Source organism: Zingiber officinale, chromosome 10B, assembly GCF_018446385.1.
Source record: "Zingiber officinale cultivar Zhangliang chromosome 10B, Zo_v1.1, whole genome shotgun sequence".
Lineage (NCBI taxonomy): Eukaryota > Viridiplantae > Streptophyta > Magnoliopsida > Zingiberales > Zingiberaceae > Zingiber > Zingiber officinale.
In genome coordinates, this window is record NC_056005.1 from 11,254,315 (window position 1) to 11,316,369 (window position 62,055).

A 62,055-nucleotide genomic window follows, 5' to 3' on the forward strand; every position below is an offset into this window, starting at 1 on the left:
GTCGAAATCAGGATTCCGGCGCTCAGGGGAAAAGGTCGTGGGCCGAGCGGACCTCACGCTCGGCCAAAGCCATAAGGTAACACTGCTAACAGTCCCCATAAAGCACATGATGGAGGATCTCCCCAAGTGAACCTTCGCATATGTCCGCCCGGATGTTGAGGGAGATGTCCGCCCGGAAGCCAGATTTGGAGCAAAGGGGAAAAGGACAAGGAACGTCTTTTTCTGACAGCAGGTATGTTTCACGTGTGGGCTATGCTCCAAATCTTGTGACAGGGGATTCCGCTGTCCCATCAAGGACATGCTAAGACTGTAGCAGTATGGGTTAGGGAAGCTCACTGACAAGTCCTTACTGGGGTATGGGCTAGGGACACGTGTACACCTCGGTATGTGTACGCTCACTTCTTCACTGCCCTATATAAAGGCCTTCATTCTTCGTCGGAGGTACGCGGTCTACGAGTTTTGAAGCCATTGTTTCTTTCTTGAGCTTCACCTGACTTGAGCGTCGGAGGGTCGCCGCCGGGAATCCCTTCCCGGCCCGACTTCTGTGCAGGTTCGCCGGAGCTTTGTGCCGCCAGTCGAAGATCCACGCCAGCAGCCGGAAGAGCCACGTGCCCAGCGTCCGTTGATTCGGCATTCGGACAGGATCAAATTGGCGCCGTCTGTGGGAACGTTCCTGTATCCGAGCGGAAACAATGGATGAAGCTGGACGACAACACATGGTGACGCTTTCGAATGAGGAACTCGACGCTCTGATCGAGATAAGGGCCGCCAAGCTCGTGGAGCAAAAACAAAAAGCCACAGCCGAACGGCCGGAGCAGCAAGCAACATCGGCGTCTGGTGGTCGAGCGGAAGCACCACCGACCACCGTTGCATTTCATCGAGCCCTATTCCGCACCCCTGAAGCCATACCAGCTCATAGGGATAGGGGATCTTCTTCGGAGGAAATGCCTAGGCGAGATGACAGAAAGGGGAAAGCCCCCCGAGCGGACGCATCTCCCGAGCGGATCAATCGCCAATTTTCAGAGGCTATTCTACGAGACCCTCTGCCAAAGCACTACGCGCCTCCGACGATCGGCGAGTACAATGGGACAAGCGACCCAGATGATCATCTGGGTAAGTTCGATAACACAGCTACTCTCCATCAATACACAGATGGAGTAAAGTGCCGAGTTTTTCTTACCACTCTCTCGGGATCGGCTCAACGGTGCTTTCGGAGATTGCCGGACGGATCCATTACGAACTTCAAAGATTTTCGAACGGCCTTCCTCCACCATTTTGCGAGCAGTCGACGCTACCAAAAAACGAGCGTGAGCCTATTCGCCATCAAGCAAGAAGCCCGTGAATCGCTTCGAGCTTACATCCAGCGGTTCAACCAAGTGGCGATGGACATTCCAACGGCCACCTCGGAAACCATGATGAATGCCTTCACACAAGGCCTAGTAGATGGGGATTTTTTCCGATCACTCATCCGAAAGCCGCCCCGGGACTATGATCACATGCTACACCGGGCGAACGAATACATCAACGTGGAAGAAGCGCAAGCGGCTAGGAAAAAGGAAACTCCAGCCGAGCGGGCTCCTCCGGCCGAGCAGAAACAGCAAGCCGCTCATCAGCCGCCTAGAGGACCAAGGGCCGAAGCAATCCGATCCCCCCACGCCAGGTCCCATGTGCAAGAGGTAGCCGCCGCCCGGCCCAAGTCAAAGAAGAGATGGACCCCGATGTTCTGCTCCTTCCACCGGACGGATACGCACAACACAAGGGATTGTCGAAGTCTTCCCTTCGTGGCTCATCCTGTGCCCCGGAATGCCGGACGATGGTCTCCCTCAGTCGACAGGCGACAGAGAACTCATGAAGCCGATCGGACGCGAGCTGGTAGGCCACAGCAACAAACTCCCGATCTGCATCGTTCCCCAAGGCAGGAGAATCGCCTAGCATCTAGAGAGTGGTCTAGACCGTCCGCTCGGGAGGAGGAAAACAGAAGCAATACTTCCCGAGGTGAGATCAACATTATTGCTGGCGGGCCGACCGGAGGAGACTCCAACCGAGCCAGGAAGGCGAACGTCCGGCAACTCTAGATTCATTCGGTCGGCTGTAGCCGAGAACGAGCGGAAGGACCCGAAATTAGTTTCGGGCCCGGGGACTTGGAAGGAGTTGAAGTACCCCACGACGATGCCTTGCTCATCAAAGCGGTAATAGCCAATTATACTATTCACCGCGTATTTGTTGACACAGGGAGTTCAGTCAACATCATATTCAAAAAGGCGTTCGATCGGCTGCAAATTGATCAAGCCGAGCTACAGCTCATGACAACTCCGCTCTACGGGTTTATGGGCAACGAGGTTCAGCCGGTCGGACAGATCCGGCTGGCTACCTCGCTGGGAGAAGAGCCGCTCAGGAGGACGAGAACAACAAACTTCGTGGTGGTCGACTCTCCCTCGTCCTACAACATTATTTTGGGACGACGGGCTCTCAGCGAATTCCGAGCGGTCGTCTCAACCTTCCACCAGAAGATCAAGTTCCCCGTGGAGGACAAAGTGGGAGAAGTACGGGGAGATCAACTAGCAGCTCGGCGATGCTACATCGAGATGGTCCGAGCAGAGGCCAATTCTGCTCTGAAGGCGCCCCGGATCGAGGTAAACGCCATCACCGAAAAGCCACCCTCTTTAATTTATGAAGAAAAAGAGGAAGTGCAGATTCACCCAACCCGATCGGAGGCCACTACCTTTATAGCGTCCGATCTGGAGGAGAAACAGAAAGAAGAACTGCTCCAATGCCTCCGAAGAAATCATGATGTCTTCGTCTAGTCGACACATGAGCTGCCCGGAATTTTGCCGAGCATAGCGCAGCATGAGCTACATGTCCGGCCGGACGCACGGCCAGTAAAGCAAAGAAAAAGGGACTTCAGCGCCGAGCAAAATTCAATCATCCGAGCGGAGGTGGAAAAACTTCTGGAGGCCGGCCATATACGAGAGGTGCAGTTCCCGAGCTGGTTGGCTAACGTAGTATTAGTCTCCAAGCCGGGCAACAAGTGGAGAGTATGCATAGATTTTCGGGATCTCAATAAAGCCTGCCCAAAAGATTTTTATCCTCTGCTCCGGATAGATCAGCTGGTGGACTCTACGGCCGGCTGTGAATTAATCTGTATGCTCGACACCTACCAGGGCTATCACCAAGTGTCGCTCGCCCGTGAATATCAAGAAAAAGTCAGCTTCGTGACGGCCGACGGCACTTATTGCTATAATGTAATGCCGTTCGGATTGAAGAATGCGGGGGCCACATATCAGCGCTTGATGAATAAAGTGTTCAGAGAGCAGATCGGACGGAATCTAGAAGTCTATGTGGACGACATTCTCATTAAGTCCATCCGAGCAGCCGATCTCTTCAAAGACATGGAGGAAACCTTCCGAACGCTGCGCAAATATGGAGTCAAGCTAAATCCCCAGAAGTGCCTGTTCAGAGCAAAAGGAGGGCGCTTTCTGGGGTACATAGTGACCGAGCGGGGAATCGAAGCAAATCCCAGCAAGGTGAAAGCTCTACAAGATATGCCGCCTCCAAGAAATACAAGGGAAGTGCAGCGTTTGACCGGTCGGATAACCGCTCTATCCAGGTTCATCTCCCAAACCGCCGACCGGAGCCTTCCTTTTTTCAAGATCTTACGCAAAGCTACAAAATTTCACTGGGACAAAGAATGCGACCGGGCGTTCGAAGATCTGAAGGCATATTTGAACTCTCTCCCGGTATTAGCCAAGCCGACTGCGGGTGAGCCACTTCATATATACTTGTCTTCAACCGAGCACGCAATCGGCTCAGCTTTAGTGAGGTCGAGCGGAGAAGAGCCTGTGTATTTCCTTAGCCACATTTTAAAAGATGCTGAATCTCGCTACACTGGGCTCGAGAAGCTGGCTTTCGCGCTGGTCCTTGCCGACTTCCTGGCGCATACGATCATTGTCAAGACCAATAGCCCGCTCGGACGTGTCCTACTAAATCCAGAGGCATCCGGACGGCTCATCAAATGGACGACGGAGTTGAGTGAATTTGATATCCAATACCATCCCCGCTCGGCGATCAAATCGCAATCCTTGGCCGATTTTGTGACTGAGGTGCAAAGGTCAGAGCTGGAAGCTAAGTGGAGAATATATGTGGATGGGTCGTCCACTCGGCTCGGAAGCGGGATTGGAATATTGTTACTCTCCCCTCAAGAAGAGAAGATGCACTTATCTGTCCGGCTGGATTATAAAGCTACCAAAAATGAAGCAGAGTATGAGGCCCTCATAGCCGGCTTGCAGGCAGCTCGGCATTTGGGAGCCGGTCAGGTAACGCTTCACTCGGATTCGCAGTTGGCCGCTCAGCAGCTCTCTGGTACCTTCGAAATCAATAGTGCTCGGCTCAAGCTCTACGCTGAAGCCTTCGAGAAGCTCAAAGCTGACTTTAGAGAAGTTATTGTCCAGAAGATACCACGAGCAGAAAATCAAGCGGCCGATGAGTTAGCCAAGCTCGCGAGCTCAATAACGTCGATCGCCATTCAGCAGCCAATTGAAAAAGTATTGTTGGTGGCGCATGTCGACCGGATGGCAGGCCTCACGATTTCGAGCGACTGGAAAACATCCATCATAGAGTTCCTCCGCTCGGGCACCACACCATCCAATGAGTATGAAGCTCAGCTGTTAAGGAGAAGAGCCGGTCGGTTCACACTCATCGGCGACCAGCTTTACAAAAAGGCCTTCTCACGCCCGTTGTTGAAATGCGTGAGCTCGGAGGACTCGGCTTACATCCTCCAAGAAGTACATCAAGGATCGTGCGAAGGGCATCCGGGCAGACGATCGTTGGCCAAGAAGATCCTCCTGGCCGGGTACTTTTGGCCGACTTTACAAGCAGACACCGCTCGGACCGTGTCGACATGCCTTTCATGCCAGAAGTACCATAACTTCAACCACCGACCGGCAGAGGAAATGAAGGCATCTACAGTCTCGTGTCCGTTCGACCAGTGGGGAATGGATATTGTTAGTCCATTTCCTATGGCGACCGAACAGCAGAAATTTCTACTAGTGGCGGTAGATTATTTTTCCAAGTGGGTGGAGGCCGAGCTGCTAGCCAGGATCACCGAACAAATGGTCAAAAAGTTCATATGGCAACACATCATTTGTCGGTTCGGCATCCCTCGCCGACTGATTTCCGACAACGGACGGCAATTCACAGGGAAGGTGCTGGAGGATTGGTGCAAGAGCTACGGCATCGAGCAACACTTCACGTCCGTGGCTTATCCCCAAAGCAACGGTCAAGCCGAAGTAGCCAATCGGGAAATTCTTCGTATTCTGCGCGCTCGGCTCGACCATTTGAGAGGAAGTTGGCCGGATGAAGTGTCGGGCGTCTTGTGGGCCATCCGGACGACTCCGAAGGAAGGGACGGGCGTCACACCGTTTCATTTGGTGTATGGTGGCGAGGCAGTTATTCCGGTTGAAGTCGGCGTCGAGTCCATCCGGGTCCAGAGTTATGATGATGGCAACGCCGAACGGAGGAACATGGAGCTGGATTTGGTCGACGAGGAGCGAGCCAAGGCGTCCGTTCGGCTGATGGCGTACCGGCAGCGGATGAAGCAAAATTACAACCGCCGTGTAATCCCCAGATCATTTCAGGTCAGCGATCTTGTCTGGAAGAAAGTCAAGCCGGTCGGCGATGTCGGCAAGCTAGAGGCACCGTGGGCGGGCCCCTTCAAGGTTATTGAGAAGCTCCGATCGGGAGCATATTATTTGGAGGATGAAGACGGGCGGCAGCTGGATCGACCGTGGAGTGCGAATCATCTCCAGCCTTATCGAGCGGGGTGAAAGGTGCACGAATGTAAATCATTTTTGTATATGTTAGTCGCCCATATCCTTGTAATGCAGGAAGCAAAATTAATGCAAAGGATGGCCAATGGATTCGCCGATCGGCAGCGTCAAAATTAACCTTGAAGACCGTCGAGCTCCGACGTTAAATATCGAGAGACGAGCCGGCGTCTATAAACGTCCGAGCGGAAGACCGTCGAGCTCCGACGTTAAATATCGAGAGACGAGCCGGCGTCTATAAACGTCCGAGCGGAAGACCGTCGAGCTCCGACGTTAAATATCGAGAGACGAGCCGGCGTCTATAAACGTCCGAGCGGAAGACCGTCGAGCTCCGACGTTAAATATCGAGAGACGAGCCGGCGTCTATAAACGTCGGAGCGGAAGACCGTCGAATTCATTGCCAATATTGTTCGACCGACTCTACGTTCCGCTCGGCTCAAGGCCCAAAGGTTCTTGTCGGCTTATAGCGAGCAATCCTTGCTAGCAAAGCGGAATGATTACGCGTCCGGAATATATGCCCGAGCGGAAGGGCAAGGCCAAGTACTTAGCAAGAATGCCTTTCGAATACCAGGGGTGTGATAATAGGCGAGCAGGAAACACACATATTAATTAGCAAAAGGATAGTGCAAAAAGATAGAGTGCGCGAAAGGAAAGCATTCCATTAAAAATAAAATCTCAGGTCGGGCGGCCTAAGTACAAAAGGGATCATATTTAGCCGAGTGGCCAAATTACAAAAATTACTCGATATAATCGTAGAGGGTCTTGGGGATGTTATCTAGGAGCACCACCTGATCGCCGGCCGGAATATTGGTGGACTCCGGAAGAAGGCCCTTCGACTTCAGATAGGTCATAGTGGCTGTCATGGCCAAGTCGAAGGCTGAGTACATCCGCTCGCAAATTTTCTCCGAGAATTCGGGCGATCGGATGTGGCTCTGTCGTAGAGCGGCGACTCGGCTCGGCTCGGCATCCTGATATTCTTTGAAAGCCGCCTGGGAGTTTGTGAGGGCCTCGTTCAGATTCTTAAGCTTTTCCGCGTCGGTCGAGCGCCCCGCCTTCTCCCTATCGAGCTGCTCTGTCAACTCCTTTATCTTCAGCTTCAGGCCTCGAGCCTCAACGTTCTTCTTCTCCAGATCGGAGATAGCTGTATTCTTCCGAGTGGTGGCCAGGGTTATTTTTGTGTCAAGCGACTTGACTTGTCGCTCGGACTCGGCCAAGGCGTGGGCCTGGTCGGCTGTCTTCTTCTGCTCGGCCGCCAGCAGAGTTTGAGCTTTCTTCAGCTCCATTTGCAGCTCGGAATAGGAAGGGCCCTGAAGGCCGGACGGACCAACGGCGGCCCTCAGTTGCCGTAGCTCTTCATCCACCAAGGCCAAGCGGTTGGAAACCGCAATTTCCTCCACCCATCTCTGGCAAGGGAAAATTATAGTTATTATCTGCCGATCGGAAAGAATGCATACAAAATTTTGTAGAGCAAACTTACCCCAGTGGCCTCCCGCATGTGGCTATTGGCCAAATTTCTGAGGGGTATCAGCGCTGTGCGTGCCCGAGCATCGGCCCACATCTCAGCTAGGGGCCCTTTCAAGGTGATGGTGTGCTCGGGCGCAGATGGACGGTCGGCCTCTGGCAGCAGCTCTTCGGTCGGTAGATGAAGAGTGACCCGAATCGTGCGGCCATGACCGGGGGTAGTCCGACCGGCAGTCGGAAGGGGATCAGAAGTCGGCGTAGAAAACTGGGAATGGATGGTCGAGCGCTGGGCTGAATGGCGAGCGGGCGGATGGGTGCTGATTGGAATAGCCTCCACTGGAGCAGTTGGCTCATCCCAATCTGAAGGCGTCCGGTCGGACGAGATGGTTTCTGTCTCTGGAGCCTTGCCCCGAGCAGTTGCGGTGACCCGCTCGGATGGTTGGACTGCGGAGGTTGCCGACCGCAGAGGAGTCTCCACCCGACGCCTCTTTTGTAAGGGTTGCTCCTCCTCCCGAGCGGAACCTTCCTCGGGGGCAGTTGGTTCTCCAGAAGGAGTGGCTCCGCTGGCCACGTTTTGCTGAGAAGCGGGAGTGGTCGACTCAGCTTGAGTCCCGCTCTCTCCTTCGTGGGATCCGACCGGCTGGATACCCAAAGCTTCCATTTCTCTGGCCGGAGCGGCCGCCTTCCTCTTCAAAACACCGGCCATGACCGAATCCATAACGATGTCCGCTGCAAAGAAAGGAAAAGAAATCAGTTAGCAATCAAAGCAAATGCCCAACCAAAGTTCTTACCAAAGCCGGCCGGAAGAGGGGTCCGTATAGGACTCAGCCCGAAGATGTACATCACTCCCTCGTGGAGAAGTTTGTTGATGTCAAGTCGCAGACCGGCCAGTATATTCGCAGCGTGGAAGTAGTCCGGTCGGGTCTTGAACTTCTTCAACTCGGGAGTTGGGGGCAGACTGACTTGCCACTGGGTCGGGAAGTTTGCCTGATTGGGCATACGGATGTAGAAAAAATAATCCTTCCAATGTTTATTGGAAGTAGGGAGTTTGTTGAAAAAGACCAAGCCGGGCCGAGCTTGGAACATGAAGGTGCCCGGCTCTGCTTGCTTGGGGTAATAGAAATAAAAGAAGACCTCCGGTCGGAGGGGGATGTTGTGAATCTTAAACAAAATGACAACACCGCAGAGGAGACGGAAGGTATTGGGTACTAAACTGTCGAGCGGCACACCGAAAAAATTACAGACGTCTATAATGAAAGGGTGCACAGGAAAACGAAGACCGGCGGTAAACTGGTCTCGGAAGACACAGAAAGCTCCACGCGGCGGCCTGTGAGGCCGAGCGGCGGGACCAGCTAAGCGAATTTCGAAATCCTCGGGGATTTCGAAATTGTCTGCCAAAATATCGAAGTCCCGTTGTTCGAATCGGGACTGCATAGTGGTGTACCATGGGCCGAGCGACTGATCTTCGGGATTGGAAGAGCTAGCCATGGGCCGAGCGGGAGGAGTCAAAAGGAAAAAAGGCAGGAGCGAAATAACAGCAGACGAAAGGAAGTTTCAAGGATCGAAACTGAGAGAGAAATGCGGAGGAAACACCGGAAAGGAAGGAAGGATATAAAACCTTGCTGCGGAGAAAGGGATCAAGGAAAAGGCGCCGGAGAGTGTCGGAGAGCAGAAACAGGATCACCGGAGCTCCGAAGCGTAGGAGGCAATGGTCGAAATCGCGGAGGCAGGTAAGGAAGAGAAGGAAACGAAGAATTTATAGGGTGAGGGTCAGGCGGCCTCCACCGTTGGATCCAGGTCACAGGAATCAAAGCATGCATCGAACCGTCCATTTCGAATCGCTTCGATCACATCAAAACACCACGCCACCGCCGCCGTACATCGATGGCAGTGCGCCACGTGGCATTCAATCATTCGGAGCATTTAATGAAAGCATGCTCAACCTTAATGTCGAGGATTGGCGCAGAACACGAGGAGATCCGGTGAAGACCATTGTTGATTCACTTAAGGCTATCTCTATGGTTGGCCGAGCGGATGATACAAGTACGGAGGAACCGCTCGGCCGGATTCTTAGTCCAATCAGTCGTACTATTCGCCTCCTTCGACTAGACTTGAAGGGGAGGCAAGTGATCCGGCAGTAAGAGCAGGGGGGCCCCGCCCTATGAAGTCAACGCCACGTGGATGTCACAGTGGCAGACGTCCATCCGGAGAGTGTCGGGTCCGACCAGACTCCCGGATAGGGCCGGGTCTGACCGGACGGCCGGAGAGGGCAGGGTCCGACCGGATGGCCGGAGAGGGCAGGGTCCGACCGGACGTTCGGCCGGACAATGGAATCGAACGCCCGGAGGGATGGGTCCGATCGGACGATATACGGCTGACGGTTGCACCGTCGAAATCAGGGTTCCGGCGCTCAGGGGAAAAGGTCGTGGGCCGAGCGGACCTCACGCTCGGCCAAAGCCATAAGGTAACACTGCTAACAGTCCCCATAAAGCACATGATAGAGGATCTCCCCAAGTGAACCTTCGCATATGTCCGGCCGGATGTTGAGGGAGATGTCCGCCCGGAAGCCAGATTTGGAGCAAAGGGGAAAAGGACAAGGAACGTCTTTTTCTGACAGCAGGTATGTTTCACGTGTGGGCCATGCTCCAAATCTTGTGACAGGGGATTCCGCTGTCCCATCAAGGACATGCTAAGACTGTAGCAGTATGGGTTAGGGAAGCTCACTGACAAGTCCTTACTGAGGTATGGGCTAGGGACACGTGTACACCTCGGTATGTGTACGCTCACTTCTTCACTGCCCTATATAAAGGCCTTCATTCTTCGTCGGAGGTACGCGGTTTACGAGTTTTGAAGCCACTGTTTCTTTCTTGAGCTTCACCTGACTTGAGCGTCGGAGGGTCGCCGCCGGGAATCCCTTCCCGGCCCGACTTCTATGCAGGTTCGCCGGAGCTTTGTACCGCTAGTCGAAGATCCACGCCAGCAGCCGGAAGCGCCACGTGCCCAGCGTCCGTTGATTCGGCATTCGGACAGGATCAGTAGGCCATTAAGGAAATCTAGCACAAAAGAAAATGACAAAACTTGTTCCAAGACTTGGTCTTGGATTAGTAGTGCGAGATAAAGAAAATAGATGAACTCAAGTGGTGTTACACTAGCTTCGAGGAAAAAGAGTTCTTGATTACGATAAAATGATCGGAATAAGGCAATTGTACCAATTTTGATTGAATCCAAAAAGAATAAAAAAAAATTAATGCCACAACAAAATTTGCTTGAATGGTGGTTTCACCGATTTGAAGCGACCCCACTCTGATACCAATTGTAGGATTGTAAACGTTAGAGGGGGTGAATAACGTTCATGGCTAATTCCTTTATTTTGAGTAAATACGCAGCGAAAAATAAAGATAAACAATACAAACACCAAGAATTTACTTGGTTCGGAGCCTGTGGCGACTCCTACTCCAAGGCCCGCATGTGAGAGTGTTTTCGATGGGCAATCACTAATCAGTCGGAAAGAGTACAAATACAGTTTTACAAGTAATTTGAAAATTAAAGAATACCGACAACTTTATATAAGGAAATCTTTAGTAGAATCGTCGTCGGAGCTTTCGGGCGTCGTAGAAGCATTTTCTGAGCAGTTCGAACAAACGAAAGTTGTTCGTGATCTTATTTTGAAGCTCCTAGTCGAAGCCTACTTTTATAGGTTGTTCTGGGCGCCTAGAATGCCTCCGAGCGCCTGGAACACGTGGTTCAGCCAATCAATGCGCGCCACATCAACTTGCAGATAACTTTTGAGTTTCGGACGCATGGACCAACTCCGGGCGCCCAGACCAGCTCCGGGTGCCCGGACCCCTTCTGGGCGCCCGGACCAGCTTTTTCAGCCCCTGATTTTTTACAAAATAAAGTTAGTCCAAACATAAAATAATATATATAATATGAGATTTGACAACTTCTGACCGTCCGGTTCTAACTTTGAGTTTCGTCGAAACTCTAGGTCGAACTGACACCTATTGTTCCCTCTTCGAGGAACGCGTCCTCACCTACTCCTCTCAGGAGAAGTTACCTGTTGCTAGACAGGTCCTCCAGACATACTGGACTTTTGCTCAACGCTTGAGGCTTTCGGTCTTCATGCTAAACGTCTGCTCCATGACTCGTCCAGACTTCCACCCGGTCCGCGACCACCAGGATTTCAACCTAGAGTCCCCGACTCTAGGATTTTTCCCGAAACGCTCGACACGCCAAGACTTTCCACCTAGGGTTACCGCCCCTAGGACCTAGGGTTACCGCCCCTAGGATTTTCCACCTGCCTAACTGCAGCTAGGACTTTTCATTACCTAGGGTTATCACCCCCTAGGACCTAGGGTTACCACCCCTAGGGTTTTCCACCTTCCTAGAATCCATTAAGACTTTTGACTAAAAACACTTAGGACTTTTCCTACAAGCTCAATCAACCTTGTTAGATCACAAGACTGCTTAACTTTGAACCCTTTGACATAATTAAAACTCAGGTTCGATCGTCTGGTGCTCCTTGCACCAACACTTTCTCATTCGCTGCGTCTTCCACTCGAATTCTTATGTTTTGATGTATGTAGGTTATATATATTTTTAGGTATTTTTATGCATATCTACTTGTAATTCATGATTATAATCTATGTTTATCGCACCTTATTCCATTATTATGTCATACTTCCATCCTATTTATTCGGAGATATGCTCTTTACTTATTTTGATTGATAGGATGTAATTTAGAACAAAAATGAAGCAGAAATGGAGAGAGTAGGGTGTCAAAGTAAATCTGCAACTGGGGGCGTGCCAATAGGCATGGTCGTGCTTGACTCTCAGGCATCCACACAGTCGTGCCTCTCTTCCCAGAAGAACACACGATTCAGCAGTGCAAAAAGGCATAATCGTGCCTTCCCTCTCAGCCAGGTACACAGTGTGGTCGTGCCTCTCCCGATCTGTGGGGTACACGGCCCAACCATGCCTAACAAGCACAACTGTGGCCCCTCTTACGCCATCTGCATAGCCTGACCGTGCACTTCTAGGGATAGGGGTGCATGACCCTTCCCCTATATAAGGGGTTTTCTCCCCTTAGGTTATATCCTTGGTTTGGGGCTTCACCCCCTTTCTTTGGGAAGGATTTTCCCCTCTAGGGGAAACCCTAAAACCTCCATCTTCATCGATCCGCACCATCCGTCCTCCTCTAGAGCAAGGGAGCACCTCCAACAATGCCGGACTTTATGGATAGACATTTCTCTTCTCTTTATTTCACGTATTGAGTTGTAGGATGCTATTTCTTTGTGAATTGGTTGTGTCTTCCTTTACAATGGAGTATATTCTCTGATTTTTAGAATATAGGAAGTAGTTATAATGTGTTATTAATGTATGAACTATGTATACTTCATTTTGTTGTTCAATGAAATCTTTATATTATGGTCTATGTGTGTTGTGTCTTGTATATGTTTGACAAAATATGTATATGGTGTATGCATGTGGATTATGGTGGATTGACCATCTTATAGAGGAGAAGCATTAGAATGTATGACTGTGAAGCTCTATGATAGGTAACCCTTTAAGCGGACTTTATAGAATGATCCTCTTGCAAGGAGACCGATTCACTACAAAGAAGTATTTAATTAGAGTTTAGAGGGTTGTTCCCAAATCAATATTAGAAAGTGACTTGTGTAATCTAGAATTGTATAATCGGGGAGCCCTGAGATAGAGGATAACCCTTTAATCAAACATTCTAGATTACCTCTTCGACTTAATTATATTAATCTATCATTAGGAAATAAATCAGATAACTCTAGAATTGTATACCCGAGGGGTCTTAGGGAAACCCTTTAACCGGACTTTCTAGACTTGCTTCTTTACTTAATGATATTAGAACTTAGGTAAACTCCCCGGTGTGATCTTCATGGGTTGTGTCGAACCTTAGTTAGAAATCCTACAAAGTGTAAGTATGGAGGTAAGGAGATGAATAATATATAGAGACATTAACTGGCATCATAATAAAATCAAACTCTTAAAATCATTCCCCCAACCATTCTTTCTTTCTTAATCCCTCTACCTTGCTCTCTCTTGCTCTCCCTCTCTCTCTCTGTCTCTCTCTCTCTAGCTCTCAAGCTCTCAAGCTCTCAACTAACTTTTTAACGTTTAGATAATTCATCGTGCAAAATCAACTAGTGCTTAATCAATAATTCCTGTAGGATAGATATTTGTTGGATCGAGATCACGCTAGAGGGGGGGTGAATAGCGTGCGTGGCTATTTCGTTCGATTTGTAAAACTATCGGAGTAATTAAGTAGCGGAATGAAACAAAGTAAGCACACAGAGACAAGAGGATTTTTACTTCGTTCGGAGCCTTGATCGACTCCTACTCGAAGGCCCGCGATCCTTGATCGCTTCCGGTGGGCAACAACTATAAGCTCGTTAAAAGATTACAATAAAGAGTACAAATAAAGACTATCAAAAATTATACCGACAACAAGAAATGCTAATTCTGAAGCTTCAGGTCGTCGGGCACTTGTAGTAGAACTTCGGAGCGTCTTTTGGAGCAGCGTGTTGATGAAGGATCACTTAGAATTTGTTATCTATTTTGAAGCTGCACCTCAACCCTCCTTTTATATGCGGTTTCGGGCGCCTGGATCCCTTCCGGGCGCCTGGAGTGTGACGTGGCCAACCAACCAGGATGCTCCATGTGGCGAAGTCGCGCAGGGGATAAAATTTGGTTCCGGGCGCCCGGACAGCCTTTTTCCAGCAGGTTCCTCACCTGCAAACAAAGGTTAGTCCAAGCAAAATCCCCTGCAAGACAGTGTTAGAATAAGATAAAACATTGTAAAGAAGAATTGACAGTCTTCGGACTGTCCGAGTCTGACTTCGGATTTCCAACCGGAAATCCTAGGTCGACCCGACGCCTACTGTTCCCTCTACGGGGAACGCGTCCTCACCTACTCCACTCAGGAGATTTACATGTTGCCACGATCCTCCGGATCGATTGGACTTTTGCTCACACTCGATGCTTCCGGACTTTCTGCTGGACATCCGCTTCCCGGCTAGTCCAGACTTTCACCTGGTTCGCGACACCAGGACTTTCCACCTAGGGTTACCACCCCCTAGGACTTTTGCCTGAAGCCATCGACCTGCCAAGACTTTCCGCATAGGGTTACCACCCCCTATGACCTACGGTTACCACCCCCTATGGTTTTCCCTTTGCCTAACCGCAGCTAGGACTTTTCTCCACCTAGGGTTACCACCCCCTAGGACCTAGGGTTACCACCCCCTAGGGTTTTCACCTGCCTAACCGCAGTTAGGACTTTCCTGAAATACTCATTCAACATGTTAGATAACAAGGAATCTTAAATTTGAATCCCTTTGCCATTATCAAAACTTAGGTTCGATCGTCGGATGCTTCCTGCACCAACAATCTCCCCCTTTTTGATTATGGCAACAAAAATTCAAAGTTAAGAAAATAATGTCATTAAAAGATAAGCATGAAAATACAAGCATAATGATAGTTAAGTGCAGAACTAAATTAAGTACAGAGCTCCCCCTTAATATAAAGACTCCCCCTTAATAAAAGCTCACTTTTTAAAATTTGAATTTCTTTCAATTTTCTTTAATTCTTTGAATTTTCTTCTACTCTCCCCCTTTGCCATATATCAAAAATCAATTGAAAGCAAGTTTTAAGATTTTAAGAAAACAATCTTTTTTGAGAGAAGGTAGAAGAAGGCTTGTGAAACTTAGTTAAACGAAATATTTTTCACCTAAGTTTAAAAGGCTAATATATGGATTATTTCGAATGATGTCTTTAGAAAAGTATTTTATCATTTAGAGTTAAAATTTATAAGGTGGCTAAGTTTGAGAAAGTTTGAAGGTTGCTATATGAGTCACTTTAGCTAAGCCTTTTGCAAACAATGAATTTTGAGAATGTAGGTTCAGTTTAAAAGGTACTTAGCGTTAAAACTTAATGTTGAAAAGGTAGGAGTAAGACTTTGTTAATACAAAGAGGGAGTGACTAAATGTTTAATTTAGGTTATTTATTTTAGCTGGTCTTTAAGTCCAAGCATGAGGTTAAATAGATTTTAAGTTATCCAGATTGTTTTGTTCAGGTATTAGAGCCCTAAAGTATGAACATGCTCAAACTTCAAATCTCCATTTCCTTCAGGGCTAATTCCATGTTTTTGTAAGTCTAGTAAATTTAGGGGAGCAAAGGATTTTGGAATTAGTTTTCCAAATATTTTTCAAAGGATTTTGAAATTAGTTTTCCAAATTATTTTTCAAAGGATTTTGAAATAAGTTTTTCAAGTATTTTTCAAAGGATTTTGAAATAAGTTTTTCAAATATTTTTCAAAGGATTTTGAAATAAGTTTTTCAAGTATTTTTCAAAGGCTTTCGAAATAAGTTTTTCAAATATTTTTCAAAGGATTTTGAAATAAGTTTTTCAAGTATTTTTCAAAGGATTTTGAAATAAGTTTTTCAAAGATTTTTCAAAGGATTTTGAAATAAGTTTTCAAAGATTTTTCAAAGGATTTTGAAATAAGTTTTCCAAGTATTTTTCAAAGGATTTTGAAATAAGTTTTTCAAAGATTTTTCAAAGGATTTTGAAATAAGTTTTCAAGTATTTTTCAAAGGATTTTGAAATAAGTTTTTCAAAGATTTTTCAAAGGATTTTGAAATAAGTTTTCAAGTATTTTTCAAAGGATTTTGAAATAAGTTTTTCAAAGATTTTTCAAAGGATTTTGAAATAAATTTTTCAAGTATTTTTCAAAGGATTTTGAAATAAGTTTTTCAAGTATTTTTCAAAGGATTTTGAAATAATTTTTTCAAAGATTTTTCAAAGGATTTTGAAATAAAGTTTTCAAGTATTTTTCAAAGGATTTTGAAATAAGTTTTTCAAGTATTTTTCAAAGGATTTTGAAATAAATTTTTCAAGTATTTTTCAAAGGATTTTGAAATAAAGTTTAAAATGATTTTGAAAAGAATTTTTTAAAATATTTTTCAAATTGATTAATTGATTATAGAATTATAGTTATGAGTTTAATTTGAATTTTAAATTCCTTAGTCATCTCACCCGATCTAAGTTTTCAATCAGGTAATCTTATAATTTTTGTGAGATGAATTGAGGTTCAATTTAAGGGTTTGGTTTAACTTTGTGTTAGATTTAGATTTAGTTTTGGGTTCAACAAGTAAGCATTCTTTGGATAAACTTCTGGGCTATGGTGAGTCACAAGGAACTCATTAAAGTAACCATGCCTTCGAGGTTTTCCAAATAGTCCTACCCACTGAACTTAATACTAAACCTTGGTCTAACTAGTTAGGATCCATTTAAGGGTAGCTTCGGTCAGTTCCATTTGGCCAAATACACCAGGTCGAAGCTATATCTTCCTAGACATGCGATGCCCAAGCTTCCCTAACGTACTATCATCCAAAAACTTCACCAGTACCGTGGGTCAAGTTAAACCTCGCCCATTTATCTAACCTTAATTACCCTGCCGGGTAGTCTACTCTTGTTTACCCATTCCGGGTAGATTAAGTTCGGTTACCCAGTCGGGTAATTTAGTTGGGGGTGTCAGCTATTCTGGATCCTTCTTCTATTGACTTTTGAATTTTTGAATTTTAATTTAATTTTAAATTTTGAATTTGTAATTTGAATTTTGAATTTTGAATTTTTGAAATTTAATTTCGAATTTAGAATTTGTAATTTGATTTTTGAATTTTGAATTTTAATTTAATTTCAAATTTAGAATTTATAATTTGAATTTTGAATCTAATTTGGTTTGATTAATATCGTTTTTCTTTTTGCTCCCCCTGGATCATGGCCTCGATATGGTCTATCGAGGTAGTGTATTTGATTCTTCGGAACCCAGTATTGGCCAAATCCAACTTGATTGATCAATTTGGACTTGGCGACCCATGCTTGAACTACCTTTATATTATTTCTATTAACTAATGATAAATACGATTTGTATTTCGTTTTGGTCTTAAATCCAAGTCCGGCTTTGTTGTAAACAGCTCGCTGTTTTCCAAGAATCAGATCCAGATTCTTGGAACCCAAGGTGAACCGTTCCAACGTGTTCTTGAGTTCTTTAATTTGAGCTTTCAGATTGGAATTTTCTTCCTCAAGTTGTTGGACTTGAGTTGAACTTCCAATTTGAACTGACTCAGTTAAAGAACTCGAGTCAGTCGCTTCCTTAAGGGTTGTTACCTCCTTTTGGAGCGACTTAACCCGAACGTTGGATTTAGCCAACTTCTTAAGCAAGTATGGAATTAAATTTTGCGAGTCATCTAAGCTAATACTAGAGATTAAAGAACTTACAGTGGTTTTGGGTCCTTCTGAAACGGATACGGATCCGTGGCTTCGCTCGGACTCGGTGTCTGATTCACTCTCGATTTCTGAATCGGACTCGAACTCGGACTCTGTTTCAACAACATGTGCTAGTACTGGTAGAGCGAGGAGGCTTGCTTGTTCTTCTTCATCGGATTCAGATTCGTCTGATGACTCGGACCATGTTGCCTTTAACACTTTCTTCGTCTTTTTCTTTCTAGCTTCCTCTGTCTTGCTTGTACCTGCAACCAATGTAATACCTTCCTCGACCGAAGTAGTATCATACTGTTCATCTAATTCAAATAAATCGTCTATTAAATTATGCTTACTTACTTCGGTACCTTCGTGTAACTGAATCAGATTCTCCCACAGCTCCCTGGCGCTTGAGAATGGGCCGGCGCGATTCAGCTCCTTATTCGTTAAGCCGCACTGAAGTGTATACGTTGCTTTTGCGTTTGCTTCTACCTTTTTGATAAGGTTCGCGTCCCAGTTCTCGAACGGTAGTGGCATGCCGGCGCCGTCAGTTGGTATTTCGAGCCCGGTCTTGGTGATCATCCAGACATCGAACTCGGTTTGTAGGTACGACTCCATTCGTCCTTTCCAGTAGCCGAAGTCTTCGCCGGAGAAGAGCGGTGGTCGAGTGGTGCTATAGCCTTCTTGGAGAGCCATTGAATCTTGCACGAAAAAATGAGCAAAAAACTTGTCCCAGGACTTAATCCTGGATTAGTAGTGTGGTAGAAGGATAGAAAAAGAAATTTACGAGTTTCAAGAAAAAATAATAAAATAATAATAAAATATTATTAAAAAAATATTTAAAAATATTATTTCAAATTTTGTCAAATTCAATATTTTATCAATACTAATAAATCGTGAAAGGATGAAAATGTATTTTTCGAAAATAATTTTGGAGGGAAATAATTTTTACCCTATAAACACGACAAAGCCACACAAAAAAGCTTGAATGGTGGTTGCACCAGTTCAAAGCGACCCCGCTCTGATACCAATTGTTGAATCGAGATCACGCTAGAGGGGGGGGTGAATAGCGTGCGTGGCTATTTCGTTCGATTTGTAAAACTATCGGAGTAATTAAGCAGCGGAATGAAACAAAGTAAGCACACAGAGACGAGGATTTTTACTTCGTTCGGAGCCTTGATCGACTCCTACTCGAAGGCCCGCGATCCTTGATCGCTTCCGGTGGGCAACAACTATAAGCTCGTTAAAAGATTACAATAAAGAGTACAAATAAAGACTATCAAAAATTATACCGACAACAAGAAATGCTAATTCTGAAGCTTCAGGTCGTCGGGCACTTGTAGTAGAACTTCGGAGCGTCTTTTGGAGCAGCGTGTTGATGAAGGATCACTTAGAATTTGTTATCTATTTTGAAGCTGCACCTCAACCCTCCTTTTATATGCGGTTCCGGGCGCCTGGATCCCTTCCAGGCGCCTGGAGTGTGACGTGGCCAACCAACCAGGATGCTCCACGTGGCGAAGTCGCGCAGGGGATAAAATTTGGTTCCGGGCGCCCAGACCTCCGGGCGCCCGGACAGCCTTTTTCCAGCAGGTTCCTCACCTGCAAACAAAGGTTATTCCAAGCAAAATCCCCTGCAAGACAGTGTTAGAATAAGATAAAACATTGTAAAGAAGAATTGACAGTCTTCGGACTGTCCGAGTCTGACTTCGGATTTCCAATCGGAAATCCTAGGTCGACCCGACGCCTACTGTTCCCTCTACGGGGAACGCGTCCTCACCTACTCCACTCAGGAGATTTACTGATGCAGTCCATCCTCCAGACTGACTGGACTTTTGCTCAGCGTCCTCTGCTGGACATCCGCTTCCGGGCTAGTCCAGACTTTCACCTGGTTCGCGACACCAGGACTTTCCACCTAGGGTTACCACCCCCTAGGACTTTTGCCTGAAGCCATCGACCTGCCAAGACTTTCCGCATAGGGTTACCACCCCCTATGACCTAGGGTTACCACCCCCTAGGGTTTTCCCTTTGCCTAACCGCAGCTAGGACTTTTCTCCACCTAGGGTTACCACCCCCTAGGACCTAGGGTTACCACCCCCTAGGGTTTTCACCTGCCTAACCGCAGTTAGGACTTTCCTGAAATACTCATTCAACATGTTAGATAACAAGGAATCTTAACTTTGAATCCCTTTGCCATTATCAAAACTTAGGTTCGATCGTCGGATGCTTCCTGCACCAACAATATTTTTATTACTTGACGACATAACTTATGATCACACATTAAGTTTTTGGAATCGTTACTGAGGACTGTTCTGATTAACATTAGTTAATTAGCATATGAGTTACTTTAGACATTTTTTATTTTATTTTTCTAAATTCTATATTTATTTATTTTTAATCAATATAAAAATTGGTTGGGTGTCTTAATTATTCTATACCTTTTATATCCATGTTTATTTTTATGACTACTCTCTGTGTCTTGTGAGTCTATTGCTATTGTTTCAGATAAGATCAGAAATTTTCTTTAGTAATGGATGCATATTCTTAGCAACCTAGAGGCTTTAATAACTTATAATTTTGATACTGAGAAAATTGTGAATATCTATAGAGTTTATGGTAGCCTAACCCACCCGACTGTCATATACCACCTCTTCTGAAAAGATGTTAGCCCTTCCATAGAACAAACTGATAACATATGCGGAGTTTGTAGTAGCTCATCCCATCTTACTGCTATATATCACTTCTTCCAAAAAACTACTACCTATATAATGGAAATTCAAAATATATTTCAACCGAATATCAAGACATATATTATCCAATTCCTTGTACTTCTATCTATAACTAGGGGGATCATCAAACTCAAAATTTTCAGCCTCAGCACACTTTTGAGCAATATGAGCAATTACAACCGCAATAGCATATCCCTGACCTACCTCGACACTACAATTAAAATTGGATGGACTATCAAAATTTTGACTATAACTACATACAAAGTGTTGAGCATATTTCTCAAGCAAAACAGAGTTTGTCAGAATTTCAGAAAGATTCATCATTTGACAGACCACATCAATCACAACCAAATGAGCTGACTTACTTGGGAGAAGTCCAAGACTTAGATACTCCTACTCTCAGTCAGATAAAGACCACATTACAAGAATTAGATGAGCTTCTGGTGCAACAAGGGATCTTGTTTCTCTAATCCCTATAGCAGCGTGATGCGTCAAATATAAATTTTGAGTTTCAATTGAATGATGTTTTAGAGGGGATGAATTGTAAAGCTAATAGCTATCCTGCTTATGATTCTACGACTCTATAGGACTCCTCTACTAATTTGCATAATGATTATATATTGAACAATTTTTCAGATATTGATAGGAATTTTGATACATATTCAACCAACTTTGATGGTGTTCTTATTGTAAATCCTAATAATGCATGCTTGATTGATGAAGGGATTATAGATGGGGCAAATGATGAAATTAGTGTGTAACCCTCCGAATGGGAAGTGGTGGATAGTTGAAGACCTAGAGCTAGACACTCCCACTTTTAATGATACCTACATTTCTACTGAATAAGGCCTTAGCATCAATGGTAATAATTGCGCTCTTGGTCTGGATACTTTAACTACACCTTCTACAACCTCCAAAGAGAATCTTCAAGGAGAAGAAGAAGGAGGAAGTGATTCCTTGCGATATGATTCTCACAGTGAAATCTTCCTTCGCATTTTGGACCATTATCAAAAAAGTCCGGAAGTATCTTACTCTGATAAGAGCACAATTTAGATGAACTTAATAAGGGGGCAAGCTAATAACCTAAAACAAGTACTTCTTGGGAGGCAACTCAAATTCTTTCTTATTTTCATTTATGTTTTTAATGTCTTTCTAGTTTCTTTTATTTTTTCATAATAACTCAAATCTTCTATTTAATTTTTCTTATCTATCTTCTTTTCATATGATTCAAAGTTGTGAAGGAATGCAAATATCAGATAGAGAAGTATTTCCAATAGATGAATGTCTCAATCATTTGAAGCTCATCACTTGGTAACTTCTCTAATTTCAAAACCTCCTCCATACTGTATTTCTAGTTTTTATTGGGATAGTGAAAAATTTAAGTCAGGGGATGATGATGTATTGGGTTTAGATTAGTTTTTATCATATTTCATTGTGCATAATAAAAATTTTCTAGTTGCATCATATATCATGTCATGATTGTTTGTTTCTTAATATAAAAAATACTAGCATGCTTGTTCTAAATTTCATGTGGTTTATTGTTACTTATGGTGCTAGTATCTTTAGTGATCTATCTTTTTCTATCCACAATAATATGATGTGAGCAATATTTCTACTATAAGAATTTAAGTATTGGCCTTGTTTTAGAATCTCTATACACTTTGCCTAATTTTTATGATAGATAACTCTGAAAATAGTCATGATTCATAGAACTGGACTGGTACTTGTGTTTCTAAGGTGACATTATTGGTACAATTTCCCTAGGTCAAGCTTGACCAATTTGATTAAGCTTGAGTTAGCTCAAGCTTGAGTTTTGATGTTTGAGTTTTAATGTTTGACAATATATGAAGATTGCAGATATAATTGTCTATTTGGGGGAGATTGATCAATATTGACCAGTTTGATGTGAAGAAGAGTCAAGTATATCAAAGTTGATTGGATACTTAACTGGAAAGTCTTAATTAGAGGTTAGGCAAGGGAAAGACCAACAAAAAGGTTGGCAGAAGAAGAAAACCCAAGTGGGGCAATGTTGACCAGACACTTGGTATGAAAGTCTTGGTGAGTGAAGTCAAGCAATTGGAAAATCTTGGTGAGTAAAGCCATGTGAAAATCTTGGTGAGTGAAGCTAGGTTATGAAAAATCCTAGTGAATGAAGTCAGGCATGAGAAAATTCAGGTGAGTCATGGAGGATCGGACACTTGGCATGAGGTGAAAAGTCCAAGTGGTTCAAGATTGACCGAACACTTGGCACAAGGAGAAAAGTCCAAGTGGATCAAAGGGTTGACTGGACACTTGGTGAAGAAGTCCCAGCAGGTCAAGGTTGACTGGATTCTAGGCAAAGAGGAGTCCCAACAAGTCACGGTTGACTGGATGTTAAGTAAAGAAATCCTAGATTTAGGTTTAGAAGTTAGAGTTTGGTAATCGATTAGGCTAATCGATTACCATATCTTAAGCGATTACCTTAATCACTTAAGATTGGAATTACGAGAAACAAAAGGGAGCTGAATCGCTTACCTTAAGTAATTCAATAGGGTTTAATTGATTAGTCTAATCAATTAAGTTCCATTCTGTGAGAACATAATGTTTGGTAAGCGATTAAGCAAGGAGACTTAATCGCTTACGAGCCACTCTCACATGAATAGAAAGCTTCCTAATCAATTAGACTAATCGATTAGGAAGACAGAATCGATTAGGGCAATCGATTACGCTTGAAAATTAGCCGTTGTGAACCCGATAAAAGGGTTTGGAACGCACTGTTTCAGCATCTCTTCTCTCCCACTCTCTTCACTGAGCTTAGATCATCATCGCCGATTCTTGAAGCTTCTTGGAGACAATTGTTGCTACACTTCCAAGGTTAAAAGGCATTACCGAGCTAAAAGGAGAAGCTAGCTAGGGTTTCATTGTTGCAAATCTTGTAAGATTTAATTTGTATTTGCTTCTTTTTTTTCTTGTTGTATTGAGAGATTGTACGAGGCTTATGCGCTTCCGGAGTATTTCTGAGAAAGAGTGTATTCATGCTGGATGTGTGGCAGAGGGTCGGATCCTTAGATTAGTCACCTTATTTGAGATGGATACCAAGTAAATGTTGGCATAAGTAGGTCGGCAAGAGGGGGGTGAATTGTCTGTAAAATAAAAAATAATCCTTTACCGATCTTTTAACTCAGATTAGTAGCATAATTATAATAAATTAATTTAACAAATAGAAATAAAAGACACGGAATAATTACTTGGTTACAACCTACGTGGTTATTAATGTAAGACAAATGAAAGTACTATAAAGTCTCATTCATTGAAAGCGGATATGCCTCTTATACTCGTTGAACACTTAGAAATATGTTAGAAAATGAATACAAGAGTTGTTGAATATTTCCTAGCACCAGGGGTCATTTTATAGCCCCTGAAAAATGTTATCCGCAACTTGAAAGCGCCTTCGAAGTGGTCCAAGGCGCCTTCTATCGGACAGATTTATCTGCCGAGGATAAACCTTTATCCTCAGGTAACGGCTAGTAAAGGCACCTTCCATAAAGCATTGAAGGTGCCTTCCATGGCCTGGAAGGCACCTTCCAGAAGGCAGACCAGATTGGTCTTCTTCGCATGGGTGATGCTCCAGCTATCCAGAGTTGAGCTCACATAAACTCAACTCTGACCTTCTCCTCGAATAGGCCTCCTTCCCGTCTTCTCATCCCTCGAATGTCGCACACATCCTTCTCATCCACCGGTGTACTCTTCCGCATCACCTCCTCCCTCAGATGCACTGAGTCCATCGACTCCTTTTTCATGCCATCCTTCTCGCTAATTATGTCTTCCGCTCGACTTCTTATATTCCTAAGCCCCTGCACATTTAGACACAAAGATCAAATATACAGAACCTAACTTAACTTGGTTGACCATATCAAAACTACCATGGGGTACTTACCATCTCCTTATTTTTTATGTTCATCAACTCAAGTTAAAGTTAGGATTAAACAAAATATAATAACATAATTATATAAAGTAAATTGCAATTATCACAAAAAGTTACAATACAATGAAGTTAAGTACAAGGATGAAAATTCTAAAATTTTAAAATATTATTTCTAACTCTCCCTTAACTTGTACCTATTTCTTCTACTTCGATCATATCAAAAAAAATAAGAAAAATAAAACAAATAGTTAGAAAAATTTGCAATAATTTTCTAGTGGTATATTATAAGAATTAATAGTCGGTTAATATTTTTCAAAAATAATTATCAAAAATATTCTATTTTTACTAAATAATCTTCTATTTTAAAAAATAATTTAAAAATTACTTTTAGATATCAAAAAATCCGGTAAACTTTTATCAAACTTAAATAGAATAATCTATATCAGTAGAAAAAATTTTACAGAAAAAAAAAATAGTTTTTCGAATAGAATTAATTTATCTTATTAGAATAGCCGAATTTTCAAAGATAAATCGTAAAAAAAATATTTTTTAAATCTAAAAATTTTGCTAATTTTCATGGATATGGAAGATAGATTGTCTAATACTAAAAAAAACTCAAAGTTACCAACTTTTTATTTTTCTAAATTTTTAATATTAAAAATTAACTTTTTGAAAAATAATTTATAATAATTTAGATAAAATTTGAAAAATATCAAAAAATTGTATTGTGATAGTAGACATATATCTTATCAAAAAAAATAAAAGCTTTTAAAAATAAGTCTACAAAATATTTTTAATATTTAAAATATTATTTTCGTTAATAAATTCATAGAAAATAACTTAATGGTTAAAAAAAAAATTATTTGTAGATCAAATCATCAAATAGTAAAAATTTCCAACTCAAAATGCGAAGAGTAGATATTTAAATAATTTATTTAAACAATGTGAAAAAATACATTAAATTTTAAAGCATGCATAAGATTAATTTAAATTATACTAATCATGATTTGAAATTCCGATAAAAATTATTTTCTACTGAATTAATCAGAAATTTTGATGGACATGCATTGACTAATTTTCTTTTCAAATCAACATTTTCTTTCTTTAAATTATTATTCTTAAATTTTAGTTTACATAAAGATTTAGTCATTAATGTTATTCTAGAATAAAGTTAATCAGAGCTAGAAGGCATACCTCACTTATGATATCATGTTTGAAGTTGGATGCTACCCCTTGGTTACTGCTTTCCTTAGATGTTGTTTCCCCTTCATCGATGCTCTCCTCTTGGTGACTCGTCATGAGTGCTAGTCTAGTATACTCCTCCAGCTCACACTCTGATGTTGACTTGTCTCATGTTGCCTTCAGATTTTTGTGCTTTGGTTTGCTTGACCCTTTTTTTCCTTCTTTTTCAATTTCGAATAGTCATCCTTGATGTACCCTTCTTCTTGACAATTATAGCATCTTACTTTCCATTTTCCCATAACAAACTTCTTGGCCTATAACTTTTTAAATTTGTTAGATTTAAAAAACTTAGAGAATTTTCTTACCATGAAGGTTGCTTCATCTTCGTCAATCTATGGGTCTGAATCTAGTCTGCTCTTCTGGGCTTGCAGTGCTAGGTTTTAATTTAGTCTCTTTCTTTGTCCTGCACACCGAGACTCGTATAATTCGAAAGTAGAAAAAATATTTTCTAGTGTTCTTACCTCGAGATCTTTGGAGATATAGTAGAAGTCTACTATAAATGTTCATTCCGGTGTTCTCAGGAACATAATTAAAGCATACCTTTGTGCGTCCCAATTAGTTACCATTTCTCCAAGGTTCATTAATCTAATGATTATCTCCTTGATTCTTCTGTGTAGATGAGCAAATAATTCGCCTTCTTCCATTCAGAGATTACTGATTTGGTTCTGGAGTAGGTCTTGTCTCGTGAGCTTTGCTTCAAACATTCCTTCGTGTAGCTCCAAGAACTTCTCCCAAATATCTTTTTCTGATTCATAAGCTCCAATTCGACTGACTTCCAAGGGTAGAAGTACGCTTAGTAGGTGAAACTTGTTGGGACCTTAACGCCCGCTAGAGGGGGGTGAATAGCGTCTCACCCAAATCGTCGCTTCCTACGCTTGTTAGTGTACAGCGGAAATACAAAAAAAAATCTAACAAATAGAAAGCTAAACCTAGAGGCAATAACCAAGACAATCAAACCTCTAACACATTTATGTAACGTGGTTCAGAGATCACTTACTCCTACTCCACGGCTATCCGTAAGTTGGACGATCCTGATCCGTCGGTGGATGACTCCCCAGAAAACCTCCAGCTAGTTCGAGTAGCTCCTTGTGGGTGGAGAAACCTCGTCACAAACTCGCACAAGCTCTTGATCACTCAAGAAGACCTTGGAGATTCTAATAGGTGTTAACCACCTCTATTTTCATCAACCTTAACCAAGCTTCCAATGCTTGGTTATATAGGCCACGAGTTGGAAAATTCCGCCTACCAATCGACTACCAAAACCATCAGTCGACTGCCCTCTTTGGAGATTCGACCGTTAAAATCTAACGGCTCGATACCAGTCGACTGATACTTCCATCAGTCGACTGCTCCACACTAACCGAACGAACAGAAGCATTCTATTCGCTCCTAGTCGACTGCCCGGTCGACCGCACCAGTCGACTGATGAAAATACTTGTTGACTGCTACAGTACTGCTACAGTAACACTATGGTAAAACCCTAATCCTAGGATTTAATCTCCCAGTACATTCACTCAGTACTCGTCCTCGCCCAACCAACCTAGACCTAACCTTCTAGTCTCCTCCATCAGCCTTGCCTCCCTCGGATGCCTCCCCATCCTTCACGTCTTTCCTTCTGGAGCTTTCATTGGCCTTGTCATTATTGTCGGGTCTTCCTTTTCCAAGAGGTCGCGCCTCCAGGACTTCATCTATTGCCAAGTCACACTTGGACTTACGTTGCCAAGACTACATGCTTTTACTTACACCGCCAAAACTCATCTTTGGACTTTCCTCCTTTGCCAAGATCACCCTTGGACTTTCCTTGTTGTACATGTATTCTGTACACTCACAATGCATATCAAATATAATAATAAACCTAACTTAAACCTTTGCTCAAACATCAAAACCTTGGGTACCCAGATTACTCCAACAAAACTCAGCTCATTCGTTCAGAAGTCGGCTTATTCTTTTTTGTCCATTGGTATTCCTCCTTTTCAACTCATTATTGGTCCTTAGGGGTTACAAAACCATACTTAATTATTAAAAGTAATTTAAAATCATTTTTAAAAAATACCTCCATGCATTTCTTCCATATCATAAACTCCCCCTCGAACTTAAGCGGGTAGATGTTGGGTCCGGCTATCATCTTTGTACTTCAGTCGGCGGATAGTCCTTTTAAAACGGTTGGGTTCTGATACCACTTGTTAGCGTAGGTAGACCTGCAAGAGGGGGTGAATTACCTGAAAATAATCGTTTTCCAATCTTTCAACTTAGATTAGTAGCATAATTATAATAAATTAATTTAACAACTAAAATTAAAAGAGAAGGAATAATTACTTGGTAATAACCTACGTGGTTTTAATCCAAGGCAAATAAAAGCACTATAAAGTCTCCTTCATTAAAGGCAAAAAAGCCTCTTACATTCGTTGAACGCTCGGAAATATAATAGGAAATGAATACAATAGTTGTTAAATATTTTCTAGCTGTATTTATGGCCCCTAAAAAATGTTATCCACAGCTTGAAGACGCCTTCAAAGTGGTCCAAGGTGCCTTCCATCGGATAGATTTATCCACCGAGGATAAAACTTTATTCTCTGGTAATGGCTAGTGAAGGCACCTTCCAACCCATGGAAGACACCTTCCACAAGGTAGACCAGGTTGGTCTTCTTCGCGTGGGTGATGCTCTAGTTATCTGGAGTTGAGCTCACCCGAACCTAACTCCGACCTTCTCCTCAAGTAGGCTTTCTTCTCAACTTCTTGTTCCTCGAATGTCATTCACGTTCTTCTCATCCACCGAGGTACTCTTCGACAACACCTCATCCCTCGAATGTACTGAGTTCGTCAGCTCCTTTTCCGTGTCATCCTTCTTGCTAGCTATGTCTTCCGCTTGACTTCTTGTGTTCTTAAGCTCCTACACACTTAGACGTAATAATCAAATAGCAGGACCTAACTTAACTTAGTTGACCACAACAAAACTACCATGGGGTACTTACAGTAAATCCTTGTGTTAGCATTAGGGAGCTTTGCTTCAAGTTTATCCGTTGTAACAACATCTACAAAGCGAGCAAGATGAGCTATTCACCCACCCCTCTAGCTCCGAAGTGACCCACCAAGTGGTATCAGAGCAAGGCCTCTCTTCACCGGTCTCATCGCCGGAAGGATAACGAGCTAGAGAAAGAAGAAGTAGAAGCCATAAACCCAACAAGTCAAAGATTTTAAAAGCTCAACTTCAAGATGAATTTCTGAAATAGACTCAGATTTGACACAAAGATGCCTCCACCATTCACAATGACAAGTTTCAATCTATGGAAATCAATGATCAAAAATTTCTTGATGATAGAGATAAAGCAATGGTTTTCTCTAATGGAAGGTTTTGAAGCTCCAATGGATTCAAAAGGCAAACTCATTAAGAGAAGCAAATGGAGCAAATTCAACAAAGTGAGGCAAATAACAAAGTGACCAAATTATTGGTCAATTTATTGCCAAGCAATATCTTGGACAAAATTGGAGACTATAAAGATACCAAGGAGCTTTAGAGAAAATTAGAAAGGATTCATGAAGAACCCTCCACTACACCAAATTAAGAAGAATTCAAAGAGGACAACTCATTAGATCAAGATGAAGAGAAAGAGAATTCGAAGGTTGAGGGGTGCTCAACATCCGAGAAGGACATTCAAGAAAATCCATCCTCAATGGAGTGCAATGATAAAGGAAAAGAGGGAGCATACTCTTGATTTCATGTATATGAGGATTCAAAGGTTGAGAGATGCTCAACATCCGAGGATGAAGATGAAGAGCCATCCACCTCAAAGATTGAGGGGGAATGTAGATCAATGTCGGATCAAGAAGAAGCCTCTACATCCGGATTAAGAGAAGAAATGCCAACCCTACAAATGAAGGTACAGAAATTTCATTTGTCAATAATAAAAATCATATTATTTATTTTAAGTATAGGGAAAAAGGGCATTACTAGAAAGGTCATTAAGAAGGTATCAAGAGAAGTTGTCCATAGTGAATACCTAGAATACCCAAGGAGCACCAATCGATTTGGGTTCCTAGGAGTGTGTTCTCTACACCCTAAAAGAGTTTAGAGAGTGTCAACTCTAATTGAAAGGGTAGTTAACCTGACCTTAAAGAAGTTGACACTTAGAGGGCATTTTCAAGGTAGTTATATTCCTTGAAAATGAATGAGAAGGATTAATTATTTAATCTTTTAGAAGAGTAAAATGTGTCAAACTTATAATAGAACCCAAATCTTTTTTTTCTTCTCTCAGCCAACTTTTTTCTTTCTCTCGATATTTTTTTCTCTCCCATTGCCTGTACTTTTTCCCCTCTCCCTTCCCGTATTTCCTTCTTTCTTCTAATCCCCTTTCCTTTTTTCACTCCCGTGGTCGTCTTCCTCTTATAATCCCCTTATTATTCTTTCTCTTTCCCTAATCCTAATTTTACCCTCAAAATCCTCCGCCGCACATTGATGTCGTTGTCATCCATGTTGTTATCGCCGAACGCCGCTATCACTAGCACTGACATCGTTTGCTGCCAGCATTGTCATCGTCGCTTCGTCGATACTCCACAGCAAACACTTTTTTATTAAAGTAAAGTTTTCTTGCTTTATTTCTTTCGATTACGAATTTAAGTGTTGGAAAAACATATAATGTTAATTTTTCATATATTTATATTTTTGTTTGCTAGTCAAACATTGTTTGATTTGTTATATGAAGGTGATTAATTTAATTGGCGAGCCTTCAAAAATTTGATCAATTAAATCATATCATTTATTGTAACTCATCATATAATTCACTACAAGAAAACTCATAATTAGCGATGAAATTTAATTTCCGTCGCTAATTAGAAATCGAAATAAATTATGGTCACTAATTTAGCAACAAACTAAGTTTCCGTTGCTATTTTAGTGATTGAATTAAGTTTCCATCAATAATTAATTTTCTAATTAAGATTTTTATTCTCGATTTTTCTTCCCAGCGCCCTAAAATCTTCCTCTTTGATCGACCACCTCTCCAATCTCTAGCACGTTCCTATCATCTCCTCTTCGATCTCTAGCACCAGTATGCATCGTCCCATCAGTATGCTCGATCTTCTCTCCTTCCCTCTCCTCTCTTAGCAATAGCTTGGCAGTGGCGTCACAGGGAGAGATCTCGCTTTGGCTGCGACCTCGCTGTGAGGTTTTGCCTGGGCTACGGCCTTGCAGCGAGGTGGCGAGATCAGGCATGACCTCAACAATGTGCCATGGTTAACTTGAATTCACCCCCTGATTATAAATTCTGACTACGCCACTGCTTAAAGTATATGTCTCATACATCCATATACTGCAATTTAATTTATCAAATATATTATAATTTTTAAATTCAGTGTAGTAAAAGCTTTGGAATATATAATAGTAAAATCTTAAAATTAATGCAACTCTCCTTATTTGATTAATTAATAATACCACTACTATCTTACTCAACGATGAGTAAAATGATTAATCAAGATTTAAAATTCGAATCTTAACTACCATACATTACAAAGGATAACCAACACTGATGCATTATAAAAGATTTTTTTTTTCTCTAGTGAAAAAAATAGGCATGGCATCCCAATGTCACCAATAATCCGAACTCCATGATATTTAAAAATGTACATTACAATTCATTTCTATCTAATCAACAATTTTGTTACTGTTTAAAAATATCCAACCTAAAATTCGAATACCACTGTAGAAGAAAAAAAATCTTCTCGAGTACCACGACTGATGTGTGACCGTGAATCAGTCATTAGATGTCCACTCGGGATGGTGCGATGGTTAAAATATGGGGTGTTATTACATGAGGTCTTGGGTCAAAACTCAGCGTGACCGAACATAACCTCCCCCATGTCTTGGCTATTTGCACCAATGGCTAGTAGTCATCCGTGATTTACCTCTTTCGTGTTGACCTAGGGACAGATTGACGGAGACACTGGGGACGAACGAATCACCTTTTGTCACGTGAATCAGTCATTAGATTAGTTCTAACATAGACCTAGCTTATTTTGCATTGGCTTAAATGCAGATCTTGCTATTTATCTTGCTGTTAACTCGACAAGATCACCCTTTACGACAACAACCTCCATTATAATAAGGTAGAATAGATTCACTGATACAGCAGTGCTCCATATATCGAAATTCTATTACCAATAACGTAATACAACCATCCTCGTTCTTGTTTTAAAAAAAAACGTACGCATAGAACATACCTATGCACAGCAATAACCTCAATCTTGTTTCAAAATATGTATTCAATCAAGTTAAATAAATCATGATGTTAGAGTGGAACGGATAACAAAAGACATCAACAAGTTCACGATAGATTACATCTGCTCCACTTAGATGTAAACAAATACAAGGACTCTGTCAAAGCATACATCACAAGGGAAGAATTTGAATTTAAGATCTCAGATGTGTTCAATATATTACAGTTAGGCAACAATGCTAGGAACTTACTGCAAACTAGTTTGACCATACATGTATCAAACCTTGCTTGTTGCCTGTGTAAATTTCATTCCTATCCTCGTCAAAAAATAGTGCCGTCACGTCTTCAAGTGCTTCTCTGACAGTGCTTCTGATCAAAGATCTACCTGTGTCGCCTCTTTTGCGAGGACTGATCTGAAGTGCAGGATCAGAAGCAGATATCTTGGCTATGCACTTACCAGTCAGGATGTTGCTCATGTTGATGGAACCAACCGTCGAGACTAAAAAAACACAACAGGTTTACTAACATCGAATTTGCTACAGCAACAATGTTAATGAAGGAAATTGAATATACCTTCTCCCTCATTGCCATGTCCCTCTTCAGCTTTACAATATGAAATTATCAGATCTTGATCACTAGTTATGTAAATATTATTAGTGTTGCAATCTGGATGCCACAACAAATGATCTTCAAAAGAGGTGACTAGCTGACCACGGAAATTCCAAACAGCAATTGTCCTATTTCGGAATGTTAGGAAAAGATGATTCTCATACAGAAAGATAAAAGCTGATGGTGTCATAAACTCTGTCCTGCTAACCTCTGTAATCTCTGAATTTCTCACCTGCTCAATCAAATGAAGATTTTAGCTTGTTAGAGGCCAGTACTATTCTAGGGTAAAAAGCAGAATAGATAAACTCACATCAAAAATCTGTAGATTCTCATTTTCCTGCTTAACAAGAAGCTTCTCATTGAATTGCTCAATAAAATCAACCTTCTTGCTTCGGTGTAACAAGTGTTTAAACGATTTCAACACAGTTCCATCCTCAATTGAGAGTATCTTTAATGGAACACAATTAGGTTCTCTATTGAATATTAACAGCATTATTCCTGGGCTGTATCAATTTAGAACATAATAAGATTTTAAACCTGAATTGCCATAATGCTTAAATGAACACTAGTAGTAAAAAATAACAGAAATAGAACCTGATCTTGATCTCCTGCACATTCTTATCTGAAATTGCATACAGAAATGTGTAGTTCTTGAGATCAAAAACCTTGTAGATGCTACAAATATAGTATCAATCATCAGGATAATTATTAGCATTTTGTATCACAGATAAAACATGCATCAAACACACTGCTTACCCATCCTGCGCTGAGTAAGTTAGGATCTTGCCATTTACATCATCAAATTCGACAAAGCCAGGCCATTTAAGAGATTCACTTTCAAAAAGTGGGAATCCAGCATTTAATTGGTTCCTTTTAATGTATCTGTCAATAAATAAGTTAAAGCGTCAACTGTAACACTCAATTTTTAAAACAGCATGATAAGTATATGGTGCTGCTACTGCTAGGCACTAAATTGCATTCTACCGATAGCAGAACAAATAAGAATGAAAGCCTACGCTGTAGGAAATACGTGAAGATGAGAAAAAGCATAAATTGGCAGCATGCAGGAAGAGAGAGAGGAAGACCAATAGGTTTGTCCCAGTTCGCAGTGATTGCACAATAAAGGTGTATGCCTAAATCATCTACTTCAAACAGAATAAAAAGAAATCTATTTAATTATCAAACTATAACTTATTGATAACTCTAAACATGCTTGCCAATTATGTTTAGAACATGAAATGATATAGTGAATTATAAATTGTAAATCAAGAAGGATTTGCTTGAAAATTAAAGTGATTGAATGAATCATGACTCCTACCCAATTGGAGTTGTCCTGCACTTCAACGAACTGAAATTATCTGATGCATATACTGAGACTGTAATAAGGGAGTCATTGTTCTTGTTATAAAAAAGACTCCTAATCACTTCATCTGGGCTTATATTCAAGCAGCAAATCCTTTTGTTAGTGGCTGACAAAGGAAACAAAGTCATTACCATTATCATCAAGAAGAAACAAAAGTGAGATCCTTGTGCAAATCAAAGGCTTACTTCGGCTAAAAGCAGCACAAAGTCCAGATTGTGCAAGGGCAAATATAATATCTTTTGCTGAAACAATCTCAATAATTTTTGATCTCTTTTTTAGAAATTGCAACTTTACAAACCAATTAACATTGTTATCATAAGTATCAAATTCCTCCTGCACCACAAAAAACTGATTTCAGTTCCACAATAAAAAAAAGTCTGTTAAAATAATATTATATCAAGTTGACACAATTATCATCATATGATCAAGGTTCTAAAATTCGCTAGACGCTAGTCGGGTGTCAGATTAACACCTAGCACCTAGACCGCTTAGGCGGGGACTAGGCGCAGCTAGGCGGATTCCACGGTGTCAACATAAATTACATAATAAATCACATTCTACAACTCCAACACAATAACATCAAATTTAAAATGAGTATAAAATTACACAACTAATAAAATATCACAAATTTATTCTACTTCTCCATAATTTTCAACAATTTGTTCTTCATCGGACATAAATTCAATATCATCATTGTAATCCTCTTCTTCTTCGGATGCAAAATCATCCTCATGAAGTTCTCTCACTCTAGAGCTTCTTTGGGTTGTCTGATAAAATGACGTTTTCATAGGATGAGACTTTGGTCAACCTTCAATTCAATCGCGTCCAAGTCGCTAGGAAAGATCAGACAACAAATTTGTCTTCAAATCGATTTCCCCAACCTCTTAACTCTCTAATATCTCAGAAATGTGGACTTCTTCATTCGCTCTAATTTCTCTGACTCTGGTTGCTTAGTACATTGAAGATGAAGTTTGGTACGAACCGCTAGGGCAAGCCAACAAATCGATTTCCTTGTTGGACTAAAGTTTAGGGTTTATAAGAAAAAAATTACATTTTAGTTTTTTTTTAATTGGGCTTTAAATTTAAAACCTCAAACTAAAAAAAAATCATGAAAACCGACGACTCAACCGATTAGTCAGCACCTAGGGCTGCCTAGGCTGGCCGACTAACATGTTTTCGATGGGGTTGGTTGGCGCCTAGCGCCTAGGCGCCTAGACTGATTTTTAGAACCCTGCATATGATCAGCATCATAAATTTTATCTCTCCACTTAAGTCTGCAAGACTGTCGTTCATAAATGATAACATTCAAATTAACTAAATCCTTTTTTATTGCAAAGCTAGAGTTTTACAATCTACCTTTTCTCCTTCCACCTTCAACTTTAATCAGTTCAACCTATGAAACTTTAGAAAAATTTGATGTCGTTGCACATTTCCATATCAACTCAACTTATTATTCCATCACTAATTGCAGCTACACCTAATAGCACTTGGACAGTGACCTTTTTTATTTTATTTTTTCTGATAATCTCACACATTGATCAAAGCATTCGTATACCTGAAATATTAATTTTTATATGTAGTATTTACTATTGTCCAACACTATAATTCATAACTATGACTATATGAGGCATGAGGTGCCCAAAAGTGTTTAGATGTTGTGGGGGCTGAGGCGCTACACGCAAGGTGAGACACACACCTTACCAAAGTAAAACACTTTGGGTATAAATTTTCACAATTCAAACATATATATAGAATTTTTACCAAAATATTTCACTAACAAAATTCAAATATTTCGCAAACTATTAAACAATAATGTAAATATAAAATTCACTAACCTTCAAATATTAAAATAGTTTATCTTCATAATCAAAATCAAACTTCAAATTAGAGAAAAATCAAAATCAGTGGACTAAAAATTCTAAACTAATTTACAATTTGAATTTCTGAGAAACAAAAAAACAAAATCATTAGAATGTAAATTTTGAACTAATTTACAATTTAATTCTGTGAGAGAGAAAAACAAAACTAATAAGAAAACTTGTGAACTTAAATTTGTGAGGAAAAAATATACCATTATGACAAAACAAAAAGAGAAAAGCAAGAAAGTGTAGTTAGAAGACCGATGTTGATGTTGTAGGCGAGAGAAGAGTTCACGTTTGACAAAGGAATAGAGGGGAGGGGAGGTTGATGCTATTTTTAAGTGGAGAGGAAGAGTCATGCAAGAGAAAATTAGTGAAATAGGTTTGCAAGAGAGTAAGGGAGGTTGATATTCATTTTCTAGAGGAGAGGAAGAGTCGAGCAAGAAAAATGTGTCACATGCATGCAAGTTAATACAACCTAATCAATTTAAAGGGTATTTAAAGGTATGGATTTGGCTTATTTTTTAAAAATAAAAATAAAACTTCAATAAAGCGAAGAAAATCATGCCTTAAGCACGCCTTAACCTCTCAAAAGGTGTGCTCTTAAGCATGCTTCATTAAAGCAATGTGCATGGATCAATCATAATGTGTTGCATGCATGCAAGGGAGACACAGAAGACAACATGATGCATTGCACATCCAGTGCATCTTCCATATATTAAGAATAATATAACTATTCGCGTCGGGCGTAGGCTCCTTCATTGGTTCATCTTTCAGCATATAAAGTTTTCTCTCGTGTCTCAGGACGATTTTTAGAACCAAGGGTATTCTCTTTCTAGTGATTGCTTCGCAACGAAAAGGTACTTGTGTTTGCCATCTAAAATATAATAATTTAAAGCTAAGTTTTAGTATTTGTAGAATATATTTGATAAAGGATTTTTATAACTCCTATTATTTTATTCAAGTCAAATAGCCCCAACTGTTAGAATCAGGAATTGGTTGGTAACAATTCCTAGTAGGACCGAAACCATGAATCATATAGTATGCACACAACTGAGTTGTACATGTATGCTACATTCATCAAATAAGCCTTAACTTGCTAATCACAAATCCATGTGACTTTCGCTATTCTTGTCGAGTCTTATAATCTTTCAAACTCAACACTTGCCCCTCAAATCAATTGACCTTAGCTGAGTTAATCAAGCCAATGAATTCAAGTTAAGTTGACCCACTAATAATTATGATAAATTATAAATGTTCTGACATAAGCCCGCGACTGAGCCGTACCGACTTATGTAAAACTCTAACTATCATCATAGTTATTAATGGAAGGCTTTTAACAAATCTTGACTTAAAATATTTAAGAGATTTTATAATTATTAAAAATGTCTCACCATTAATTAACTTGTGCATTCGCACAATCTCATTACGAGATTTATCTCCATTAATCTTGAAGTAATCACATTTTTTAGCCATAACTTTTCATTGTGTCTTGATTCTTGGTTTATTATTCAAAATAATCCTTGATAGCATTTTAACACAAATAGGCCTTAGAGATTTTAACATGTTAATATAATTATGCCATAATTTGCAAGGGACTAAGGGAGGTTGATATTCATTTTCTAGGAGAGAGGAAGAGTCAAGCAAGAAAATGTGTCGCATGCATGCAAGTTAATGCAACCTAATTAATTTAAAGGATATTTAAAGGTATGAGTTTAGCTTTTTAAAAAAAATTTAAAACTTCAATAAAGCTAATAAAATCATGCCTTAAGCACACCTTAACCTCTCAAAAGACACGTGCTTAAGCGTGCTTCATTCAAGTATTGCGCCTAGGTCACTACCCAAGCACAAATGGCATGCCTAACTGCGCCTAGGCACAGTCAGGCGTGCGCTTTTCACAACTATGGGTCATATGATAATATTAAAAGAACTTTCTTTTACCTTAAGAGTCACACAAAGCTCTAAGCCTTTTTTCTATTTCCACCACACACACTATATCCTATTAACAATATACTCATCAATATCCTTCTTGGTGAAATATCTAAAACTTTTGATACTTCATACATTTTTAGTTACATTTAAAACTTCACGATTCTAAAGACTTGTTTGGCTCATGAAATATATTTTAATTTTCAGTTTGCAATTTTTAGAACTAAAATAAACTCATTTCAAATTAGAAACAAAAAAATAAATAATTCATCAGATCAATCATCTCTAATAATCTTAAATGTGTAAGGCAAAACAATTTTTAATATTTGCATTTTATTTCTCTTTTCAACTTTCAAATTTTATTTTCTAAGAAACAAAAAAAAACCAAACAAGGCCTAAAGTTCATGAGTCACAATTTGATATGATTCATGATCCAAAAGTTCACCAAAATGATCATGAAATGTAACTCAATTTGACAAATAGTATTGTGATTATTTATAGTAAATGGTAGATATCAAGCTCATCTATTAATTTGGAAGTTTGCCTATTTCTTTCAAGAAACACAGTTCAGACAAATTTATACATGAGACACAAATTGATTTAAGAAAAAAAAACTTACATTAACTATAAATATTGCTAAATACTTGTTGATGTGTCTCATGGACTAAATGAATACAACATATAAGATATGTCCTTATATACTCCTCCAAGACACTTTGCATTTACTCCATTTATTAATCTCATACAGTGAAAAAATGATAATAATCATTCTAATGCTTATTTTCTACTCATTAAACAACAATGCAATTTTCATATAGAAGGATTTTCTGTCTCATGGGAGACATTGCGACCTCCATCTTTATATATTGTTTTTCTCAGAAAATACTCCTTCAGGGTTGATCCAACACTCAAACCCACACATTCACACAGATTCTCACATCAATGGTATATCGTAAAGACAATGTTTCCTTATTCATTGGAAGGGATGCCCAGAGAAAACAAAAAACAGTGATGAAAATTTTTCAACTCCTTGAATACAAGTCTATTTCCCCAATATTGTTGAAAGAAAATCAATTTTAATTGAATCTTATACAAAATCAGCATTTGTAACTTTCATTATTTTACTTTCACGGATTGTATCCAATTAAAAATTGGTTGAAACCAAAGACCACTGAGATGGGAAAGCAAAGCTACCTGGCTCAATAACCTAGATAGGCATAAAACTGACTCAAACGTTGTGATTGAAAATTCTCACAGCCATCTAAACTAAAATACATTATTTCCTCTTTCCACAATGTGAATCTAATCAAACATCACATTATCAACTACTAAAAGAGATATTCTTTGTTCAAGACCAACACAATCCTTAATCATCCAAGTAATATGTGTTGTCATAAGTTGTAGCAGTTTCACCCTACATTATGCATCTTTCACCATGCACTGAAAACCTGTTGCTGCGACAAGGGCCCTCACCACATTTGCACGATTATTATGGTTTATTAACAATGCTACTTCCCAATCCGATAAGCAACTTCTGAATAAACTTAATGCTTAAAAGAAAGGAGGAAAAAATTGCTAGAGTCAACAATACAAGCATCAACATGGCTAACTAATGTATCGCTTATTTGCCCACATTGTTTTATCTAGTGATTACTTGCAAAATTTGATCAAAGCCAAACCAGTATCGCTCTCCTGTGTTGGGACTAACATCCAAGAAAATATTTCTCTTACCACCCTACACAGACAGAAAAACCTAGGCCATGTTTTCACCCTGCTAGTACCAGAAATTTTTACAAAGATCTAAAAGACAAACTTAAGTGAAAATATTTATATGCAAGAAAAATATTTATAAATCACCCTATTACTAGATGTTCACAGAAAAAAAGAGCAGGGTCATGTGATCACTAGAGAATATATTTTGCAGGCTAACCAAAAATTCTTCACAGAAAAATAATGTCCAGAAAGGCCTACGCATCTTATCTAAATGCAACCATTAGGCATTGACAGTCACATTGAACTTTATCAATCTATCAGTTGAATCTCAATATCACATAGACAGATTTCACCCTCGATGTTAAGGTGGAGTACAAAAGGAAAAAAAAAAAATAGCAACCCTCATGAGGCAAGAAACTATGATCACCGGACTCCAAGGCTCAAGATTAAATATCTAGTCAACAATGTCAGGGCAATAAAACAAAAAATTCGAACCCTAAGCCACAAAAGGCAACGAGGAAGGCTGGACTCGCCTGGAGCTGGATGTTGCGGAATTTCTCGGCGGCATCGGAGGAGCATCGGGCCATGCGAGGGTGGCCGCCGATCTCGCGGCACAGGAGCTTCCGGACGGAGTTGGTGCAGTCCAACTGCCTCCGGCGCTTCCGGGCGTCGGAAGAGCCGGAGCCGCCGGCTTCAAAGCCATGCTTTTTGGCTCTCACGCGGAAGCGCACCCGAACGGGAGTCTTCTTGTGATTCTCCATCCCCCCGCCCTCCGTGGACTCCTACTCGATGTGACGAGAAGGGACGAAGAAGAGGGAGACGGGCGAGAGAAGTAGGGGATGAGTGGATCAAGGGCTAGGGTTAGGGTTCGGGGAGAACCATGGACAGGAGAAAGGGAAGCGAAAAAGTGTTGCCCTCTCTCACCCTTTTTGGATGTAGGCCGCTCGGTGAATAACATATAGATCAGATCTGGCTTCGGGTTTCAAATTTTGAACGAGTGTCAATTTAAGTTTTATATATATATATATATATATTATTTTACAAACAAACAAATCAATATATAAATTATTAAATAAAATTAATTTATTATTTCTATTAACGATTAAAACTTTTGAATTTATTTTATTAGTATTTTAAATATTTAAAATTAAAAAAAAAACTCCTTTATATACTTTTTTTATATAAAAAATCTGTTAAGAAAAATAGGTTTCAATATTATTATAATAATTTTAGTCAAAATTACTTCACAATAAAAAAATGGGATACTTTGATAGTGTTTGGTTTGTGTTTTTTTCATTTTTTTTTTTTTAAAAACGCGTATTTTTTAGAAAATAGAAAATGACTTTTGGACATTCCATATTTTTCCAGAAAATGTTATCTCTTTTTTTTAGCAAGTAGGCGTGGAAAATGCAAACCAGTATTTTTCAAAAAAAAACATATTTTTCAGAAAATGAAAATAGAAAACATGCAAACCGAACGTTCTCTTAAATTTTAAAGGTTTTGATGGTCCCCTAACTAGTTCTATAACATAGGGAGGAGCTCTAAGAAAAGATGACTAGTGTGATCTTATGTTGGTGGTTTTGAAAGCATGAAAAAATAATTAAACAAAGTAAACTTTAATCACTCACAGTGATCTCCCGAAGAACCGCAACCGAACACGTCGGTCGATGAAGAGGCTGCCGCTATCGGAAGCACGATCATGGGGCAACCGGAAAGCGCTTCAACGTCCACAAGCCAAATCCCAACCTCTGGACGTTCTCCTTTGCTCGACCAAATCACCGTCGCCTCACACTTCTGCCCTCTCTGATCACCTTTGAAACCTTCTCCTCCGTTTCTCTTCGTTAACCGGAGCTATGCTTGGACGCTCCTTTTATAGGAAGGCTGAGGAAGACAAAAGGGAAAGGACGCCCCTTGTCTCCCTGGCGTTTGCAACAGCGAAAGAGACGAAGCCTTTCGTCTCTTGTAACGCCCAACATCTCCCACTGGTCCAAGTCAATCCACAAGGTTATATGGTCGCATAGACCATGTCAGTCACATAGACTACAAGATAATCATATCACGAAGGCCAGAGCAAGTTAGTCACACAGACCAAATAAGTCACATAGACTTTATGAGGATCAAGTCACGAAGACCAGAGCAAATTAGTCACGAAGACCAAATAAGTCACATAGACTTTATGAGGATCAAGTCACGAAGACCAGAGCAAAATTTAGTCACAAAGATCAAATAAGAACATTCATTCCATACATTAGGGAAAATGGTTCGTGCGACAGCAAGCACATTGAGCATTCAACTGTTAAAAAGATTTTCACACCTTACTTAGTTGCTCCACAAAACGAATCAGAGACATATGTCCATAGAACGAATCAGAGACATAAATGACTTGTCTTTACCCCAGATTAAATTATTTACATCATTATGAACATCTCTAATCCCTCATATTGACTATATGTCAAGAGTACGTTCAACATCTCCAATCAAACAAATTATTCATAATTACATTTTATGTACTAAACTAAAAATGTAACCAGTACTAGTGAATAAATGTCACAGATGTAAATCAATCTTAATCTTCCTTTTTAGTTAGAATATATTCATTCTAATCAGTCGCTTTCCTAGTTATGCTCCATAGACCGAATCATCCATAGCCAATAGGAAACATGCTAAAGTAGCAGACACTGATCAGAACTTCAAATAGACAGCTAAATAGTCACTTAGGATAAAATCGAGATTAACTTATAATCTCAAGGGTCTCATATAGTAGAGAAGCAAGGATCCATTCTCCTACTACCCTTCTTGTCGTCATAGCATATGTGGTATGAATCACATGCTATGATGTTATTCTTTTTCCTAAAAATAGCGCATGTTTTTCTCAAAATTTAACATCGTACATATTTCGATCTAGACATTCCCAATGTCTAATCTTGAATTCAACATATGAATTCTAATCTGACTTCAAGCAGATTCAGTAAATGGTGGGTGCATTTACTCCAATCATTACACAAATGATCTCATCTTGATACAAATATCAAAACGACCTTAACTTATGGGTATATCTCTATTCACAGCTACATAAGTTGTCCCATAAGTAACGGTCTTACATATATTTGTACTCAACAAATAGAGATGATTGTCCATGTGAGTGGATCAATCTCCATCTGCCAACATGTTTATCGAGACTTTTATTCGAATGTAACAAAGACATACACACTGAATAAATCATGACATTTTTCATTTATCATAATGTCTTTACAATTAGTTATATTCTTCGAAGTCCCAAAGACTTCACATGCCCATGAAATGACATTTTAGTCAATGGCTTAGTAAAAGGATTAGCAAGTGTATTTCGTGTAGGGATGTACTCAAGAATAATATTTTTATTGTCAACAATATCCCTTACAAAATTATACTTAATTTCTATATACTTGCCTTTGCTGTGATATTTGAGATCCTTTGAAAAAGCTATCGCAACTTGACTGTCACAGTACACAGTAACAGGACTCCCACTATCCTCCGCAATCTTCAGATGTTTCAAGAACCTTCTTAGCCAGACAGCCACTTGTACAACCGCTGCACAAGTCACATACTTAGCTTCCATTGTCGACAAGGCTACACAAGCCTGCTTCTTGTTATTCCATGAGATGACACCACCATTCAGTAAGAAGACATAGCCAGATGTGGATTTTCTGTCATCAAGGTCCCCTGCCCAATCTGCATCTGAGTAGCCACTTAGGCGCATATCTGATCCTTGGAAACAGAGGGAATAATCAGCTATTCCTTTAAGATATCTGAATATCCTCTTCACCGCTTTCCAGTGTCTCGATCCTGGGTTTGACTGGAAACGACTAACTGAGCCAACAACATAGCTTATATCAGGGCGAATACACAACATAGTGTACATCAAGCTACCAATGACACTGGCATATGATTTCTTCTTCATTTCGGCTATTTCCTCAGGAGTCTTGGGATACATACTTTTGCTCAAGACAGTACCTTTCGCTATAGGCGCCTGTTCAATGCTGCAATCTGATATATTGAAGTGTTGTAGCATCTTAGTGATATAAGCTTCTTGAGACAAACCCAAGAGCCTTTTTGACCGGTCTCTAACGATCTTCACTCCTAAGATGTACTCTGCTTCTCCCATATCTATTACGTCAAATTATGATGAAAGTCAACTTTTAACTTCTATCACACACTTTATGTCGCTTCCAGCTATTAGCATATCATCAACATATAATGAAAAAATGACAAACTTTCCTTTCTCCTTTCTTTGGTAAACACAATGATCCCCATTGACCATTTTGAAACCATAAGATAATATTACTTCATTAAATCTTATGCTCTATTGTCTTGACGTTTGCTGTAGCCCATATATAGACTTCCTAAGTTTACACACTCTTTTTTCTTGGCCTTCAACAACATAACCTTCTGGTTGTACCATATAGATTTCTTCGTCAAGATTACCATTAAGGAAAGTCGTTTTTACATCCATCTGATGTAATTTCATGTCATATTGTGCTACTATAGTTAGGATGACACGTATTGACACAAACTTCACAATTGGGGAGAATGTCTCTTCAAAGTCAATACCCTCCATTTGAGCATATCCTTTTGCAACTAATCGAGCTTTATATCGATTAATCGATCCATCTACTTTCCTCTTTACTTTGAGAATCCACTTATTCCCAATAGCCCTTCGGCCCGGAAGAAGATTGACTAAATCTCAAAATTGATTCTTTCTCATTGACTTCATTTCTTCATCCATTGCAATTTTCCATTCTTTTCTAACTGAGCTTCTCAAAGCTTTCTCAACTGTTCGAGGTTCCTCATCGTCGACTGGGAGAACCATCAATGTCTCATTCTCAATATCAAACCTTCTTCGAGGAATAATCTGACAACTACTTCTTCGAAAGTTAGACGGTTGAGAAACTGACTCATTCAGTGGCAAATTACTCCCACTCAGTTGACTAGATTCAGGTATCTCCTAATTTATTGATAAAGGAACATTATCCTCCTCCTCTATCTCATATATGTTGGTGCAACATCCCTCAGGTCAAGGTTGACCTGGGTGACCAAGCTGAGTCTTGGTTTGAGTTTAGATGTTTGACAATAAGAAATTGATTGAAGAAGAGTCAAGTAGGTCAAGGTTGACCGGATACTTGACAGGGAAGTCCTGGTGAGTGAAGCCAGGCAGAAGGAAAACCCTAGTGAGTGAAGCTAGGTGAAAGTCCTGGTGAGTGAAACCAGGTGAAAACTCTAGTGAGTGAAGCTAGGTGAAAGTCCTGGTGAGTGAAGCTAGGCAGAAGGAAAACCCTAGTGAGTGAAGCTAGGTGAAAGTCCTGGTGAGTGAAACCAGGTGAAAACCCTAGTGAGTGAAGCTAGGTGAAAGTCCTGGTGAGTGAAGTCAGGCAGAAGGAAAACCCTAGTGAGTGAAGCTAGGTGAAAGTCCTGGTGAGTGAAGCCAGGCAAGGGAAAATCCAGATGGATCAAGGATGATCGGACATCTGGTGTTGGGAAGTCCAAGTAGGTCAAAGGATTGACTGGATACTTGGCACGAGGAAATACAGATAGGTCAAAGGGATTGACCAGACATCTGATTGGAAGTCCAAGTAGGTCAAGGGAGTGACCAGATACTTGGCATGAATAGAAAAGTCTAAGTGGGTCAAAGGGATTGACCAGACACTTGGTGGGAAGTCCTAGCAGGTCAAAGGAGTGACCAGATGCTAGGCATGATGTACCAACAGGTCAAGGTTGACCGGATGTTGGTTTGAGAGGCTTGGAACTTGGTTTTGGGCAAAAACCAAGTGTTGGATCGATCAGTGGATCGATCCAGGAGCTGGATCGATCAGTGGATCGATCCAAGCCTTTCCTAGCGAACAGAGAGCCTCTGGATCGATCCGTGGATCGATCCAGATGTTCCAATCGATCAGTGGATCGATTGGGACGCGGCTGCTTCGCGCGATAAGCGCTGGATCGATCCGTGGATCGATCCAGGCGCTTTTCCAGAGCACAGAGGCACTCTGGATCGATCCGTGGATCGATCCAAAGCCTCCCCGATCGATTGGGAACATTCGAATCGATCGGGATCCGACCGTTGGCGTCGATAAAGGCCGCAGACGTTCATTTCCTTCGGCATCTCTTCTCCGATTCACTCCAGATTTCTCGCCAGCTCCTCCACAGCACTCACAAAGCTCAGATCGCCAGTTCTTGAAGGATCTTGGAAGTTTTCCAAGTCAAGAGGCGGATCAAAGCCAAGAAGAGAAGCTAGGGTTAGGGTTTATACTCATTGTAAGCTTGTAAGCTTGTATTTCTTGTATCCTTTCCCTCTCTTCTTGTATTGAGTCTTGTAGGGCTTCTCCGCCCTTGGTAGTTACCATAAAGGAGAGTTTTATTTAGTGGAGGGTGTGTGTGTTGGTGTGGATCCTTGGATTAGTCACCTCTTGTGAGGTGGATACCAAGTAAACCAACCGTGTTAGCGTTGTGTGATTGTTTCTTTGTATTTCTGCTGCACATCTTTGAAGGAACAAGCAACGCCGAGCACCGAGCGAACGCGACGAGCTATTCACCCCCCCCCTCTAGCTACTTTTGGTCCTAACAATATAGAGGAATTGTTTTATCAACTTCACCTCGTGTTGGGAACTCAGTTTCAAGAAAAGTAGCATCTCTTGACTCTATTTCAGAGATGGTTTCATCTTGTCGCTCACCAATAAAAACATAACCCTTAGAAAGTCTCAGAGTACCTTATAAAGATACACTTCTTACCTCTGGGTCCTAATTTCCCATGTTCATGAGTCTTATCATGAACGTAGGTAGCTGCCCCCTAAGATCTCAGATTACTTAAATCTGACTTTTTGTCTGTCCAACGTTCATATGGGGTAGATGGAACTGACTTTGAAAGCACTTTGTTAAGTATATAGGTCGCAACTAATAATGCATCTCCCCAATAGGAAATTGGAAAATTAGTCTGCGTCATCATAGACCTAACCATTTCAAGAAGAGTCTTATTTCTTCTTTCAGTAACCTCATTTTGTTGTAGAGTTCCAAGGATAGTCAACTGTCTAATAATCCCTTTCTCATTACACATTATCTTGGACTGATCAGACAAATATTCTCCTCAACGGTCAGTGCGCAAGGTTTTAACCTTACGTTCCAATTGATTCTCAACTTCGTTCAAGTAACGAATAAAGCAATCCAATGCTTCAGATTTATGAGAAATCAAATACACATGACCAAAGCGTGTGAAGTCATCGATAAATGTAATAAAATAAGAACTCCCATATATAGTCTTCATATTCATTGGACCACAAATATCCGAATGAATTAATTGCAATGGTGATTCAGCCCTAATAGCCTTACCAAATGGTTTCCTAGTCGTCTTTCCCGCAAGACAATGCTCACATATAGACAAGTTAATCTTAGCATGAATGCCTAAAAGGCCCTCCTTAGCTAATCTATTTATTCATTCTTGTCTTATATGTCCCAATCTAACATGTCAAATTTCATCATTAACATCAGCATTACTAGTAAGAGCAATGCTTGAAAAACAACCATCATTACTATTTGGTTCTACATCAAAAACTATAAAATCATTTGTTACAAAACTATGCCCAATTAACACAAAGTTAATTCAAAGTTCCATATAACGACTATAAAAATGTACATTGTAACCTAAATCAAGAAGACAAATAATAGAAATTAGATTCAGTCGAATCTTAGGAGCGTACAGGACATCATGTAGAAATAAGGTGCCTCCACCACGTAGGTTGAGCTTGCAAGTATCAATTCCTTTGACTTCAATTCTTGAATTGTTTCCTACATATATCCATTTGTTGCCAACTAGTACCCGACGGTACTCCACATATGTAGCTCGATCACGAGATACGTGGTTCGTTGCTCCTGAATCTACAATCCACAAAGGATACGAATCATCTAACAACACTGTACTTGCAACATATTGCTCGTGGAAAGAAGACAAAAATGGATCTACCTTTTTAGGCTTAGCACACTCCCGAGCAAAATGACCCTTCTTGCCACAGTTGAAGCAAGTCAACTTGCTCTTAGGTTTTTGTCCATATTTTTTTCCTTTCTTCTTGATTTGATTTTTCGCAACAACAGCATTAGCCTACTTTCCTTTTCCCTTTCCTTTCTTAAACCATCTTTTCTTATTCTTGGAACCAGAACCTTCAACTACAAAAGCTTGACCAGAAATCCTTGCGGATTCAATAGATCTCCGCCTCAAGTTCAACATGGCGTGAGACATCAGTGAAAGTCTTGATACTCTCACTGTGGGTTAGATTCTATTTCATCGTTTCCCAAGAATCAGGAAGGAAATAGATAATTGCCTGAACCTATTGTTCATCGGTCAACGTATAACCAACAGTCTTAAGCTCTCGAATCATGTTACCCATCTCCCTGAGATGTTGGGTCATAGTAACATTCGAGCGCTTTTTATAGCTATCAAACTTGATAGTTAGTTGACGGAGCTTACTCAGACTGACTCCACTGTACTTCTCTCTAAGGGCTACCTAGACAGTATGAGCAGATGGTAATGGCTCATACTCAAATACCAGGTCATCCACCATTGAACTAATCAATATACCCTTAGCAATAAAGTCCTTCCTTTTCCATGTCTTATATGCATCAAGGTCACGTCTGTGTTGTGTTGTAGAACCATCAACTGGTTCCTCCATGAATTGATTCACAACCTCTAGAACTTCTTGTTCTTTAAGAACGTATTGTATCTTGAGGTGCCATATTTTGTAGTTATCCCCATATAATTTCTCACCCTTATTGAGTTCAGCTATGATGTTTTTAGTTGTCATGATCTACATAAATAAATAAATTATTTATTATTTCAGTGTAATTCATATATGTGCAATTAATTATTGACTCAATGTAAATTAGAATTAGTTTACAAATCAAGTGATAACATTGTTTCCACTCATCATTTGTATGTTCTAATCTAATCAACACTTATCAATCATATTACACACATCATATATAATGAACGAATCATTATTAAAATGAACTAATTATTTTTCATATGAATTAATCATATGGATATATGAACGAATCATATTCACATGAATTAATCATGTCCTGAAATGAACTAATCATTTCCTGAAATGAACTAATCATTTCCAAGTTTGTTAACATATAACAAAACATTTCATTATATAATTCTGTTCGTACATAATAACAAAAATTATTGCATGACTCAAAAAACTAGATGAGCTAACTCTGTTCGTACATGACGAAAGTAAACAGAATACTAGTAAACTAGATAGGCCAGCACTGCTCCCACTAGGACAAACCCTAGTGTGGCAGCCAACATTATCCCTATTAACCTGGACTCATTTGGGATAATCTCAGATGGGGCAGCTTCAGGATTCTCCATCAGATCCATTTCTGGATCTTCCTTGAGCATCTCCTAATCCTCTTCAGACTCTTCAGGCTCTTCTTCATCCATATGGTGAAGTAGTTCCTCGCACAGTACTGAATAAGTGACACATCCTTCATGACACCCCCATACATAGTCTGTTATTACCTTGGGATACTCTGACAATGAATGCATCAATGCCCAGATCCTATAACTGTCCAGGACTAGAAACTCTTCTTGCTCAAGTTTCCAAAATAGTCTATCCAGGCGTCTAACATGTCCGTCGACTCCATAAGCAGACTTATACTCTATCTCCTGAATCTCCTCTCGGAGTTGGTTTCGCCGCACTTCGTGACGAGTCAATGTGGTAATCGCCCGTGCCGTCTGAAAAATTGAATTTAAATAAGTCAGTACAAAACTGACAAACTAGTACAAAACCAGTTTAATTCAATTTATACAGGAATACCATCATTATAAATCAAGAAAAATAAATCTTCTCGATTTTCAGGAGTTTAAGTCAATTGACCCATTAGACCAGTCAATCAGGAGTTCAAATGTTAAACTTAGTCTATTGTCCTTATTAGAACTAATCTAATTGGACCTATGTTCTGTTATTGTTTAAGCTCATTTGAGTCAATCTCAGACTTATTGATCAAACTTAGGTCCGTTTGATTCATACAATGCCCATTGGATTAAATCTGACACATTAGAACAAATCTAATTTTATTGATCAAATCTGACACAACATAACTAATCCGGAAATATTTGATCAACCCAACTTCTGTAATCAAGATCACCCTAATTAATTCAATAATGAACCGAACTAGTTAAAGTAATAAATAATTTGAACCAGCTTTAGGTATCATTGAATCAAATTGGTTTGCTTAAATCAACTAATAATTTAAACCAGACCTGGATTTAATTGGACAAGTTGGTAGAGTTCCATTTTTAGTCAATTGAACCATAAATTAATTAAATATTTATTAATTAATAATACATTTACTTATGTATTTAATTAATTAATAAATATATTTAATTAAATTTTTACTCATGCACTGTTTATTTATCAGAATATTAATAATATTCAATTAAATCTTTAAACAGTGCTTCATGCAGGCAACGAACAGGATATATATATATATATTTTCGCATGGTTCACTGTGCTTCGAAAAAAAACTACTGTTCATGCCTTTAATCGATTCATGAATCGATTCAGTGAGCTTTTACTATGCTTTGTCAAAAACGACACTGCTCACGTTTTTGTTTCTCTTCAATTGATTCTTGAATCGATTCAAGAATCTGCACTTCGTCAAAAAAAGAAAACATTGTTCGCGTTTTTTTTTCTCAATCGATCCATGAATCTATTAAACTACTGTGCGCAATTTTGAATCGATTGAAACACAATTTCAATCGATCCAATTCAATTAAATTGATTGGTTAATCGATTCAAATGACGAACAATGTTACCATTCATCTTCTTCTTTGTGACAGAAGAAGAAAAAACGCGAGCCTTTTCGCGTCGATTTTCATGCTTTAAAAACCATGCTCTGATACCATTGTTGGTGGTTTTGAAAGCATGAAAAAACAATTAAACAAAGTAAACTTTAATCACTCACAGTGATCTCCCGAAGAACCGCAACCGAAGACGCCGGTCGATGAAGAGGCTGCCGCTATCAGAAGCACGATCATGGGGCAACCGGAAAGCGCTTCAACGTCCACGAGCCAAATCCCAACCTCTGGACGTTTTCCTTTGCTCGACCAAATCACCGTCGCGTCACACTTCTGCCCTCTCTAATCACCTTTGAAACCTTCTCCTCCGTTTCTCTTCGTTAACCAGATTTGTGCTTGGACGCTCCTTTTATAGGAAGGCTGAGGAAGACAAAGGGGAAAGGACGCCCCTTCGTCTCCTTGGCATTTGCAGCAAACCGCCGTTTGCAGCAGTGAAAGAGACGAAGCCTTTCGTTTCCTGTAACGCCCAACATCTTATCCATCTAAGTGCATTGGTCATTTGGGAATTACAGTCAGCTCTGTGTCTATGACAATCTTCTTCAATCCTTTTGAGGGTCATTTGTTTGGTCTGCATCTTCTTTGCCAAGGATGTGATAGTTGCATATTATTTTTTTTCGCTTCTCTTTTTCACGTGCTTAATCGATATTAATCTTCACTAACACTTTGATTATCTATTTAGATTTATCAAGAAAATGTTGCATAATGTCATTGTCCATGGTTGGCTTTGATACGTCACCTCGGATGGGTCTAGTGGCTAGCACATGAGGTGTTGTCACAATGAGGTCTGAGGTTCGAATCTCGGTAAAGCCGAGGTAAATACCTCCCTTATATGCTAGTCACTATTCCAAAGGCTAGTAGCCGCCTGTGATTTACCTCTTCCGTGTTAGTCTTGGGACAGATTGACGGGAGGTGAAAAGAAAATGTCATAATGGTAGGCTTTGATGCCCATTTGTTATGGGTGCATATGAGGATTGAATCCACTTGTGAGTAGTGTTTGGGGTCTAATTTGGACTTGGTTCGGAGACCCCTCTTTTTCCCTCAAAGAGCCACCTTTTGTAATGGAAAGTTGTTGAATTGAGAGAGAAGGGATGAGTGGTGTGGCTACGGAGTAACATCTAAGACAATGAGAGTGCCATAGAAAGAGAGAGCAATAGAGGGAAAGTGAATATTATTATATCATTACAATGTGTAATTGCTCTCGTGGTATGAACCCTCCATTTTACTTAAATGATTTAATCTACTTATTTACAAATGTGTCATTCCATGATTTGTTGTTTGATTTACAGCCAAGACTAACCTTAACCTTAAGAGAATCAATTGTATCCAAAACCAATTGTACTATAATTGAGATGACATAAATTGTTCTGAAACTGACACAAATCAATTATATCAATTGTAATGAAATTGGTTAAGGGTATTTTAAATTGATTTACATCCTGACTTGCGCAGTTGATTTGTGCAGAGTAATTAAAAATCAAACTATGGGCGTTTGGAAAATTACATCGGTGTCCTGCTGTTTCACGTACCTTAGCCAGAGAAAGGTATTTTTATATTTTAAATTTTTTAACATCAAATATCCAGCTTATATCAACTAATATTAAGATGATCGATCTGATTTTATAAAAAAAATTTATCAAGCACTGTAAATTAAAAATGCACTTTCATCGAATGACTCATCGAATCAACGTTTTTAATAGTCAGGATCCTCTGTATCATAATTTATGATTCAGAGAATGGATCATACAAGTTGATTAGTTGACGGAGATGAATCTCACTTATTTAATATATAAAATTCATCCTCATAAATTAATAAATATAATGATTCATTTTTTAGATCGTAATTTGCGGTGGAGAGAAGAGAATTTGTGCTCCGTTTTAAAATTAATCCTCCGTTAATTTTTTTATTAATTTATCAAAATTAAAATTTGAATCTTAAAAACCTACCAAATTAAAAATGCACCCAATCAATCGGGTTCCATCTTAAATTGACAACGAAGTCACCTCGAGGGTCCGGCGACCCCACGCCACGACTTGCATCCCACGTGCGAACGTCTACTTAAATTAGAAGCCATCGGAACAGCCACCTTACTGCTTCGAGCAAGGGTTTAGGTCACCGCCTCGCTCGTCTCGCTTTGTGGCCGCGACCTCTGTAGCTCGCCAATAAGAATGAGGTCTGTGTAATTTCCACTTTGCAAGTCCGCATCTTTCTTCGCTCTTGTGGTTCTCGTCTTTGTTCTACTTGGTTTTATGCTGCGGAAACGAAGAGCACGGAATGATGCCCGTGGGAACTCTTGTCGCCTACCACCACCAGAGCTTCAATTATTGTTGTTCGTACATTTAAATAGTCCATAATTTTCTTGGAGCATCACTTACCAACATCTAGTTGCATTATTTAAGCTAGTTGTTTTTGCTATAAGAGTGTAGTGGACTTGCAATTTTTCTGGGGAAAATTTCCATCTTTTAGGCTACATGGAACATAAAATTGGAGATTACTTGAAATACTGGAATCAATTTTGATCCCCGTATTTGGAAAATATTGAACATTATATCAATGCCCTATTGTCGTAGTCTCAACATAATTGTGGAAAAATGCTTTCTTTTCTTTCCCTTCTGCCCTTTAAGTAATCATGTTTTTACCCTACTTTCTTTCTCTCCCCTTTTCTTCATGAATTCATTCTTTCCTTTTTCTGAAAGTCCTCTCTTTCCTTTCAATGCAAGTAAATGTATCATTAAAGTTGATAAATTGTTGATAATTTTAATGTTGAGAATTGGTGTCAACTTAAAGTTGGATAATTATTAATAATCTAAACTGACAATTGATGTTAATATAAAGCTGCTAATCATTGTTGGCTTAAAGTTTATTAGTCGGTGAGAACCTAAAGCTGGATAATTGGTGATAAAGCTTGATAATTGGTGATATCTTAAAACTATTGGTAAATTAAAGCTTGTTAATCCTTCTTAGATATTCTTCTAGAAGAAATTTAATTCATTTGCATTTATTATTGATCCATTGCGCACATTTATATTCACTATCATTGATGATTTTTTAGTCTTTAATTACAGGTTGATTGCTCAATAGACTACATTTCTACCTAGGTCGTGATTCCTTGTTGGAGGTATGTGCTTTAATTAAGTTTGCCCTCGGATTACTTCAAATCATGCACTCAGAAGAAAGTCCATTTGGTGGACCTAAATTGAGCGGGGCATGACATTGTTGATGATGTTCTGCTCTATGAATGTTTTCCATTTAGTGTCATGTGATTATCTTAATCTCTATTTATGTTGATTTGTAGCAAATCACATCTTTCTCTTTCCCATTCATATCTGGAGGTAGAGAAGGATGAATGCTCCTGACCGTTATGAACGATTCGTTGTGCCCGAAGGTACCAAAAAGTAAGGAAAAACCGCTAGTCTGTTTTTCTTCCTCTTGCCCCAATTTCTGTCAATGCTTTTGCTTGACTATGGATAAATCAGCTCTTATTTGGTGACATGAAACTAGTTGGATGTTTGTAGCTTGGTCACTCTGACTTGTCAAGCATTTTTGGTTCCTTATCATGTGAATTTTCTTTTGCTTGAAAAAATAGGGTTTCATATGAGAGGGACACCAAGATTGTGAATGCAGCTGCTTTCACTATTGAACGTGAAGAACACACTGTAGGAAACATCCTTCGAATGTGAATCCCTTGACTTTTTCATTTTATTATTAATGTTACTTTTTTCTGAAAGAAAATAATTATATTGTCGTTGAAGTTAGAATATTTTTTAAACAATGGAAATCCTTTAAACATATTGTCGCTGTAGGCAGTTGCACAGGGACCCTAATGTGCTCTTCGCAGGCTACAAGCTCCCTCATCCTCTGCAGTACAAAATCATAGTTCGGGTATGTATTACAGTCATTTTTTATATTCTTATAGATTAGATCTGAACACAATTAATACAAACACAGAATATGCATCAGTTAGAATTCACTTTTGTCAGTCTTGTGTGCTTTGAGGGGTCAATGTGGTGTTACATCATTTTTTTTTCCCTTTAGTATGCATTCATGTAAAAGAGAATAAAATCAGTTTGTTCTTTCCAGATCCAAACAACAAGTCAGTCTTCTCCGACACAAGCTTATACACAGGCAATTGATGATCTTGACAAGGAGCTTGACTATCTGAAGAAATCTTTTGAGGTCTGGTGCTCAATACCCATTCCTTTTTCAAGTAGAGTTGTTTATTTTGTTAACTCCTGAAATGTATCCTGCTACTCATTGGTTAGAAATTTTTTAACTCATCTAGACATTTAATGCTGAATTTATGTTTGATTAAAACTGAATCTTACAAAATTATCTGCAAGCCATTTTCTGCAAAATCATGAAGCAGATCGAATTGAGTTCACAGAAGACAACAAATCACCCATGGTTATTGTAACTATTGAGTCCATTCTTAAATGAAAATTCATTATTACATTTATTGAATTCCGAAGAAGAAACCTGAAAATAGAACACAAGCAATAGAGTAAGGAAACGGACTTTATCATGAACTCTACTATCCTATAACAATGCAAAAGGTAATACAAAGCTTAATTAACCAACTCAGCTAGCTGATGAAGGAAACCTTGTAATTATCTAGAGCATGTTTGTATCTTCTTGTGCCCTTTCCTTAGGATGAAAGCACGATCTTTAATCTAGCTAGCCTGGTGAAAGGTTGAGGCCAAGAAGAACAATATTCCTGATGAAACTGATCATGGAGGACTAGTTCGGTCAAAATATTCCTGATGGTTTGGTACCTTGGTAGGCAAGTCATTTATGTCTCATCATATGCACAACCCATGCAATAATATATATGCCATCGCTACACAATTCTATAGGAATTGTGTTTTTCTTATTCATAAACTTTTGAGTATATATTAGTGCTGTTCTAATTTCATGATTTTTTCTTTAGCTTTCCTAAAGTCTATGTTGGTGAAAATTATGTTCTTAAATTCAAATTGTCAATTATGTTGACACGATGATTCTTGAGTAGCATGGTTCACATTCCTGTAATACATCATAATAACAATGCGCCATTTTGTCCCCCCTGTTACCAAATCCGTGAAGAAGCTAGCTCACTTTTAGCAACCTATTTGCAGGACGAGAAGAATCGGTACGAAGAGAAGTTGAGGCAGGGATATTAATTTGGTAGATATGGCTGTCCAGTGGCTGAAAGCAGGAACAGTTCGTGCACTAGCGTATTTAGAATGACTAAATTGTCTAATGCCCCTCTGCTACCTGCAAAAACTTTGGAATCACGTACGAAAAATGTGGGCCGAGTTTAATATCTTAGGTGGATTTAATGAACAGTGACAAGATGGTGAATGAATATTCTTCAGTTCCACTTACCCGTAAACTCTTGAGTAGGCAATCCCTTGGTCAATATGGCCGCAATTTGTTCTATTGAGTACGTGAATTTATATGTTTATCAGTCTTGCAATCAAACTTATGTTTTATGAATTACCTATCTATCATTTTCCACATTATGTGTTCTCATTTTGTTACACGTTGTTTTTTTTACTTATTATAATAATACAACTCATAATTCAGCTTTATTGGTTTTTATTCTCTTTTTTGATGCTATTCACCCGATAGAATAGTTAATAGAATAGATTAAAAAATATGTAGTCTTTAATATGGTTCATCAAATAGAATTGGTATAGCTACTCTATTCTTATGCTTAATTTTCATAATAAATATACATTTATTTGGTTTTATTTTATTGAACATTCTATTTGATTAGACCATTTAGCTAGGTTGACTCGATTATATTGATTAGCTAAATGCCCCCCTCAATTGTGTTTGTTTATGCTGATTAATTTGATTTGTTCAATTGGTCTGTTTGGCCTTTTAACTTTGATTTGCTTGACCCATATGCTAAGTGTGTATATTAACTCAATTAATTGGTTGGTTTGTTTTGACTCGCTCGATTAGTATAATTGTCCTGATTGGTTGGCTAGGCGTGCCTGATTAATTCAATTACTTAGTGAGACCAAGCTTGACTAGCTTGTTCACCTAACTTGCGTAGTTTGATTGACTTGTTTAGCCCAATTGATTTATCTTGCCTATTGAGGCCAGTTTGACCCATCATGATTGGCATGCCTTGATCTATCCATTATCTTCTACCCTCAACTGACTCATTGTGGCTGGCTCAGAATGATTCATCACAGCTAGCTCATCTTGATCGGGTTGCTATGATCAATTTGATCTAACTGAATTAGATGGTTTGATTGAACTAAATAGCTCGTCTTATTTGATCCATTCTTTTTTTGAAGCATTTTGTTAGACCACATTGAATGAACTAACAAGAGTGATCTATTACCTATCTTGTGTGGGCTGCTTGACCTGCCTAGTTCTATTAATTTGTTTAGACTAATTGTTTAGTTCATCCTTCTCATTTGAATCAATCGTACTGTGATGGATAAGTTTGAGGTCTACTTTTTACTGTGCGAAAGTTTTAAGGATCATCTTACCCTATTCACGCGTATTACTTAGTCAGGGAGCTGAAGATATTGGACTAGAAAAGGCATTCATTCTTTACTCTTTCCATCTAAGATCACTAGTGTGATTCACAAAACTACAGTGTATTTGGTTTAAGTATTTTTTTTTTATTTTCTGAAAAACATATGTTTTTAAAAAAATAGAAAATGATTTTTAGTTATTTTTTATTTTTCTAAAAAATACTATTTATTTTTTTAGAAAACAAATTAAAAATTGTAAATCAAATATCATTTTTCAAAAATGTGTATTTTTCAAAAAATGGAAATGAAAAATACGTAAATCAAATGCACCCTAAGGTTCCAAGAAATTTCTCACACATCCATCAATCAAATTCAACTATGGCACACTTATCTACGTGGCATTAAAAATATATCAAAAGAGAAGTGATTTTTTACCATGATTCTTGGCTATTATATTTGACTCTGCTGCCAGGGCAAAACGGAATTAACTAAAAAGTTTTTAAAATTTAAAAAAATAAATATAGGAATAAAATTAATAGAATATATTAAAAGTAATGATTTAATTTTATCTATTTAAGTATTTTATAATTTAATATTCATAAATAATATAATCTACCTTTATATTTATGGTAAATTTTTGCTCATGATCTCTATTTTTTCAAAAAAATGTTATTTATTTTTTTAGAAAATAAACATGAAAAATACAAACTAAACATTATTTTTCAGAAATACATGTTTTTCAAAAAATAAAAATGAAAAATACGTAAACCAAATGCACCTTAAAATTTTTTTAAGTCAATTAAAAATATTTTTACTTGATTAAAATTATCAATATTTTTATAGTTGTGATAAGGTAATTTTATCAAAATTGATACAATTATACAAATTAGTTTAACTAAAATTCTTTAAAATAATTTTAACTAAGATTAGTCGAGTGAATAAACGCATTTTATAGTAGTAGTTGTGTAAAAGAAATAGGATTTCAATTTTCAATTCAAACAAAATTATTTTTTTAAGTAAACTTTGGATATTTTCAAACCCTGATTTTTATTAATGTGAATTTTAAAAGTAAGAGTATTATTAAATTTATATTAGTTAGTGATTCTGTCCGAATCGCTGAACCAACGGACGCTGGGCACGTGGCGCTCTCCTAGTTGCTGACGTAGATCTCCGACTGGTCATGTGGAGCTCCGGCGAACCTGCAAAGAAGTCAGGCCGGGAAAGGGTTCCCGACGACGACCCTCCGACGCTCAAGTCAGGTAAACGGAAAACAAGAAGGTGGCTTCCAGGATCAGAGATTTCATACCTTCGGTGAAGTCCAAGGGCTCTTATATAGAGCTATGGGAGCTTGGTACACACAAACCGATGTGTGCACGTGTCATACACCATACTGCAGCATGGGCTTGTCAGAAGAGCATGTCTAACGTCATACTGCTACAGTCTGAGTGTCTTCTTGATGGGACAGCAGAACCTTTTGTCGTACGATACTAAGTATGGTCTGGTCTTCGAACATGTCTGTTGTCAGCAACAGGGGTTACTAAGATGACGTACCCGCTGTCCCATACTCTGTGACTTCTTCCCGGATCGGCCATCAAGCCGCTCGGCCAGACTATTCACCTTTGGTTTGGCGTCGGTGGTCGTCCGTCCGGGATGGTTCAGAGTCGCCGCCTGCTCGGCTCTTGTAGCCGGACACCCTGGCCGAGCGGACAACCGCTCGACTTTCACTCTTGATTTGCAATGCGGCCGAGCGGACTATCCGCTCGGCCATATGATCCGAGCGGACTATCCGCTCGGCCATATGATTCGAGTGGACTATCCGCTCGGCCATATGATCCGAGCAGACTATCCGCTTGGCCATATGATCTTTTTCCCTTGGAAATTTGGGCTCACGGCCAGTAGGTTGCTCTCTCGGGTGAAAATCATTGCCTAGCGATCGACCTGTCCCGCCCGCTCGTCGAGCCCATGGGATTGACCCCCCTTTGACTGTTGACCTCCACGCGTTGTTGACCTTTCCCTCATGAGGGTCCTCCGGCCTTACCACCGGATCACTTGCCTCCCCCTCAAGTCTAGTCGAAGGAGGCGGAGTCCGACTGACTGGACTGCTGGTCTGACTGAGTGACCACCACTATGCTAGGCCCGAGAAGGTTCATCCACTCGGCTGATCTTCTTCTTCATGCCCGTTCGGCGCTATCATGCTGACGCCTTCAATATCCCCTCGGGATTCACGCCAAATCTTCTCCATTAACGCCAAGCACGCGTACTGCGCGCGGTAAGGGGTGTTAATTAAATGCGCCCTGTGTCCTGCTGACACGTGGCGCTCCCGCTGTCGTCATCGTACGACGCTGGCCTCACCTCCGATGGGACAGCCGCCGTTTGAAATGAGCGGTTGGATGACAGCCTCGTTCTTTACAACCTGAATCGGACGGCTGAGGCTATCCGAGGCCAACGCTATAAAGCTCTCGATTTCTTCTCTCCGCCGCATTCCTGCTCCATCGCACTTCGACGCCCTGCTGCTTCTTTCTGCTCCGGCGACTCCGTTTCTCAGCTCTCCGACGACCTCGCAACCCCTTTCGATCATCCTTTTACTCGTAAGCCCTTCTTTTCTTCACTTCCTCATTCCTTTACGCTTTCTGTTAGCTGCCCTTGTCGTTCTGCCACCTTCCTTCCCTGCTTGATTTCCCTTTCTTTTTGTCCCGTATTTCTTTTTTACTTTCGACCATGACTAGCACTTCCCAGTCCACCGCCGGCACTCCTGGTCTGTGGTACACGACCATGGAGAGCCGGTTTGACGAGGAGGACGCCCTGCGCCTCACTCGGGCGTATAACCTGCCTGCCGACCACCACATAGTATTAGCCACACCGGAGCTCGGCAAGTTTAGGGGCGATCCGGCCTATCTTCATGCAGCCGACCGGCTGGTCGGCCAGCGCTACCACATCGACAAGCTGCTCCTTCCAGGAGTGCTGTATATATTCGGCTTGTCTCCAGTCCCAGCCGACTTGCCTTGCAGCATGAGTAAGTGCTCTTATCGTCCTCTTTCTTTTGTTCTAACTGATTTATTTTTTGCTTCTGCAGCCGAAGTCATGTGGCGCACCAAGGCTACCGAGTGGCTAAAGTTGAGAGCCGCTGAGATTGAGGCGGCGAAGAATAAGGAGGTCGCCGAACGGGGATTGGTCCTGGCTGGCTTAGCAGCTGGAGGGGGTGAGGGGACTCAGATGGTCCCCGAAGCCGTAACCGCTTCTGTCTCTCTAGACAAGGCTGGAGGCGATATCGCGTCCTCTGCTCAAGCCGAGGTAGAGGGCCGCTCGGCAGATGAGGTTCCTCTAGCGACTCGGAAATGCAGACGGCAAGAGCAAGCCTCTCAGCCGACCCCATCCGATGAGCAGCGTTCCGAGCGAGGTGATGATGCTCCCTTGATCTCCGGAGCGGTTTCCACGGAGAGCACCCCTACGCCGCTCGGCTCCCCCCGGGCTGCCTCCGAGGTGCCGCCTATTAGTCCTCCTCGGACTCTGCGTCGCCTAAGACGCTTGGGCGACCGTCCTTCCACAATTGGCGAGTCGTCTGGCACAGCAACTGCGCCCCAAGATGATCCAAGCGGCCCGCGGTTGATAAAAATTGTTCTGCGATTTCCGTCGGAGGAATATTTATTAGCTGCCGATCGGCCAGCGGTTCCCGAACAGCAAATCACTCTTACAGGTCCTCTGGCCAAAGCTTGGGAGGACGCTCGGCTTCGCATCGCTCTTATGACCCCCAGCCAACTAGGAGACAGTAATTTGCAGCAGGCGACTGGGGTATATCCTTTGTCTTGTTGGCTAATTTGGTTTAGCTTCTAACTTGATCACATCCGTTCGCAGAACTGGGTGGAGCAGATCGCCATCAGCAACCGCCTGGCCGAGTTGGAGGACGAGCTGAAAAAACTCAAAACCTCGAACGAAAGTAGAGGACAATCCACGGCTGCTTTGGAGAAGGCCAAGAAGCTCTTGGAAGCCGAGCGGAATAGATCCTCTGACTTGGCAGGTGAAGTAACTCGGCTCAACGCCTTGGTCAAGCAGCGCGACAAAGAAATAAAGCTCGCGACCACCCGGAAGCTCAAGGCCATCGAAGATATGGACTTGATGAAGGTGGAAAACCGAGGGCTAGAACAGCGCATGAAGGACTTGGACGCCTTGCTGGCCACTGAACGGGAGAGCCGCTCGGCTGACCAGGCAAAATCTGAAGGGGCTTTGAAAGATCTTCAGGCTGCCCTTGACGCTTCCCAAGCCACGCTCAAAGAATAACAAGATGGGGAGCCCGGCCGGTCGGCTGAAGTGCGCAAAGCTTTCGTCCGCTCGGACGAATTTGGTGAAAAGTTCAGCGACAAGCTGTCCCTAACTTTTGAAGAGGCTATCAAGGTGGCGGTTGATTATCTGAAGACTAAGGGCCACCTACCAGCCGAGCTGTCTGTCCCACCCGAAGATCTGGCAGTCATGATGGGCTCTATCCCGGACGCCCTCTTTAACTTTGATGAGTGAGGAGTATTTGAACTGTTTTTTGTACGCCCGTCGTTCGGCGCTAATACCCTTGTTATTACTATTTTTGTCTGTCTGCCGTTCGGCGTAAATGAAATATGCTTTTATTTGCTTGCTAGACCAATATTTCTCCTTAGCCTTTGTTTCAGTCATAATAATTTTTTCACGCTAAGTATTCTTTATAATGGAGCCGCTCGGTCGTACAATGGCCTTATTCTTGTCTTTATAGTAGGACCGATTATGGGTCGGCGATTACAACCGGGTCGCGTCATGCGAACAGCTATCCGTACAGCGACTTTATAAATGTCTGTTCATCGCCCGATTTTTAACGTCGGCGCTCGACGGTCTTCCGACCGGCGGATTTATAGACGCCGGTTCGTCTCTCGATTTTTAACGTCGGAGCTCGATGGTCTTCCGCTCGGAGGGTTTATAGACGCCGGCTCGTCTCTCGATTTTTAACGTCGGAGCTTGACGGTCTTCCGCTCGGATGATTTATAGACGCCGGCTCGTCTCTCGATTTTTAACGTCGGAGCTCGACGGTCTTCCGCTCGGAGGATTTATAGACGCCGGCTCGTCTCTCGATTTTTAACGTCGGAGCTCGACGGTCTTCCGCTCGGATGATTTATAGACGCCGGCTCGTTTCTCGATTTTTAACGTCGGAGCTCGACGGTCTTCCGCTCGGATGATTTATAGACGCCGGCTCGTCTCTCGATTTTTAACGTCGGAGCTCGACGACCTTTAAGGCTAATTTGAACATTGCCGTTCGGCGAAGCTATTCGTCATCCTTTATCATTTTTGCTGCCTGCATTACAAGTACATAAGCGACCAAAACGTATGCAAAATGAGTTACATCAGTGCACCTTTCACCCAGCTCGATAAGGCTGGAGATGATTCGCGCTCCATGGTCGGTCCAGCCGTCGTCCGTCTTCGTCCTCCAAATAATAAGCTCCCGAGCGGAGCTTCTCGATGATTTTGAAGGGGCCTGCCCAGGGAGCCTCCAGTTTGCCGACGTCGCCGACCGACTTTACTTTCTTCCAGACAAGGTCGCCAACTTGGA

At 40.6% G+C, this 62,055-nt stretch overlaps 2 protein-coding genes across 4 annotated transcripts; one reads left to right on the plus strand and one right to left on the minus strand.

The window, feature by feature from the left end:
- Window positions 1-31,751: 31,751 nt before the first annotated feature.
- On the minus strand, window positions 31,752-40,084 carry LOC122029719. Its single transcript, XM_042588828.1, has 8 exons — window positions 39,664-40,084; window positions 33,815-33,962; window positions 33,585-33,735; window positions 33,023-33,148; window positions 32,861-32,941; window positions 32,577-32,769; window positions 32,231-32,498; window positions 31,752-32,156 (listed from the first exon to the last, which is right to left on the minus strand). The coding sequence occupies exons 1-8, from the start codon at window positions 39,889-39,891 to the stop codon at window positions 31,915-31,917; spliced, it is 1,437 nt and encodes a 478-aa protein (XP_042444762.1). The 5' UTR covers window positions 39,892-40,084; the 3' UTR covers window positions 31,752-31,914.
- An 11,969-nt stretch (window positions 40,085-52,053) lies between these two features.
- On the plus strand, window positions 52,054-55,514 carry LOC122030313 (DNA-directed RNA polymerases II, IV and V subunit 11-like). Of its 3 annotated transcripts, none has more exons than XM_042589512.1 (7): window positions 52,054-52,189; window positions 53,082-53,134; window positions 53,312-53,411; window positions 53,603-53,672; window positions 53,824-53,898; window positions 54,097-54,192; window positions 55,131-55,514. In XM_042589512.1, the coding sequence occupies exons 3-7, from the start codon at window positions 53,359-53,361 to the stop codon at window positions 55,173-55,175; spliced, it is 339 nt and encodes a 112-aa protein (XP_042445446.1). In that variant the 5' UTR covers window positions 52,054-52,189; window positions 53,082-53,134; window positions 53,312-53,358; the 3' UTR covers window positions 55,176-55,514. The 3 variants fall into 3 exon arrangements, with proteins under 3 accessions (XP_042445446.1, XP_042445444.1, XP_042445445.1); XM_042589510.1 differs by having other exon boundaries at window positions 52,058-52,189; window positions 53,603-53,692; window positions 53,820-53,898; XM_042589511.1 differs by having other exon boundaries at window positions 52,093-52,189; window positions 53,069-53,134; window positions 53,603-53,692; window positions 53,820-53,898.
- The last annotated feature ends 6,541 nt before the right edge of the window (window positions 55,515-62,055 follow it).

Bases quoted from the DNA above. Each gene is read 5' to 3' on its own strand.
- LOC122030313 (XM_042589510.1), top strand. From the start codon at position 53,359: ATGAATGCTCCTGACCGTTATGAACGATTCGTTGTGCCCGAAGGTACC. The intron at 53,412-53,602 runs GTAAGGAAAAAC...TTGAAAAAATAG, and splicing joins GTGCCCGAAGGTACCAAAAA to GGTTTCATATGAGAGGGACA. The intron at 54,193-55,130 runs GTCTGGTGCTCA...ACCTATTTGCAG, and splicing joins ATCTGAAGAAATCTTTTGAG to GACGAGAAGAATCGGTACGA.
- LOC122029719 (XM_042588828.1), bottom strand. From the start codon at position 39,891: ATGGAGAATCACAAGAAGACTCCCGTTCGGGTGCGCTTCCGCGTGAGA. The intron at 32,770-32,860 runs GTTCTATTTCTG...AAATTGATACAG, and splicing joins GTGCAGGAGATCAAGATCAG to CCCAGGAATAATGCTGTTAA. The intron at 32,157-32,230 runs GTATATTCAATT...GTGTTTTTTTAG, and splicing joins ACATGGCAATGAGGGAGAAG to TCTCGACGGTTGGTTCCATC.